This window comes from Pleurodeles waltl, chromosome 9 (assembly GCF_031143425.1).
Source record: "Pleurodeles waltl isolate 20211129_DDA chromosome 9, aPleWal1.hap1.20221129, whole genome shotgun sequence".
NCBI lineage: Eukaryota > Metazoa > Chordata > Amphibia > Caudata > Salamandridae > Pleurodeles > Pleurodeles waltl.
The window spans coordinates 627,344,935-627,417,023 of NC_090448.1; the positions used below are offsets into that span (position 1 = coordinate 627,344,935).

Sequence of the window (72,089 nt, forward strand, 5' to 3'; positions counted from 1 at the left end):
GGCGGAAACCGCCAACATAGACAGCCACTTTAACACTCTGACCGCCACGGCGGTACAAACAAACACCGCAGCGGTAACCGCCAACAGACAGGCGGAGGACAATGTACCACCCACAGAATTACAACAGTCCAATCCGCCACCTTTTCCGGGACGGATTCAAAGCGAACAAAAACACAGCAGAAACAGGACTTGGAAGGGAAAACAATCACCTCTACACACCCCATGAGGAACCAGGATGCCATGGAACCGGAACTTCAGATTCTCCCTGCCTTTGTCTTCCTGCTCCTCTACCAGGAGCATGAACGCCGGCGGCAAAGACCACGGTGAGCACTGCACCTACAACACAGGGGAGGGGGGAGGGAAAAGAGAGTGACACTCACACGCAACACCCCCACCCCCACCCTCACCCAGTACAACACACACACTAATACATCATGATACATTACAGTTACACCCACAACCCCCCTGGAAGAATGCAAGGACAAAAGGAAATGAGTTGAATGATTGTAATATATTCAAAGACATGAATCAAAAATATATACATATATAAAAATACTCACACTATAAACAAATATATATACTAAGAATATAAGTCCAAGGGATTCCACGATCATAGTCCGTGGATCACTGGGCCCAAAATGCATGAGCGAGGCCCACACACGATACCCGAACAAGACGGAGAGAACACTGCTGGGGCATCAGATAGAAATAAAACAGGCACCTCAGGGGGAAGGGAAGGGGAGCACCTCAGCCGGATGAGTGCAAGACGCCAGATCCACGAGGGGGCTCCATGCCCATTGATGTATCATGGGGAGTGCAAAGCCACAGTCTCTCAAATCTCTACAGTGGGTGGGTTGCCCACTGCTTTATCCTGGGGAGTCCAAAGCCACAGTCTCTCAAGTCTCTACAGTGGGTGGTTTGCCCACTGCTTTATCCTGGGGAGTGCAAAGCCACAGTCTCTCAAGTCTCTACAGTGGGTGGTTTGCCCACTGCTGCATCCTGGGGAGTGCATAGCCACAGTCTCTCAAGTCTCTACAGTGGGTGGTTTGCCCACTGCTGCATCCTGGGGAGTGCAAAGCCACAGTCTCTCAAGTCTCTACAGTGGGTGGTTTGCCCACCGCTGCATCCTGGGGAGTGCAAAGCCACAGTCTCTCAAGTCTATACAGCAGGTGGTTTGCCCACCGCTGCATCCTGGGGAGTGCAAAGCCACAGTCTCTCAAGTGGATAACAGTCTCCACTGGTTCTGGAGGGGGCTTTGTGCCCAGAGTACTTCATCCTGCCAAGGACAGAGGTAGTGGATGTATCTCTCCACTGGTTCTGGAGGGGGCTTGGTGCCCAGAGTGCTTCATCCTGCCAAGGACTGAGGTAGTGAATGTATTTCTCCACTGGTTCTAGAGGGGGCTTTGTGCCCAGAATGCTTCATCCTGCTCGTGTCGGCCTCAGTAGCGTCGGAATCTTTGTCACTCAGTGGCCAGCGGTGCTGGTGGCGGCGGTGTCCTGTTCAGCGGTGCTGGTGGCGGCAGTGTCCTGTTCAGCGGTGCTGGTGGCGGCGGTGTCCTTGGCAGCGGTGCTGGTGGCGGCGGTGTCCTTGGCAGCGGTGCTGGTGCCGGCGGTGTCCTGTTCAGCGGTGCTGGCGGCGGCGGTGTCCTTGGGCTGCCTGACCAGAATGAATGACCTCCAGGTATGCATTGGTTTGTTGCAACTGCCTCTCTACACCCTGGATGGCATTCAAAATGGTAGACTGCCCAACAGTGAGGGACCTGAGGAGGTCAATGGCCTCCTCACTGAGGGCAGCAGAGGTGGCAGGGGCTGAGGTGCCTGGGGCGAAGGAGATGCCCACCCTCCTGGGTGAGCGGCCACGGGGCACACACTGAGGGGCTGCTGTGAGGGCGGTGCTGGTAGGGGGGGTGGCGGATGTACCTGTAGATGCAGAAGGCACAGAGGGGCGCGCCACCGCAAGGGAGCTCCCATCAGAGGAGGAGTCCGTATCGCTGGTCTCAGCTCCTGTCCCCGCTGTGGAGCTCCCCTCGCCCTCCGCCCCACTGGCGGCTTCTGACTCCATTGTCTCGCCCTCCAGGGCCATGTGGGATGCAGCTCCCTCCTGCTCCAGTGCCACTGCTCCTCCGCCTGATGATGCTAATGCACACAGGCACAGGGAGACCACAAAAAGGGGGGGGGGACAGAAGAAAGACATGTTGAGTGCATGCAATACCGCTACCGTTGGCGGACACTACAGACACAGAAGGCCCCTGCACTACGCCGTGCACTTGGAGTTCCCTAATCAATCCCAGGGACATGGTTTACAAGGCAATGCCCGATTGCTGCACACATGGATGTCACAGGAGCCTGACTAGGTGGAGTTGGCTCTGTACACAGGTGGGGTAGGGTGCCACAGGACCTGCCTTAAGAAGGGACCCTGCCTACTAAACTCGCCCTGGCCTAGGGGAACCCACAGCCCACCTCCGCCACCCAGACATCTCCACTGCGCGCTGAACCAGCTGAATGAGAGTGTACTCACCCCCTTGTGATGCTGTGATGCCCTCAAGCGCCCATCCAACTCCGGGTACGCCACCGCCAGGATCTGGAACATCAGGGGGGTCATGGTGCGACGGGCACCCCTCCCACGTTGGGAGGCCATCCCCAGCTGAGCCTCCGCCGTCTTCTTACTCCAGTGGCGAATGTCCTCCCATCTTTTACGGCAGTGGGTGTTCCATCTCCGGTGGCCCCTCAGGGTCCGGACTTCCTTGGCAATGGCACGCCAAATATCCTTCTTCTGGTGGGCGCTGACCTACATGAAATGTACAGGGGAAGAAGAGAAGTCATTAACAACTGCACCGTCGAAGTGAGTGGCCCACATCCCTGCCCTTGTCATGTGGCACATGCATTCACAGTCCTTCATGCTCGCAGAACTCTGCCCCCTTCCTAATTACATCCAGCCCTCTCCACCCAGGCATAGCCCATACAACTTGCACCCTATGTACTCACCTGTTGGTCTGGAGGACCGTAGAGTAGCGTGTACTGGGGGAGGACCCCAGTACACGCTTCTCCAACTCCTGTGCAGTGAAGGCAGGGGCCCTTTCTCCAGACGCACGTGCCATTGTCTCTTCCAGACCGAGGTCACAGCAGCACTTGCAGTGTAGGTCCTCTCCTGTCGAAGATCAGGTATCGAGTGATTGAACAGATAGAAAATGGCGGTCACGTCCGCGGCGGTGACGTCCGCGGCGGTGCGTATCATCACCGCCGGGGCACTTCGTCATTGGCTCCTGGGACCCATAGGGTCCAATGTTAACCAATGCAGCATTGCGCCGCGGTCTTTGACCGCCTACCGCGACGGTGTACAACGCCAGCGCAGTTACCTCACATCCCACTGTCCCACTTTAGAGGTCAGGCATCCGCCATTTCAGGGACCCACATGGCTTCATTTACAACTGCGTCACACATACCTAGGCCTGGACTCAACACACATACAGGAAGATTTTGTATTTTGCGTCGTGTTCTGTGTAGCTGTGGGTACATACCTCAGAATTGGTTGACTCTGTGGTCTCTGTTGTCCTTCCTAGGCACCGTCAGTTGGGACATGTGAGGAGATGGCGGAATCCTCCGGTGTACCGACCGCTGGTGGACCTTTTGAAAATGGAGGAGCGACATTTAATGATCACCTACAGGTTTGACCGTGCCACAATCCAGGAACTGTGTACCCAGTTGGAGCCAGATCTGATGTCACCAATCCGCCATCCCACAGGTATCCCCCCTCAAGTGCAGGTGCTGTCAGTACTCCATTTCCTAGCAAGTGGGTCATTTCAGACAACAGTGGCCATGGCATCAGGGATGTCCCAGCCTATGTTTTCTAACGTATTGTCCAGAGTGTTGTCTGCCCTGCTGAAACACGTGAGGAGCTACATCGTTTTCCCTCAGGTGGAGGATTTGGCTACAGTGAAAGGTGACGTCTATGCCCTGGGACACATCCCCAACATCATAGGTGCCATTGATGGGACCCATGTGGCTTTGGTCCCCCCCCCACAGGAGTGAACAGGTGTACAGGAACCGGAAGAGTTATCATTCGATGAATGTACAGATGGTATGTTTGGCAGACCAGTACATCTCGCAGGTAAATGCTATGTTCCCTGGCTCAGTGCATGACGCCTACATCCTGCGGAATAGCAGCATCCCTTATGTGATGGGTACACTCCAGAGGCACCGTGTGTGGCTATTAGGGGACTCTGGTTACCCCAACCTGTCATGGCTATTGACCCCAGTGAGGAATCCCAGGACCAGGGCAGAGGAACGCTACAATGAGGCCCATGGCCGGACTAGGATGGTGATCGGCGCACCTTCGGCCTCCTGAAGGCCAGGTTCAGGTTCCTCCATATGACAGGTGGTTCCCTATTCTACTTACCAAGGAAGGTGTGCCAGATCATCATCGCCTGCTGTATGCTTCACAATCTTGCTTTGCGACGCCAGGTGCCTTTTCTGCAGGAGGATGGTCCAGAAGATGGTGTTGTGGCAGCTGTGGAGCCTGTGGACAGTGATGACGAGGAAGCAGAGGAAGAAGACATTGATAACAGGGACTCTGTCATACAGCAATATTTCCAGTGACACACAGGTGAGAACAATTTTTTTACTATTATATTTACTTTCACACTTCTACCTCTATCCTGTCTGTCAATTTGAAGCAGTATTTGCTAACTGAGTGGTACATTTCCACTACGGTTTCACAGGTGTGGTTACCAACGTGTGTCATCTGCTTGCATCCTTCATGGGCATGTGATGTGTTACATAGGTATGTTGACATTACATTTTCGAACGGATTTTGTCATTGTCATAGATAATACACATTTTCAAAGTCACAGACTGACTCCAGATTGTTTAGTGGTTCAAGGGTGTTTATTGAAGTGCTAATTATTGGAGGGAGTGGCAAAATGGTGATGGGTGATGGTGGAGGAATGTCCATGGCAGAGTCCAGTCTATTAGTCTCACAGGTGCACTGCCCATATGGGCATAGGAAGTGGAGCTGGGGCAGTTCCAATCTGGACAGGGTAACAAAGTGGGACAATGGGATGTCAATTAGGGTGGTCTCATTTCTTGGCGGGGGTCTGGGCATCGTGCTCTGTCCTGTTCCTGGATATCAGGGACCGCTTGCGGGGTGGTTGTCCGTCTGCAGGGGGTGGGGTGCTGGTGTGGTGGTCCTGTGGCGGGGCGTCCTGTCCACTAGCGCCGGCGGAGGTGGTGGGCAGTTCATCGTCCAGGCTAGTGTCAGGGGCCCCTTGGAGTGCCACGGTGTCCCTCATGGTCTTCTGTATGTCCCTCAGCACCCCTACGATGGTGCCCAGGGCGGAGCTGATGGTTCTGAGCTCCTCCCTGAACCCCAAATACTGTTCGTCCTGCATGCGCTGTGTCTCCTGAAACTTGGCCAGGACCGTAGCCATCATCTCCTGGGAGTGGTGGTAGGCTCCCATGATGGAGGAGAGAGCCTCGTGGAGAGTGGGTTCCCTGGGCCTGTCCGCCCCCTGTCGCACAGCAGCCCTCCCAGTTCCCCTGTGTTCCTGTGCCTCCGTCCCCTGGACCGTGTGCCCACTGCCACTGCCCCCAGGTCCCTGTTGTTGTTGGGATGGTGGGTTATCCTGGGTTCCCTGTAGTGGTGGACACACAGCTGATTGACATGTCCTGGGTACGGAGGTATGGGCCCGCTGGGTGGATGCTGTGCTGGTGTTACCAGAGGGTGGAAGGTCAGTGTTGGTCTGTGCCTGTGCGAGGGGAACCGACTGTCCCGAGGCCCAAGATGGTCCGGGCTGGTCATCAGGATCCAGTTGGCCAGAGCTGCTTCCATCACTGTGGGCCTCTTCTGTGGGTGGGGTGGAGATGTCTGGACCCTCCTGTCTGGTGGCGTTAGGTAGTGGTCCTGCAGGGGTGTAAAAGCATGATTATTGCATCTGTGTGTGTCATGGTGTGCAATGGGTGGGTGAGCGTGTACCCCTGTGCTAGCATTCCTGTGTGGGGGCTTGTGTGATGATGGTTGGGGGGTTGTTATTGGTATGTGCAGTGGGCATGCTTTAGTGATCGGTGTCCATGCTTTGTTGTGTTATGCAGGGCTTGGTGTTGGGATGTGTGGTTTGTGTTATTAGTACATTAGTGAGGAGTTGGAGTGATAGGGGAGGGGGTGAGGGTGGGGGTGTGTGATAGCATGCAGGTAGGGTGGGGGATATGATAGTTAAGATTAGACTTACCAGTGTCCATTCCTCCAGCGACTCCTCCGAGGCCCTCTGGATGCATAATGGTCAAGACCTGCTCCTCCCATGTTGTTAGTTGTGGGGGAGGAGGTGGGGGTCCGCCGCCAGTCCGCTGAATCGCGATGTTGTGTCTGGAGACCACTGAACGCACCTTCCCCCGTAGGGCGTTCCACCTCTTCCTGATGTCCTCCGGATTTCATGGGTGCTGTCCCACTGCGTTGACCCTGTCGACGATTCTCCGCCATAGCTCCATCTTCCTAGCTATAGAGGTGTGCTGCACCTGTGATCCAAATAGCTGTGGCTCTACCCTTACGATTTCCTCCACCATGACCCTGAGCTCCTCCTCCAAAAACCTGGGGTGTCTTTGGCATGCCATAGGTGATGTGTGTGGGGTGTATGTGGTGATGAGTGTGGTGATGTGTAGTGGTGTGTGGTATTTTGTGCATGGATGTTGTGTGGGTGATGGTGTTGTGTGCCTCTGTGTGGTGGGGTTGCCTATTGCTGTGCTATCTCTCTGTCGCCTTCATCTCTAATTTTTGGTCGTAGGGGTTTGTGGGTGATGTGGGTGTGTATTTTATATTGTGTTTGGTGTGTGGGAGTGGTGTTTGTATGTGTATCAGGTGTGTGTATTTTGAATTTGTCCAATGTGGCCAAAGGCGCGCCTAAGGCAAGCCCGTCTGCGCCCGTCTGCACCTGGACCGCACCTAGCACCAGAACCCCTGGAACCCGCACCCCCCGCAACGCCAGACTGCACTACGATGCAAGCACCCTCCATGCACTCAACACCAGACGAGACCACCCCTCCTACCTGGCCACCCCAAAACGCACCCAGGGGCCTTTCACCTGCCGGAACTGCAGATTCACCAGCATCCAACCCTCCACACCACCAGCCAGAGAACCCAACCACCTCCGCTGCCTCCTCCTCAACACCCGCTCCGCTCGCAAGCACGCCATCGAACTTTGGGACCTCCTAGACTCCACTGCCCCCGATGTCGCCTTCCTGACAGAGACCTGGCTGAACGCCACCTCACCACCAGACATCGCCATAGCCATCCCACAGGGCTACAAGATCTCCCCCAGAGACCACACCAACGAAGTGGGAGGAGGAATCGCCATCATCCACAAAGACTCCATCAAAATCTCAACGAACACCAATGACACCCTCACCACCGCCGAGCACATGCACTTCCAGATCCACACCGACCCCAACACCACCCTCAGAGGAACTCTCATCTACAGACCTCCCGGACCCCGCCCAGAGTTCAGTGACACCATCGCCGACCTCATCAGCACCCACGCCCTCGCTTCCACGGACTACATCCTCCTCGGGGACCTGAACTTCCACCTCGAGAACAACAACGACGCCAACTCCACCGCCCTGATCGACAACCTCGCCAACCTCGGACTCAAACAGCTCGTAACGACACCCACTCACGCCGCTGGACACACGCTCGACCCCATCTTCTCCGCAAGCCCCTCGTCTCCTTCAACCACACCACTGAACCACACTGGACCGACCACAGATGCGTCCACTTCACCTTCAGAAAACCCACCACACACCACCGCACCCAACAGCTACCACGCCGCTGCTGGGGCAAGGTCACTGGGGACCAACTGACTACCGCCCTCGCCCTGAGACCACCCACCGACCCCACCGACCCAGACACTGGCGCGACCAACCTCACACAGTGGATCAACGACTGCGCCAACACCCTCGCCCCTCTCAAGACCTTTACAACCAACAAGAAAGCCGCCTGGTTCACCGAGGACCTCCGGATCTCCAAGCACACCTGTCGGAAGCTGGAGAAGAAATGGCTCCACGACCGAACACCAGACAACCACACAGCCCTCAAGAGCGCCACCCGCAGACATCACCAACTCATCAGGACCGCCAAGAAGACCACCTTCAAGGACCGCCTAGATAACAACGCACACAACACCAAAGAGCTCTTCAGCATCGTGAAAGAACTCTCCAACCCCAGCTACATCACCAACGACATCCCACCATCTCAAGACCTGTGCGACTCCCTGGCCACCTTCTTCCACCACAAGATCACCGACATCCACGACAGCTTCAACCCCGAACCCCCCGCACCCACCACCGAGTCCACCACCCCTGCGAATACCACTCGCACCAGTCGCCTGACCGCCTGGTCCAGCGTCAGCGACGAAGACACCATCAAAACCATGAACTCCATCCACTCCGGATCCCCATGCCCTCACCACGTCTTCAACAAAGCCAGCGCAGCCATCGCGCCCCACCTCCGGAAAACAATCAACTGTTCCTTCGAGACAGCAACCTTCCCAGAAAGCTGGAGGCACGCCGAGATCAACACCCTTCTGAAGAAGCCCAAGGCGGACCCCAAGGACCTCAAGAACTTCAGTCCCATCTCCCTGCTCCCTTTCCCAGCAAAAGTGACCGAGAAGATTGTCAACAAACAGCTGACCCGCTACCTCGAAGTCAACAACATCCTGGACCCGTCCCAATCTGGTTTTCGCAGTAACCACAGCACCGAGACCGCCCTCATCGCCGCCACCGACGACATCCGGACCCTGATGGACAAAGGAGAAACAGCCGCCCTCATCCTCCTGGACCTATCAGCAGCCTTTGACACGGTCTGCCACCGCACCCTATCAGCACGCCTCCATGACGCCGGTATCCAAGAGAAGGACCTGGCCTGGACCACATCCTTCCTCTCCGGCAGAACCCAGAGCGTCCGCCTCCCACCCTTCCGCTCCAAAACCACCAAGATCATCTGCGGCGTCCCAAAGAGATCCTCCCTCAGCCCGACACTGTTCAATATCTACATGGCCCCCCTCGCCCACGTCGCACGACAACACAACCTTAACATTATCTCCTACGCCGACGACACCCAGCTGATCATATCCCTCATCGAAGATCCCCACATCGCCAAAGCTAACCTCCACCGAGGAATGAAGGCCGTAGCCGACTGGATGAAGGACAGCAGACTGAAGTTGAACTCAGACAAGACGGAGGTCCTCATTCTCTGACCCACCCCATCAGCCTGGGACGACACTTGGTGGCCCACATCACTAGGCACAGCCCCGGAACCCACGGACCACGCACGCAACCTGGGGGTCATCCTCGACCCAACTCTCTCCATGACCAGGCAAGTCAACGCCGTCTCCGCGTCCTGCTTCAACACCCTCCGTATGCTCCGCAGGATCTTCAAATGGATCCCCCTCGACACGAGAAAAACCGTTACACAGGCCCTCATCACCAACAGACTCGACTACGGAAACGCCCTCTACTTAGGAACTACAAACAAGCTCCTGAGACGACTCCAACGCATCCAGAACGCCTCGGCCCGACTCATCCTCGTTGTCCCCCGCCGCAGCCACATCACACTCCACCTGAGAGGCCTGCACTGGCTCCCCATCAACAAAAGGATCACCTTCAAGCTCCTGATCTACGCACACAAAGCACTGCACAACACCGGACCCACCTACCTCAACAACCGACTCAGCTTCCACACCCCCACCCGAAGCCTCCGCTCAGCCAACCTCGCCCTCGCCACAGTCCCCTGCATCCGAAAAACCACTGCTGGTGGCAGATCCTTCTCCTACCTCACCGCCAAAACCTGGAATACTCTCCCCACCATCATACGACAGACCCAGGACCTGCTGGCCTTCAGAAGACTCCTCAAGACCTGGCTCTTCGACCAGTAGCACCCGCCTCTCCCCAGCGCCTTGAGACCCTCGCGGGTATGTAGCGCGCTTTACAAATGCAGTGATTGATTGATTGATTGAATGTGGCGGTGTTTTGGAGATGTGGGTGTATTTTGAGAGCGGCGGTGTGTACCGCGAATGGAATACCGCGGTTGAAAGACCGCCGCGTGGATTCGTGGGTCGTGATAGCATGGGCGTGTTTCTGTTGGCGTGACGGTGGAGGTTTTGTTTTCGCCAGTTTATCACTGACCTTTGGTGTGGCGGACTTGTGTGGGTGTCTGATTTTCGGCAGATTCCGAGATGTGTGTCATGATAGCTGTGGCGGAATTCCGCGGCCGTGGCGGTGTATTGGCGGTCTTCTGCAGGGCGGTAAGCGGCTTTTACCGCCAATGTTGTAATGACCCCCTATATCTTATTCGATATAGAGTGTACGCAGGAGACGGGTGTGCACCAACCTAACTTTATTTACGCCCATCATCTAACAGCCGATGAAAACTGGGAGTTTGAAGGCCGGTCGTGCATGAACGATTTCCTCAACACGTTCATGCAACCGAAATACTACGAGTATACAAAGCTAGCTCACAACTCGAGAGAGTACAACTCGTTCTTTATTCTCCGGGACCTGATTGGTGAAAAGCTGGTCGTGGAGATCATCACCCAGGGTTCCAAACTGATTCTGTTAAAGGTTGTGCCTTTTGAAATTAGGTTCATAGACACCTTGAATTTTTTGCCCATGAAATTGGGTAAGTTGCCAAAAGCCTTTGATTTTGAAGGCTGCAAAGGTTATTTCCCTCACTTTTTTAACACATGGGCTAATCAGAATTACAGCGGTCCTATGCCTCCGCCCGACAGTTACACCGTCGAGTACATGATGCCATCTGAAAAAGAGAGCTTTCTATAGTGATACGATGAAAACCGTGAAAACTAGTTTCATTTTCAAACAGAGTTGAAAGCTTACTGTCAGGCTGATGTCATGATCTTGCAAAAAGCGTGCAACCTTTTCAGAGACGTTGTGGTGGAGATGACAAAACCGGTCAGGAAGATTATTAAAACCACATCCTGCAAGAGAAAAAAAATCACGGAATACCTAGATCCATTTAGGAACATTACTCTGGCTTCAATGTGCATGTCTATTTATCAGCACATGTTTTTAAAACCTGAAACCATAGCTCTAGTACCACCATACCTCTATAACGGTAAACAGAAACGTTACACCACCCTGTCTATTCAGTGGCTCATGTACGTCTCGGAGAAAGAGAACATCTTTATTCAACACGCTTTGCAGGGCGGCGAATACCTCTTGGGCCACTACTACCTAGCCGTGTATGCGTTAATTAATGGGGTGCCAACTGTCTTTGAGTTCAACAGTTGTTTTTACCATGGGTGTCCACGTTGTTACAAACCCCATGAGTTTAAAAGACTGCAGGGCACCACATTTGAACATCTGCATCGTCGTACTCTGGCGAAGGCGCAGTATATTGAAAGCAGCGACTTTGCTTTGAGAACCCTCTGGGAACACGAGTGGTTAGACGAGCTAACAAAAGATGCTGAACTGGGCACTTTTATTAATAGTCGACAGTTACCAGCACCTTTGGAACCCCGCAACGCCATACAACTGTACCGGGTCACTGGTGAGGGCGAGAAAATACACCACTATGACTTCACCAGTCTGTATCCATTTGTGAACAAAGTGAAGTTGTACCGAATGGGGCATTCTAGGATCATATATAGGAACTTTAAGCCCCTCGATGAGTACTTTGGGCTCGTTAAGTGTCAAATTCACCCTCCACAGAAGCTTTACTTCCCAGTACTTCTGTACAGAGTTGACGGCAAGCTAATGTTCCCCCTGTGTCGAACATGCGCTGAAAGTAAACAGACTGGCGCGTGTAGACATAGTGATGAGCAAAGGCTGCTGGAGGGGACCTGGTGTACCAAACGAGGTACAAACGGCCCTCGAGAAAGGGTACCGCCTCGGTAAAATACTGGAGATTTGGCCCTTTCCACACACCACAACTCGACATTTTTCTGAGTACATCAACTTGTTTCTCAGAGACACACAGGAGGCATCGGGGTATCCAGACTGGTGCGTCGATGGACCCTCGAAGCAAAAGTACATCGCTGATTACCATGCTCACGAGGGTATTACGCTGAGACCTGAGTTCATTAAGGTTAATCCCGCCAGACGTCAGTTAGCCAAGCTCTGTCTTCATTCCTTGTGGGGAAAATTTGCACAGCGTACCAATTTGTCAAACACACCCATCGTCACAGATCTAGATGAGCTTTTTAAGTATCTATTTGCCCCATCTTACGAGGTGTCCAGTTGTGAATTTATAGACGATGAGACGCCGTTCTATGCAGGAAATATGCCAAAGAGTACCCCACAACGTGTAACAATATAAACATCTTCATAGCGTGCTTCACAACCGCTCACACTCGTCTAGAGCTTAACAGGCTGTTGGATAAGCTTCAGGGTCGTTGTTTGTACCATGACACCAACTCCGTTATTTTTGTTAGTAAAGAAGGTGATGAAGATTCGCCGCTGGGTGATTATCTAGGGGATTTGACCAGCGAGCTCGAAAAGGATGAGTACATACTCAAATACACTTCCTCAGGACCCAAGACCTAAAGTTACAAAACCTCTTACAACAGGGTTTGCATGAAAGTCAAAAGGTATCACTTTAAACGTTAGCAATACGGTTAAAATAAATCTTGACAGTCTGAAGGGTCTGGTGCACGAGTACTACGCATCGAACGATCACGAAAATAGCAAAGCAGTAGACATAAACCACCCTAGCATAGTCAGATCCAAAAAAAGGTGGGAAATTACAACACAACCGCTGTATAAAACACTGTGCGTAGTGTTTGATAAACTGGTCCTCACCAAGGACTATAAAACACTACTGTACGGTTATTAAAAGACATTAGAGTGGCGAACCCCAACCGCTTTGAACACCAGGCTGCAAACACCCATTGTCCTTCGTTTTAGCAGGTCCCTCAAATAGCGGTAAAAGTTATTTTATAACAGAAACTGTTAGAAAATGTTCCCGGTGTTTTATCTCAGACCCCTAACAACATTGTATGACTTTATTCTTGCTGGCAAGATCTTTACACGGAGCTCTCCCAAAAGTTCCCACATATCAGATTTATAGAAGGCATCCCCAGTAATCTCAACGGTGATGATTTGTTACCTTAACACCTTGTAAACATGGTCGTTGTGGACGATATCATGCGTGACGGTGGGGACCAACCCGAGATCGTGAGAGCTTTCACTCAATATTCACATCATCGTAATCTGAGCATATGCTACATCGTGCAGAACTTGTTTTACAAGGGTAAAAGCAGTCGTTCTATAACTCTCAATGCCTCATACTTGGTCTTGTTTAAAACCCCCCATGACAAGCTTCAGATATCAATTATAGCTAAACAGATGTAACCCCAAAACATGCAGTTTTTCATGGAAGCGTTTAACGACGCTACGGCAAAACCCCACGGCTACTTAATGGTTGATTTAAAACCCAGTACTCCATAAGACTACAGACTATGCACCTGTATTTTCCCACCTATCTTCCCAGTCGCTTACACGCCTAAAACAGTCCCCAAAGCCTATAAAAAGACCCCTTAAGAAGACTTTTATAACATTTACACTCTAAACCTTGTAATATAAGGTCACCACAATGTCTGCCCGGCTAAGGCTAAATTTAGACCTCCTAAGAATGCTGGTCACAGCAAGCCCCCTGAAAAGAAAGGCTATCCTATGCGCTGCTTCGGACGATTTAGTGGTGGCCATTTCAGAAATAGCCCTAAACACCCTAAAAGGTAATGTTCCGATATCAACGAGCCAGTGCTGTGTGCTGAAGAAGCGCCACATTATTAAGAAGCTCAGCAATAAAAGGGCATCGCTCCTTTCTAAAAGGAAAATGGTCAAACAGTCTGGAGGTTTTATAGGGGCACTGCTGGGTATAACTATACCCCTGATAACAGGTCTCCTGTCGAGGACATGATGGAGCACTCCCCAAAAAATTACCTTGTGCCTCACCACCAGCTGGAACAGTTGGCCCCTTCCACCACTGATGTCTGGGACATACGCAGAAACGAGACACAGGGTCTCGATGCTGAGGTCTAATACACTTTGAACCGAAACGATTTCAAACCACACAACAAAACGGGGCTGTACTCAGGAGACCTTCAAAACTTTTTACAGTATTACAAACAAATAGCATCTGAAAAAAACAAATTGACTCTGTATACCCCCACCTCGGAACAGCTGTCAGCAGACACTGTAGCGCCTCAAGACCCTGGCCCCCGGTCCCCACGGATGCTGTTGTAGAAGATCTTTTAAAAAATATAAATCAGAGGTACAGAGGTGCAGATGCTGCTCGGTAAAATGACGGCGACTAAAGATATGACCTCTTGGAACGACCGGGGTGAATTCATTTACAAGGGGCAACCAGTTGCTGGATCACACTTGTACGATATGGTCAGAGGTCTCACGCACAGTAAAACCCTATCGACACAAAACGCTCCTAGAGGATGGGAACAGTTCCTAAGTACCGCTGCGGAACTCAACATCCTCTCCACGATTGTCGGTAACGCTGACCACCGGCAAAGGCTTGAAAGTTTGAAAGATCCCACCCCTGGTGTTTTTATCATGAGTCCCACCATGCCGACGTTGCCTTTCTTTCCTCAGCTAACACCGTCTAGGAACAGCGACGCTCTACATTTGGCACCCAAACAGAGACTGTTCCAAATGAACACATGGTTACCGCTCTAATGTAATCACGAAATTTGAACCGTTGTACAGTTTTGTTAAAAGGTTTGCATCTCAAAAGATTTTTGCTTCATTTATTTCTTTACCCGTGTCCATGTTTGTGCTGAAAACTGATTGTAATAAACACTTTTAACTTTTCAACAGTCCCCAGTCATCTTTTTTTTTTTTTTTAAATGGTTTTAAAATGTGTGGTGGGTGAATAAAAATGCAAAGCCTGATTTCATGTTTAAGATGTTTTTATTTTAGACAGTCATCAGTACAAATATAGGCTTTACAAGGCCTTACACTTTTGACAAACACCGTATTCTGTTTTAACAACGCTCGACATGGGCCTAGTCTTTTCATTCACATATTTCATAACAATACCATCGTTGCTTACTATATTGGAGGAATACAGATTTTAAAAAATTCTAAACGTCATACCCTCAGACATTTTACGAATGAAATATATACAGTGTTCCCTGCATGTGATGGCTAGAGAATCCTGTACACGTCATTTGTTATACTCAACAGCGGGTGATGCTTTTTTTTACATATTTGAATATCGGTTTTGTATAAATGTTATGCTCGGGGAACTCCGCTAAACTGTCAAACACTATAACCTTGTCTACATCCAGAAGCATGGCAGCCCAATGTGTACCACCCTTGTAATGCGGGTCAGTGTTAAAGACTAGGGTGCGGGGTCTTTCTGGGCCTATCTTTTCAGGTAGCCCGTCGCTATAGAAATACACCTAAAAAGTATTTCTTAGTGTATCTATGCCTACTTAAGAAGTCACGTATCTCCCCAGTGTCCATTTTACAATCTTTTAATGATAGTCAAGCATAAGCTGTCGGGCGTGATTGACCTGGATAACGCTGTTGAATACTGAGAATACAACCATATTCACGTTGGTAGCCAGCACCTGTGTAAAACGTATTTCAGCTTTTAGATTTCCGTTTTTGATCAAGTTGTAGTGGTCATCATCTTCCATGTCGGGAGTCAGGTCAAACTCAAACAACGTGTAGCCGGCCCCATACCCCTCTCTTGAAACAACGACTCCTGAGTCCTGCAGGTGTTTCCTCATTATCCTGACCAGACCGAGATATTCCCTGACAAAACTGGATGTTCCAAAACTCGGAGTGAACGGTTTTGCTGGGATAACAGCTCCCGCGTGGACCAAAGCGGTGTAGTTGATGTCGTAGTGTTTGAAGTTGAAAGGGTTAGAGGTATAGAGTCCGCTAAAAGCTGTATTGTCCACGAACTCTATGATGATGAGTTTCTGCAGTTGCCCCAGAAATAGATTCTGGTGCTGCATTAATCTAGTACCGGCGGGGATGCTTAATATCTTCAGAGCCACTCTTTCAATGGCGTACTTGGCGTTCGATAGTTGTAAAGCTTCAGCGTGGGCCAGTCTGACGCTCAGTGACACTTTCACTCTCTTTACAAACAGACTCCTGGACAATATCACCAGTTTATACTGCTCCGCATCGCCGCAGATGAATAGCGCGTCCTTGTTGCGGTTGAATTTGATCTTAAGATCTATATCATTGACTAGAAGCTTATCTTGGAACAAAAGGTCTGAATGTACGCACCCCAGGAGGTCAAATTGCTTACTGCCGGCGGCAAAGCTTGTTCTTTTTTTAAAACCAGCGTCGCCTCCGTCAAACGATGTGTCCTCAAAATGAGCTTCAGTATCTTTGTAGAAGAGTCCCGCTGAAAGCTGTGTGTCCAGGGCTTTGCGACTGTAACTTAGAATACTCTCTATGTAGGCCCTGTAGGTATACATGTTATCACTCTGTGTGACGAGCCAATTGCCCAGGTTAATGTCCACTTGATTAAACATGGTTGTGATGGGGTAGGCGATACGCGCCACTTTAGCATCATCCTCGATATTGGTGCCATTCGCTTTGGTTATTTTGCAGACAAGGTGTAGCAGAGTGTTGTTGAGATCCAAATACATATCCCTGGACCCCGACACACAAAACTCTATCGGCGCCAGAGGTGTCAGAGCGGCTAGAGGCAATACTTCCATGAAAAAACTGTTCTCGATGCTGGTCTGTGTGGGTTTAAGAGAAAACAAATCTAGCTCAGATTTGGCGCATTCACCGAAGGCGCAGTATACGAAGGCCATGATAGCTGATTTTAAAAATATTTGCACTAGAGCGTGGTCTCTTCTTCTTCTTGGAAGATCTCCTCCGTCTTACGACTCTTCTTTTGTGTGGGCCTTTTGAAGAAGTCCTCAGTTTTTTATAGGGTATTGGCAGGCCGCTACGCCTAAAAGACCTTCGCTTCCTTTTAACACCAGCACGCGCATTGTACAACAACCCAGCTCCTTCATGGGGCTGTTCTTTCATGCGCTCGGCGACAGCCAACGTTAGAGAGCCCACGATGTCATGGGCTATGTTACTAGCAGCCGCTTTAACGTGAGGTTTTGTAATTTCGTACCCTCTTTTCAAAAATGGCATGGCACTTCTAAACAAACTCCGAAAGAAGCCCCCCAATCCAGCCCTGTACATAACGGGGGCCCCTTGAAAGTTGCACCACGGTCCCCCATAGCCGGCCTGAACTCTATAGTAGTCCCTGTACATAGCGGGATCCCTGTATGTTTTCAAAATGACCGTCGCAATTGCCTAATAGTCACTGTCGCGGCAGGGCCTTAAATGAAGCTTAACAATAAATTTCCTGTATTTAAAGGCTACCGGCTCTGATTGATCGTCATAAATCATGATGGTTATAGTGTCAAAATTTTGGGGGGAATTTGCCACGTAGTCGGGTTTGTGATGTTGTATATTAACCATCGTGTTATTTTTGCCCTTCACCAGGACCCATCTCAACAACGGCGAATAGCTATTCCCTATCCTCTGAGGTTCTATGATGTTGCTAGACACGTAGAGTGTAATAAATCCACCGTTAATATCGGGACACGTAGGGTCTGGATCCAACTGTTTTTTCACATGTTGTACGGTCCCTAAAACACGTTGTAATTTACCTGAACAGTTAAACACTGTACTGAGCTCCGGGGCTTTAAGAAACACTTTTCTTCTAACGTTATCCGACACCAAATGTATATTTGCATATGTTTCAAAGCTGCCTATAGATTTGTTGATGGCGTCGACCACCAAGGAAACTGTTGGGTAATAGCCATGAGGAAATCCCACGTGGATGCTCAAAGGGTCCTGCTCACGCTTTACATTAAATTTAGCCTAGTGTTGTAAATGTATTCCACGTTCTAGGGTACAGTATCTCCGTTAGGGCCACCTCCCAGGACCGTTTTGAGGAAATTCGATTTTTAATACGATCGTATCGACCCGCCATTTTGTGGCCCGCCGCCATTTTATGTTGCCTTCACTCAGGCAGCACAGCGAACGAAGTCCATTCTGCCTTTTCTGCTTATTCTGCAACATGGTGTTCAAAACAGCCTTCTGCCTCTATCTTTACAAGGCTGGTATTAAGGTCTGACCGAGTACACTAATCCCTGTCTGGTTTTCTAATCCTTGTTTCAACTATCTGTAGGCTCACACTATTCTCCGCCGATCTTATCTTATCGTCTGGCCTTCGCTGTCCTTTGCTAGTATTCTCTCATTTCACAACTGTCCTCCAAACGCACACAAACTTATCGCACCACATGCAACTTCGTTGTGGATCGGTTAATGAATTAGTTCAAGGGAGGGGTGACAAACACAGCTGGAGGGGAGGCAACCTTAAGTCACTTGATACTTTGTTTTCCAATTCCTTCTATTGGTGCTGTCTTGTTTTCCGACATTTCTATTGGCTCTGTTCTATCTTTACGTTATTCTTACTGGCTCCTTTCTATGTGTTCTGGGAGTGTATGTAGTTAATAAATGGTTTTTATACGGTATATAAGATTGTGCGCCACAAAGTAAAGTGGCAGTCTCCTGAGAACATACCTTGTGTACTTCTTGGACAACTGTACTAGCTGCAGCTAATAAAATCTGATCTTTTACGCCTGACAGAGTGTCCCGTGTCTCTGTTAGTTGAGGCAGGTGAATCCAAGGAGATTTCAGGCGTACCCTGCGCCGCCAGGCCCATAAGGTTCTGGTTCTTCAACTGGCGCCCAACGTGGGGCGGCTTCAGCGGTACCGGTTCTGCCTGAAGGTCGTGAGGAACCCCGCAAGAAAATTCTGGAGGAATCGCGAGCCACGTCAAGCGACCCCTGTATGTCGAAGTGGTCCGAAGGTCTTTTTCAGCGCGGTTACTCCTTCCTGACGGCTACTGACGACTGCTGCCCTGACTGCCGCCCTGCCTTGGCCCTTTCTTTGATGATGTATGGTAAAGCGAGACGATAGACGGGCCTCTGTTGGTGTAAGAAGACATCCTTAGTTAAGTATTTGGTGGGTCGCGCCCACAAATTTTGGTCTTTGTTTTGTCCTTAGGTCCTTAGATTTGGCCATTGCAGTGGCCAAAGCCGAGGGGTAAGTGCATTTGTGCTGTGTAAACTCAAAGTTTTACCCCCTTGATGTTTGTGAACAGCCAGTAAAAATCGTGAGATGTCTGGTCTGACTAAGTTTGGAAAACTTTGTTGCTTTGGTTGTAATAGGGACTCCCAGCTTGAGGACTCCTGTCCGATTCCTTCGGTTGGAACTCCCACATATGAGCTCTATTCTAAACATGGTGTTGGTCCTATTGCCTTTAATAAGACATGGACCCGATATACAAAGAAAGATGGTGTTTTAAAATGGCCAGAAAATGGTAGTTTCGAAACTGATGTGCTAGATAATTTAGAAGCAACGTTATTTAAAAGAAAAGCCCGGCCGGCAATGTTTGACTCTTTTCGCCTTTGGCGTAAGGAAGCCAAACAGAGAGAAATTAAACAAGCGAAACGAGATAGGAAAACACAGGGAATGACGATTATACAGGCTGCTCAGCAATTCAAAGATGATGAAATAGATAATGCAATGGAAATTTCAGACAGACAGCATCGAATGGCAATAGATAAATGCTATCCGACGTTGCCTATCTCTTCCCTTGATAAGAGAAAAGATTTTGAGGAAGATTCCTTAATGTCCCACTTATTGAAATTGCCTCCGCCCTATGTACAAGGTGCTAATGCACCCCCGATGTTACAGCCTGTTCAGCCGCCAGTTGTGCTTCCGCCTGCTCCAGCTTTTCCACATTTGCCTCCTCAAGTATTGCCTATGCCAGCTTTGCCTTTAACTCCTTTGCCTTCTGCTCCTTTGGCAATTCCTAATGCTCCTTTAGTTAATTCACCTAATACCTTGTCCCCTATCCTTATGTCAAATTCTCCATCTATGCGTAAGCGATTTGCAGATACTGTCTCTGGTCTCTTATCACCTTTCTTTGAAGCTTTAAATGTGTCTCCAGCTTTTTCTCGAAGACAGTCTCGTAGTCAATTCCCAGACTCCGAAGAGCGAGAAAAATTGGACTCACTTGCTTGTAGATGGATCAAGAAGGGTCCCCAATATAGTACGTCTGATATTATGTCCACCTTTCTGCAATGGAATGCACCTACGCAGAGATATGTTTTTAAAGTTATGTGCGATACTCTCGCTAAAGAATGGGAGGATATGAATTTGGGTTCGGTCCCACAGGATCTGTTAGATGTTCAGGCTGACTTTGACAAAGGACTTATTGTGGGTCCTAAGGTTGAAAACGCTGTCAGAACACTTATTTCTTTCAGATCCCTATTGTTCTCACAGACTTTTCCTGATTCTGATCCTTCAGTTAGGACAGCACTGAAAAACTATCCCATGAGAGAGGTTTCTCCAATATGGAAGGAAGAAGTTGCAGCAGCAGGTGCTAATCCAGCTATTCCTGCGCATTTTCAGCGCATATGGATACATGTCCCCTGGAAAAGGTCTGAAGTTTTAGCACTTAAACAGTCACTACCAGATCCACGCAAAAATCCTGCTGGTTACTATAAAGAGTTGTCGCAAACAGTTGATGCATGTACTATGAATCTAGCAGATATTGACATGTTGGTGGGAAATGTAGTTCCACAGACAATATGGGCTAAAATTCGTAGAGAGGATCACGCTCAAGAATTAGGCGGCGATTGGAACGCTATTATTGCCGCAGATAGAGGTCAAGTAGGTGGTGCAAAGCCCGATGCTTTGATCTCAGAACTCCCTGGTAGGATTATTACATTAATGAAAACAATGATGCCTGCTTTGAGAGTTAATTGGGATAAGCTAGCAGCATGTAAACAAAAGAAAGATGAAAGTGTTTCCGATTTCTTTACCCGATTCGAGGAGACATTCATTGATCACAGTGGTCAAGATATGGCTACAGAAGGGGGACAGCGATTATTTGTGGATAAGTTCGTATATAACTTGCTTCCTGAACTATCACACAAGCTAAAAGACTCCGAGAGTTCATGGGCAGTTTCTTCTTCCGCCCAGATATTGGCTACTGCACAATATTATGAAAATAGAGACAAAGAAGAAAGGGAAAAACAAGAGAAAAAGACGAAAGAATTAAAAACTAAAGTTCTCTTGCAACAGGCTTATCCTCCTCGTTATGTTCAGTCTCAGTTTCAACAGCCTCCGCAGTTTCAGAGGTTGTATCAAAAGCCTGAACCATTCATTCCAAGACCTTTGCTAGGTCCCAATCAATGTGCTTATTGTAGGGAGGAAGGTCATTTTAAGAACAATTGTCCGGCATTGTTGCAGCGTAATGGAGCAACATCTGCTTCACGAGGTCGTGGTGGTCTTCAGTCAGCAAATAGAGGTAGAGGTCGAGGTGTGTTAACCCAAGGGCAGCGTTCTTTTGTTCCTCCAAATTCCGGAAATTACTTTGATCAGCAAAATGTTAGGTCTACACAGTATTACAGTGAGGATCAGTATATTGAAGGAGGGAATGAAAGTCTTCATTTTGAATAGGACAGCCATGGACAAAGTAAGGGGGTTATGTCAATTCCAGTGGATCAGAATGGACCTTATGTTAATGTCACTACAATGGGTGTTTCAGAGCCATTTCTTTTAGATACTGGTGCCATGAGAAGCTCTATCATTCATTCTAAACTCCCTGGCGCACCTTTGTCTGGCTTAACGAATGTATCTGTAGGATTTTCTGGCGCCCCTGTTCGCAATCCAGTTTCTTGCCCTTTGCCTGTTTCAATAGGCCCTTATGATTTAGAAGCTCCGCTTCTTCTGACGAATGGTTGTGGTGAAAATCTGTTGGGTTTAGATCTATTAAAAAGAATGCATGCTACGATATATTGTTCACCTTCTGGTGTATACCTCACTCTAGGACAGAAAATGACTAGTCCAATGTACTTATCAAAAGATCAATTCCCACCTGAATTGCTTTCTCTTCCCGAAACGCTTTGGGCTACGGGTCCGAATGACGTTGGTTGTCTTGAGATCCCACCTTATGTTGTTACTCTTAAGCCCAATGCTGAAATGCCACGTATTCCACAATACAGAATCTCTACTGAAGGTGAGAAAGCACTTTTGGAAATTGTCCATGATTTGATTCAGAAGGGTGTGGTTGAGGAAACGAGAGGAAATACATGTAACAGTCCTGTTCTTCCGGTTCTTAAACGCACTGATCCTTCTCAGCCTCCTGTTTATCGTTTTGTAATTGATCTTCGGGAGGTAAACAAGATTGTCGTACCGCAGTTTCCTGTAGTCCCAGATATCACTGCTCTGTTGACGATGATACCTTCTACAGCGACTTGGTTTTCAGTTGTTGATTTAAAGAATGCTTTCTTTAGTATTCCCATCGCCGAAGAGAGTAGAGATATTTTTGGTTTTTCCCTCGGAGGCCGAAGCTTCCGGTTTAAACGCGCACCTCAAGGTTATTGTGAAAGTCCCTCTGTTTACAGTCAAGCTCTAAAATGTCATCTTGATGCCTTTTCCTTACCGTCCGGTGCCGCTCTCATTCAGTACATGGATGACTTATTAGTTGCCGCTGATTCAGAGGAGATTTGCAAAAACGTGACCGTTGCACTGTTGCGTCATTTGTTTGATCTGAATCACAAGGTTTCTCCTTCTAAATTACAATATGTCTGTCGCGAGGTGACTTATTTGGGTCATCTCTTGTCAAAGGAGGGACGACGATTGACCCCCGAACGAATTCAGGCAATTGCACAAATGTCAGTGCCATCCACACAAAGAGAGGTACGTGCCTTTTTGGGCATTACTTCTTATTGTAGACAGTGGATTCCGAGTTTCTCTTTATTGGCTAAACCGCTGTTGGCGCTAACTTTAAAAGATACGCCTCAGCCTCTTCCGTGGACTGACGAGTGTCAGAAGAGTTTTACTGATTTGCGTATTGCTTTGTGTTCTGCTCCTGTATTGGGTACTCCTGATTACAGTAAGCCCTTTACGCTCTATGTCCACGAAAGAGAGGGTTGTGCATTGTCAGTCTTAACGCAGCGTTTTGGAGATCAACAGCGACCATGCGCATATTTCTCAGCTACGTTAGATCCGGTAGCTAAAGCATTGCCTAGTTGTCTTAAGGCGACAGCGGCAGCAGCAATTTCTATTCGACAATCTGCTGGAGTAGTGCTAGATAATACTCTCATTGTTATGGTGCCACATGCAGTGGATACTTTACTAAATAGGACAAAAACGCAGCATCTTACGAGTGCTCGGTTGTCCGGATATGAGCTGACGCTTTTGGCTAGTCACATACACATCAAACGATGTAATACCCTGAATCCAGCTACTTTGTTGCCTCTTCCAGAAGAGAGAGATGTCTCTGAACAGCATGATTGTTTTCTCCGTACTGAAGAAGAGACTAAGGGTAGAATTGACCTAAAAGACACGCCATTAGTGAATCCAGATGGAACACTATGGGTAGATGGTTCTTGTTTCAAGCTCCCGAATGGAGATACAGTTTCAGCCTACGCTATTACTACTTTGCATACGATTGTGGAGACAGCACGCATTAGACATAATTCAGCTCAGGCAGCTGAATTGATAGCCTTAACTAGAGCGTGTGTGTTATCCAAAGGAAAAAGAGTAAACGTGTACACTGATAGCCAATACGCTTTTGGTGTAGCGTTTAACTTTGGGCGCTTATGGAAGGAAAGAGGATTCTTTACTTCCCATGGTACTAAGATACAACATGGTCAATTAGTGACTGAACTTCTTGAGTCACTTACAATGCCTACTCAGATAGCGATCGTGAAGTGTAGTTCACACAAAAAGATTGTGGACGATGTTGGTCGAGGAAATGCATTTGCAGATGAGGTAGCGAAAAAGACAGCCAGAGACAACACAAGTCGAATGTATGTTGCAGGTCCCGCAAACTGCGTAAGAGAAAAGGGAATGTGTGAAGATACAGTAGAGAGTGTGAAATCAATTCAAGGAGAGGCTACGGAGAATGAGTTGAGAAAGTGGAAGGAAAGTACAGGAATGTTAGATGAGATGGGATGTTGGGTTGAATTATCAGAACATCAACGTTGGCTGTTACCAGATGCTTATGTACTACCTGTAGTTACTATGGCACATGGTCCAGCTCACCTAAGTGCAAAAGGAATATGTAAACTTCTGGCTCCAGTGTGGCAAAATGAGGGGATCCCAAAGTGTGCAAATAATGTAGTAAAACATTGTATTGTTTGCTTGATGTACAATCCGGGAAAGGGAACCCCAACTCCAGCAGGTCATTTTGCTTCTCCGACATATCCATTTGAGGTGTTGCAGATCGATTATATTCACATGGAACGATGCAACAACCTCAAATATGTTCTGGTGGTAGTATGTGCTTTTTCTAGATGGGTAGAAGCCTACCCTCTGAAGGACAATACTGCTTTATCAACTGCCAAAATACTTTTGAAAGAATTCTTCCCTAGGTTTGGTTTGCCGCGCATTGTCTGGAGTGACAAAGGGAGCGAATTTGTGGGTCAAGTCATGCAAAAAGTTTGTGCAGGTCTTGGCATAAAACAGAAGTTCCACGCGGCGAATCACCCACAGTCGGCTGGTTTAGTAGAATGCTGCAATGGAACCTTGAAGCTTAAAATTGCTAAGGTGCAAGCTAGCACAGGACTTAATTGGCCTGATGCTTTACCATTGGCTCTTCTGTCCACCAGAACAGCAGTACACTCTCGTTTGGGGCTTAGCCCTTACGAAGTGATATTTGGTCGCCCAGCTAATGTATGGGGAGTTCCTCGCCCTAAGAAATACTCAGACTTGCCATACCCGATGTTGATTGACTACTTGCATGACCTTACAACTAAATTGCGTGTCCTTCATCAACAGGTTCAGAGTGCTCTACCAGAGGCTTCCACAGACCCAGGTCATTCCATCCGACCAGGTGACTGGGTCTGCACGAAAAATTTCCAACGACAGAGAAATTTGGAGCCCAGATGGAGAGAGCCACGCCTGGTTCTTTTGACCACAGAACAGCAGTTAAAGTCGAAGGAAAGAAAAACTGGGTGCATGCCGTGCACTGCAAGAAAGTGCCTTTGCCCTTGCCTTTCGATCAGTGGGTCCGTAGAGGCATCAGTGACTCTGAAAGTGAGAAAGTTCCGCAATTTGTACCATTCAGTGATGCGCGTCTAATTGGAACACTTTCTGAGAAAGAGGACGACGACATCCTTCAAGAAGCAATACCATCGCATCGTCGCTTGAACACGACAAATCCAGGAACATTGTTTCAAAACCAGACTGCCTCTGGACAGGAACGCTATAATTTGAGACCAAGACCAAAGAACTTGTAAATTTCTCTCCTATGTAGTACTCTATCCCGGTTGCAGGGTCACGGTAGGAGTCTTAGTTACGACCTGAGTAAGTGGCAATAGGCCTGCAGGACCTCACAGTGTCATAGGACGGTAGATAATCGTGACTACAGTGATTGAGGAAGATTGCCGTGAGCATCCACTTAGAAAGATGGAGGCTACATTAGATAAAAGAGAAAGTAAAAATGTAAAGAATAATTGTAAAGAAATATATAGTCGTTGTAGTATTGCTCTATGCGTCATTATATTGTCGTGTATTCTTTTGGCATCTGTAAACTGGATCATTATTACTCTGCAGCAAAAAGTTGTCTCTTCTCCTACCTCTACATCTTCTTCTACTATCTCTCCGCACCTATTTCACACTCTTCCCCAGCATGAACTCATCAGAAGAACTGAATACTTTAACAATTCCTTCGTCCAGTTGTTACATCAACATCAGTTAGTGATCAATACAACTGACTGTTGGGTGTGTGGACTCATACCACATACGGTAGAAAAAGGAATGCCATATTTAGTTCTTCCATTCTCCTATGAAGGTTCCGCTTGGGCTTATTTTGTCATTTTCAATAATGCATATCAAAGTAAAATTAAACAACCTGTCAGTTCACATAGTGTTGGTTCAGATTTCAGTCATAGTTTATTGATAAAGGGAATGGTAGCTATGGCTAAAATCATGGAAAAAAGTGAAGCTTCCATAGATGAAAGAAAAGCATATACCAATTGGAACATAACTAATTACATTTCCAGCCTCAATGATAAGGTTAAGCAAGGAAAATCTCCTCCGATACGGGTCATACCCCAACAAGGAAATTTCTGTCTGCAAATAAATGATAGAACTCCAAACACCGGACAAAGAGAAAGTTTATGTTCCCATACATATGTTTATTCAGCCCTGAATTCACTGCCGTTAGTACCATCTCAAGGTACATACTTCGTTTGCCACGATAGGGCTTATACATGGTTGCCAGCTGATTTCTCTGGTACTTGTTATATAGCCTTTCTTCTTCCCCCTACATACACCACTCCTGCGAACCATCATAAAAATAGATATGACAGAGGGATTGTGGATTCGAAAGACACAGCAGGACAAGAGGGAGGAGATTTCCTCAAAGGATTTCTTCCCTTCTGGGGTCCAATGGCCAACAGCAGAAATATAAGGCAATTGGTTTGTGTCGTAGAAACCACCATAGACATCACTGTAGGAGCTTTAAGTAACATTACAGCTGAACTACAGGCTGATCGTCTTATGACCTTGCAGAACCGTGTTGCCTTAGACTTTGTTCTTGCGGACCGTGGTGGAGTATGCAAATTGATCGGATCAAGTTGCTGTATTTTCATACCTAATGACGCTCCGACAGTATACCAAGCTATCTCTAAGTTACACATAATCTCCGAGTCGATTCATCAGGACGAAGGAGATTGGTCCTTTTCAGAGTGGTTTTGGGAATTACTGTCCAAATGGGGTTGGAAGGTATTGACATTCTTTGGAGTAATTTTAGCTTTTATATTCTCTTGTTGTCTTTGTATGCACTGCGGTCCTGCCATCTGCAACCTATGTGCTACTGCATGTATTCCCAAACCCAAGTCACAAAGAGCAGAGAATATCAAAATGATGGTACAGCAACAGCTTGATGACCTCATGGCCATAGACATCGACTCAGATTAACATGAGTTTGTGTATCTTGCCTGAGTTCTGGCAAAAGGAGGGTCTGAGGAAATTCGATTTTTAATACGATCGTATCGACCCGCCATTTTGTGGCCCGCCGCCATTTTATGTTGCCTTCACTCAGGCAGCACAGCGAACGAAGTCCATTCTGCCTTTTCTGCTTATTCTGCAACATGGTGTTCAAAACAGCCTTCTGCCTCTATCTTTACAAGGCTGGTATTAAGGTCTGACCGAGTACACTAATCCCTGTCTGGTTTTCTAATCCTTGTTTCAACTATCTGTAGGCTCACACTATTCTCCGCCGATCTTATCTTATCGTCTGGCCTTCGCTGTCCTTTGCTAGTATTCTCTCATTTCACAACTGTCCTCCAAACGCACACAAACTTATCGCACCACATGCAACTTCGTTGTGGATCGGTTAATGAATTAGTTCAAGGGAGGGGTGACAAACACAGCTGGAGGGGAGGCAACCTTAAGTCACTTGATACTTTGTTTTCCAATTCCTTCTATTGGTGCTGTCTTGTTTTCCGACATTTCTATTGGCTCTGTTCTATCTTTACGTTATTCTTACTGGCTCCTTTCTATGTGTTCTGGGAGTGTATGTAGTTAATAAATGGTTTTTATACGGTATATAAGATTGTGCGCCACAAAGTAAAGTGGCAGTCTCCTGAGAACATACCTTGTGTACTTCTTGGACAACTGTACTAGCTGCAGCTAATAAAATCTGATCTTTTACGCCTGACAGAGTGTCCCGTGTCTCTGTTAGTTGAGGCAGGTGAATCCAAGGAGATTTCAGGCGTACCCTGCGCCGCCAGGCCCATAAGGTTCTGGTTCTTCAGTTTCAGGTCCACCGGTTTTGCCAGTTTCACCATATAATTAGAAATCTGATTGTTGGGAAACATGTTCTTTGAAGCGTTGGACGGTAGCGTAATATAAAAAGGTGAGTTCACCATCTCAGCACTTACAGCGCGACCTCACATCCTGTGCAGCGAGCTGCCAAAACCCAGCTGTTAAATTTCTCACGCCACCCCCGCCATTTCACCAGCGCCTTTTTCTTAGCTCCGCTGCCTTTCCTTTTCAAACCATTTCAACCCTGTACAACCTGTTCGGATCGTAGGGCACCTTTTGTAACTCTTCTGTGAAAAAGACACCCGCTACCTCTTCCCCGGTGTAGTCCTTCAACTTGTAAATATATAGCCCTTCTTTAAACTTCGCACTTTCCACTATAAACATTTAATCGCTAAATGTCTGTTGGTATCCTTTGGTGAAGACACCCTTCAACTTTGAAACCCTGACATGATCCCCTTCTTTTAAAACAGGTTTCTTGACCCTCGCCGCGAGACGACTCCCGTACACGGTTCTCCACACCATTAACGAATTATCAGCGGTTACCTCCACGGGAGCCATTTTGATTGTTCTATGGTAACTGGTGTTATAAACATCTATAAAAGCCTGTAGAACATCCATGTATCTGTAGGTATTGTTGGCTGTGAAATATCACCACTTCTTTGATTTTAAGGTTCTGTTAAAACGCTCTACAACCGCCGCTTTTACCTCGGTGCGCGTTACAAAATGCTGAACAGCATGCTGCTTTAATAATTTCTGAAAAGGCTTGTTTAAAAAAAAAATTCCAGCGTCTGTTTGTAGTTTTTGAGGGACTCGACCTCTTTTGAAGATATCTTCAAAGGCGGCGGTGATGTTGGTACCAGTTTTATTGTTCAACGCCTCTGCATAGGCATACTTGGAAAATATGTCCATGACTGTTAATATATACATTATGCTGTTGTTATGTTTTGCTAGATCTTGAAGAATGATTATGTCCACCTGACACTTATAATCTAGCTGCGTGCCAACAACTGTGGCCCTCCTCTTAAAATGTCCCCTGGCTGGTTTGTGGAGTGAATACGCCTCTTCTCCCGCTAACCAAGTCTTCACCCTTGATCGGTTTAAAGATTCATTTTCAACTCAAGCCCTTCTAAATAGAGCTTCAGAGCCTCCCAAGCTTTCAACCCCCTGTGTATCGTAATAAAGCCTCCTTAAAGCAGCTCCCATCATGCTGTCACACACCGCAACCAAGAAATGAAAGACATTTGTTTTGTGTAAGGTCATTTTATTAAACATTTTTTTAAAAATTAAAGAAAAGTGGGTCAGCACAACATAAACACCATGTACTTGACATTTTGCGGTACATAAGTTATAGCTGTCGCCACTGCTGGACACCTTGAGACCTTTTAACTACGTATCCATACTACGATACATGTTACACATATTAATTCGAGCAGTTCCTTTTACTAGGTCTCAGCGTCACAAGCTTTGATATTTTTATAGCTATACACTCAATAGCTCTATACATGACTTCCCGCTCCCCCAGCCTATAACTCTGGACGCTCAGTATACTGACAGCATTCAACAGTTCATACAGTTCTAGGTCGGACAAAACAGGACCTTTATTTGTGAAATAATCTTCAGTCAGAAGTTCCAAAGCACGGTGTAGCCCAGTCAGTGGTGAAAGTCTTAACTCACGCGCCCGGTCTTGGCCCGAGCTCCAGTATTTATCCGCTGCTGGTAGCCACGGGTTGATACACCGGTTGGCGATACACACAGGGCTGTCGCACTGCAGCGTAGCCGGCGGTTCCGTAATGTTGAGATAACACAGAGTCACAGGGTGTATTTCAGCTATTCTCTCTTTAAACAGCACATATATCAATCTCCCGATACAGATGTAGCCTGGGTGTAACTCATAGACATCTTGCCCCGCGACACTCTGATTCTCATCCTAAAAGTGAGTAAGTATGTAGCGTTAAGCAACACCGTTATGGTCTGTTATCCACGACCTCTGTTTTTTGGGGGTTTCATTTAAACCACTTTTGGGGGGCTAAAGACCTAATTCTTCGATTTTTATAATAAATCTCACACATTTGTCTTTATATGACTCTTTCTATCAAGCTTTTGTCAAAATAGGTACACAGCCCCTGCATACGTTCGAGTTTTGAGCAGGGCTCAGCAGCCTATCGAATCTCATTGACAGCAGCTGCCAAGACCTTAATCATATCGACGTGGACACCTTTCTTCACAGCTGACAACCCGTACACCACCATTAACAACTTATATACCTTGTGTGGGTCTGATATTGGTGTATACACGATAATTGTCTATAGAGTTTTTACTAACCTCAGCATCTTTGGTACACTCAGCGGCTGCTCTGATATCTTGCGAGTCGCACCGGTCCATTGCTGTATAAGTGACTTCAGATTTTACATTTGTTGGCTGCACCACGACTGCCTCTGGATCAGGGTCCTCCTGAAAGCCCATGTCTTCATAGATCGGCGGATTTGGTGGTGCTACACCTTCTTCAGCATCTTCAGTGTTGTTGAAGTTGATTGCATAACTTAATTAGTCTTTAGAGGATTCGCTGTCGCTGCCATCAACCTTGATCGGGGATACCAGTTGCGGCAAATCCTTGAGGCTGAGCTTTTCAAGCTGCTGGCAAAGTTCCTCTTGCAACCCAGTAACGTCGGAACCCCCATCTTTAAGGGAAGTTTGCTGTGCATTCTCATCCAACACAAGAGGTGTGAGGTTCCGATGGTATCTATTGATAGGGTTCTGGTCTCCTGAGGTGGTGCCTTTTCTGGCAAGCGGATTGTATCTCTTCACATTGCCTAGACACCCTTTTTCAGTAGTAGTTCATGGTTTGGCATGCTGCTCTAACCACCTCCTTATATGTATTCTATGGTTCAAAAAAGGGCGTGCTCTTCTACATGGTCTACGAAACATGTGTTGACGAACAAGTGGAATTGGAAACATTTTTGAAGATTGGAGATGTGAATTTCATTTGGAACGCAATCTTTCAATAAGAATAAACAGTTTGATTTCAACATATGGAACAGTTATATTATGGACTTTACATCTATTTGTGTCACTGTTATGCAATTAACTTTGTGATATAAACATGTGCTACTACAAATGTCTAAACACATGTCATGGCTTTTGCAGCATTTGCCAATCCGTCTTTTTGAATTAGCCAACAGTGCAGAGGTTTGGCCTGCACTCCCAATGCTCCGCCCTGTGAGGCAGCCCCCAAGCAGCCACTTGATCCTGAATGTCTGACATGTCCAGACCTGTCCTCTTAGGCTCTGAAAGAGGTTGCACACCACCAAGGCCTTCATTTTCCACAGCCCATAGCCCAATACACAAGGGGCTAGTACCCTGGCACATGGCTAACACGTGACACCATGAGGTCACAAACCACGTGACACACCTACACCTACGTCAGCACAGTGCGGGGGCACCCACGTCACTCTTTTTGTCATTGCCTACATCACCACGGGCGTGGTACCTGTCAAATCCTTGATGGAAGGTATCCCCTCCTACTACTTCTATGGAAAAGCCAACTGCGCATTGTTCCTCTAGGCCTACTTTAAAAAAATCCCATTTTTAAATTGGATAGATTGCATATTGGCTCATAAACATCCTAATGGTGGAGTAGATATGCAGTATATTACGGTTCTTTCGGATCAGAGGTGATACGTTTGAAAGAATGGTGGATGCAGACATTTGAGGTTTTAGTTTATGGAAAACTCTTGATTTTCTTAAACATCCCCTATAGCCTGGAAATAGTCCCCTAGGATCCATCTATACTAACTTCCACTTTATTTTTCTACACCATATGATTCATGGACATATCCGCGGATGCAAGAAGTTGTGAAATGACGGACACCTTATCAATTGTTCTTTTCATTGGATCGGTGGGTATCGCAGTATTAGTGCTGCACCATCATATCTCAGTTGCCTGTTGTATTTCAAGAAGATTCAATTTGGACATTCTGATTTGTAAATAGGGATAAGTACATCAGGTGCCAAATTTGTTACCTGCAGGCTGTCACCACAGAAGGCATATTGTCCAAGTGAACATTCGTGGTATTGAAATGTTTAATCTGCAGAAATGATATGTATCTATGTTGCAGCTGTATTAGAAGCGTGCAAGCATTCTGGGGAAGACGTACAGATATTTCAAACAGTAAAGCAAATAAATGTTCTGTGCTGTATTGCAAAAGGGGGAAACAAAGTGCAGAGCCTTACCTCTTAAGAATGGCCTGCTTCTGCCACCCTCTGCACTGGCGCTCTTGAAGACTGCCTCGCTTGACATACGGTTTTACAGAAAAGAGTGTGCACTGTCTTGAACAGGACTTACACTGGAAGCATACAATTCTCGTACAAATTCCTATTTCTAAAAAAACAGAGAAGGATCCTACTCACTGGATATATGCTTTAAAATTCAACACACACGTGTTTTTGAGGTGTTTTTGTTTTTTATTAGTGCCTGTTTCAAGTAGGCGGCGGTTCCTAATGTAAAGCCCGGTCTGGCTATCTCAACTCAGGTTTTACGTAAAAAAAAAATGGCATTTGCGTTGGATACCAGTAACGCCCCCTTGCCCCAAAGTAGTGCACAACAGAGCGATGTGCTTCATACGATTTAAAAAGGGCAAAGTGCTAGAAAGTAAATACCAATAGATAACGGGTGCCTACTGGGTGTTCCTAAACGTTGGAATGCATAATAAAAACCTACCGAGCTATCTTTCGAGCACCTAGCCTATGACTAGTAGTTTGCTTACAGTTCTAGAGTCTGCAGCAGGCGCTTTGCTGATTTTTTTACCCCCGCATTCTAGTTAATACCATTATGATGAGTCACTTGCTCATTTGGACGGTGGCCTCTTCCCTGGTCGTGGCAAGCGAAAGGCTGACTTTCAAAAACCATTACGATGCATGTTTGCAGAATACCGGAGAGCGAGTTTTTGTAGTTTTGTGTCTACCCAAGACCAAGACCCCAGGGTGGGGGTGTCCTTGGAGAGCTGCCAGGGAAGGGATAATGCTGCCGGCCGGACGCAGACTAACATTTCTCATTGACGAGCTAGGCCTCGGACTCCCTGCCTCTCACAAGGGTTTAAGTTCTTAGGAAAGCTTTAAACATTGTCTCGGGGAGATAGAATGGGCTTATTCAGAATGATTAAGACAAAGCAGCGAGGCAGACGGGATGGGAGGGGAGTGGGTGGTAGGAGGGATTCTGGAAGCAGAAAGGGTTTCCATCTGAAGCGGTGCTCGAGGGAGCAGCTCTGCACAGTACACAGTGACCTCAGGACCAGCAGAAGCTGCAGACACGCAAGCAGGCAGGATCTTATCCGCCCAGGAGCTAATCTCTCACCTCGACCCTAGACCCCAGTGGAGTCAATCAGACCCCCTGATCTCCCCACGGGATATGCGTAGGCAGAACTCTCACGTCTCCTGTCACAGAGCACCAAATTCAACCGCTCCCTCGCTCTTTCGGTCTCCCCGACACACACGCGCATGCACACACACACACAACCACCCCCAACAGGTACCACAGCACATCTCCACATACCACGCCAAGCTTAAACATTCCACACAGCATCAGGGTGACCACCCGTCCGTAAATTTCACAGACTGCCCGTAATTTTGCCCTTGCGCCATTTGTCTGTGATGAAAGGCTTAATGGACTGCATTTGTCCAATTTTAACCTTTTACCAAAAGGTAAATACATGGACGGCAGGGCGAAGTTATGGGCAGATCGGTTTCCTTAGCTGGTTTGAAGGGCAGGGAGTCTTGTGTACTCTGAGGGAGGGAGGGGCAGACAGATAAGAAAAGGCCTTCTTGCCAGGGGGTTTCCTTCCCTAAAGAAATGCAAATGTGAGTAACTGATAAGTCTGCAAATGCAAAGGGGCTTGAAAACCTGCATTGACTTTAATCAAAGGAGTCTCTTGAGGCTTTCTGATGGCAAATATATTTTCTTTTAGAGAAGTACCTTAAGGGTGTTCCAAGGTGAGCTGTGGAGTGTGTGGTTTTAAAGGAGTGTTATAAATTTTTTTAGTACTAGGTATAAACTATATATTATTCAAATCTGTATTTGATAATCACTTGTTTTATTTAACCAAAATGTATATGCGCATTTTTTAGCAGCCTATATGATGATGTGATTGTATTTTTATAGCGCTTACTACCCCTGACGAGGTGTCAAATGCATGTTTAAAATAAGGACTTACACATTCACAGTTCTTTCAGGGACCTCTGAACCTCCAAGTACTAACAAACATTGGCAAAGCCAGTAGGTCTCTACTCAAGAGTTATTGGCTTTGCCAATATGTTTTAGCCATGTTATACACGAGAGTGGCTGCGGTTCATGGCTATAAGTTAGTGGCATAGTGGTGTGGAGTAAAGTGGCATAGGAGCAGTGGCGTAGTGGTGCAGAGTACAGTGCAGTGGGGTACAGTGCAGATGTTTAGAGTACATTGGCGTAGAATGCAGTGGTTTAGAGTACAGTGGCATGGAGTGGTGTGGGGCAGAGTAGAGTGGCATAGAGTGCAGTGGCATAGAGTGGCATAGAGTGCATACAATAGAGTGGCAGAGCGTGCAGTAGTGTAGAGTGGTGCAGTGGCATAGAGTGCAGAGTAGACTCGCCTGGCAGAGAGTGCAGTGGCGTAAGTGGAGTAATGTAGAGTGGTGAAGAGTAAAGTATAGTGCTGTAGAGTGCATTTGACTCTTTGAATGCACAGCAAATGTGATGAGATAAGAACAAGATTTACAGGCCTGTTTACAGAAAAGGAGCACTCGGACTGTAAATAAGATTTGGGCAAGGGAAGGGACAAACTTAAGCTGTATAGCCTAAAACAAATAAAGCCCTCAAATTGAAAGCAGAAAAATGAGAGTTACAAACCACAAGGCCAATGGCAAGCAACTGGTGGAATTAATTCCCAAGTAAGCTCTATGAATGTACAAAGTTATAGCCATGGGATACTTTGTGGAGAAAGTCCAGTATTTTAGTCCAGTCCTTATCTTGCAGAGATTTGGCCACATCAATCACCCAGGTAGTATGACGAGATGATCTGGAGTGGTTTCCATGTTGCAGGAAAGGTCTGTACATCCAATCTATCAGTTTGCCACCAGTTCCTATGGTGTAGAGCTTCTGGCACACCTAGTGTAGGGTTTGTGCTAGGTGGCAGACATGAAATAGGGCATTTAATGAGTATTTAAGGTGGTTGTAAGTAAGGGGTTGACCGGGGTGAAGGTGGTAGTCTTCCACAAGGGTTTGGAAATTTAGTAGCTCGCTGTCCAGAAACAAATCCCCCAATTTTAAGACACCTGCAGCATGTCACTGATGGAGTTGCTCTGAGCACAGCCGTCCTGTGCGAGTGGGAAGGCATAGCAAAGGTAGTGCAGGAGCACAAAGTTTCTTCGTGTCAGTGAGTTTACAGGTTCTAGCAAGGCAAGAAAAAGCTGTGCATGATAACCCCGGATGGTGATCCGTAGAATGGTCAGTAGGAAACAATGAGCAGTGCATTAAGCCTTCCTTAAAAGCCCTTATTGATAAACCCCATCTCTTGCAGGAATGTGGGCAGAAAGCCAGCCAGCCACCCATTGGACCAGTGCAGCTGAATAATAGCATTATAAGTCCAGAAGACCTAATCCACCTGCAGTCACAGGTAGCTTTACAGTGGATAGAGCTACCTGACGGCGCCGCAGCGACGAAATCAGATGTGTGGCATGTCTGAAGAAGAAATGAAGGACGAGCAGGAGAAAGTTTGCAAAATAATACTATCATTGGGGTAGCGCACAATCTTCACTAGTGCCACGTGGCCCTCTACAGAAAGTAGAGAAGACCAAAAAGCAAACTGGGTTTGGAGGGACTGTGACAATGCTGAGATTTCCATCCTGCAAATCAGTGGGAGCTGGTAGATATTAATCACAAGGTATCAAAAGGTAACTGGTTCCCAGTTTAACGTGAGATCTAATTGTATATAAATGGGAAAACACTGCCATATGTTAAAGAAACACTAATTACATTTTAACATTTTTACTTTTTGTTTGTGCAATTTAAATCCCAAATATTTTCAAGATTCTATATGTACTTGACACTTAGGGATAACCCAGATCACTAGTTTGGCTTTTGCTGAATTTCAAAGCCATTTAAAGGCATGGACAAAGCGGGTAATTGATTTGCACAACCTTGCAAGGGTTCTGGACCCTGCTCACCCTTCACAAGCACGAACAGCGGACTATTGCACCAGGGGAGTTTGCCAAGGTGGATGGGTGTTGCTTGTTTAACAACTTGAGAGTGCCTCTCCTGTTTCTCTCCTGTGTGCAGAGACAACTCCCCAGGTTCCCTATACCTTCCGATAGTCTTGGTGGACCCATCTTATCTGATTTTAGGAATTGCCCCACCTTGTTCTTCTCTTCATTATTTGCCCATGTTCTTAGCAACAATGCTTTGAATCACTTGCAGTGGATCTATCATTTGATCCCGATTTCATCATCCTCTTTTATTATCTTTGTTTGGTAGTCCAGGCTCCCAGTTCTGAGATAAATGTAGAGTCCCAGACATACACTCTAGTGCTGTGAGACTACAGACAAGTTGTGGGTACCTCACATCCTGACATTAGGAGTGAGACTATTGCCCACACCATCTGTCCTGCCTCATTTTTTTGGGGTTGAAAGTCCTTGGGCGGTTGGGGTGAGCCAGATATTTTTGTTCAATTTGTTTAAACTAGCATAAGGTTAATTACGTTAATGTTTCCCAAACTGTTTGCCAGAGGTTTTAAAATGTTCGGAAACTTAATAAAAATGTTGCTGTTTCTATCTCTTCAAGAAAGATTGGGTAGATTTTGGTAGGGGTGATGGCCTTGACACAGTGCTGAAGGGCATTAATTTACTGCTGAACAAGGATGTAATGTGACACCTGAATGTAGCACACCAGGAGGCAATCACAAAAAGACCACAGTGAATAAATAGTGCTATGTTAAAAAGAGTAAATAAATGCGCAGACAAAATAGTGAAGCATAGCCTTTCTTGGGTGTGTCTGTAAAACTGACGTTTGTTCTTGAATTTTTGTCCTGAATTTTGACCCCTTGCCCTGAATTTCTGTCCTGAATTTTGACCCTTTGTCCTGAATCTTTTACAGTCCTGTCCAGAATTTGCCACAGTGCCAGGTGGTCACCCTATCCCCCATACAATAGTAACTGCATTTGGGATCCCTTTTGCACACCAGTTAATCTCTTCATAGCCTCAGACCTCCTTACACAACCAGAGGGGTAATCCCCCACCCCAACAAAAAAGAGACAAGTGCCATATTCTCACGTTTCAGAGCCTCAAAGAGAAATGCCAGCGCTGTATAGCGCTTCCTATCACTGTTGTCGGCCTATAGTGCCTTTTAGGCAAAACTGGAGGAACCACAGTTTTACGTGATATGCTCAGTGCTTTAAGTGGGCTGGTACTCTCCGGTACTGAGTACAGGCACTTTTTTATTTTGAGAGGGAGAGTACCTGCACTTCTCAACAGTGCTTAATTTGTGCTTGTTGTTTCCGGTGCAGAGCACCAGCACTTATTTTTGAGGGCCGGGGCTTATTCTTCTGCCTCAAGCATTTGCTGCAAGCAAAAGACAAATATGGGAAAGATGGAGGAAGGGAAAACAAAAAAGCGTCACAAAGGGAGAAAGCAGAAAGCTGTACGGGCAGTAAGTGGCTTTATATGGATTGAAGAGGCCCAAGGTGGCTTCAGGATTACGCTGCCTCAGTATTCCATGCTCGCAGATTTAATTGCAGCATCCGCGTATTTAGGAGGAGGGCTTTGAGCACCAGCACGTTTTTATTTACAAATTAAGCACTGCAAGAAAAACTTAATACTTTTAATTGGGGAGTACCGGCACTTCTCAGAAACAAACAGGTACTCAGCTACAGAGTACCTGCACTTCTATCTTTCCATTTAAAGCACTATGTGTGCAGTTAGTTGGTTATTTATTTGTGTAGTTAGGAGTTTGGTTAGTGTTTTCAGATGGCTGCATTAGTTACTGTGAAAGTAAAATTAACTTGATCAATGTGTAGGGTGGTTACGTTAATCTCTATGGCTCACAGTACTGTGCCGAAGGACTTTTCCATTTTTCTCTCGACTGGGGCCTAATGTCCATTGCTCGGCCAGAGCATAATGTTTTCTATACATACCTCACAATCCAGATCGGTGTCTTATGCGACAATGTTCTGTGCACAAGGGTATGTTATGTCTATGTTTGTTTTATCTGTCTGTTTCTAGCGTGAGTGGGGTACATGGCAGTGTTGTTCATTTGACAGCACCTTGCCACCTATTGAGCTTTGGTACCGAATTGTGCACATGATGGTGCAAGGTATCTGTTGATTATATGCTGTCTGAAAATGAATAATTGAAAATGATACTGGACGGTGTTGATTTGTGTTGTTATTGTTGGGTACACTGAGCTGCTAGATTTCCAATAAAAGCCTCAAATAAGGATGTTGGAAGCGTGTTAGATGTATGTGGTAAAGGCTTACTATTCTTTACTAAATGTGGGTTTTGGCGTTGGTGGAGGCACATGCTCCCCACAATGCTCTTTGAATCATAAATGTCTTTTTTGTCCTTTCAAGGAACAGGGGATGCAATAAAAAAATAAAACCAATATTTTGAGACTTGCAGTGCAGGGATATAGGTCTGCTGTCCCTTGCTGGCCCCCTTCCCTGCATTCCCAACATTTTCGGTAGGACTGACAAACAGAATCCTACCTCATTAATATTAATGGGACAGGGCTCTGTTTTTTCCTTATCACAAATTTGGAATTCTGCTTCAGTGCAACAACAACTTAATGGCAACCCACTGTTACAGAATCATGGCGAGCATACTCAAAACACATAGCCAGTTGCATCCATGAATGCTCGTTTGCTCACACAATACATGAGACAATCCTCTAAACACCGCAGACCATTACTAGCACTCACATCATCACACATAAAGTTGCAGTCTTCTGACCCTATACCTTTATAGCATTCCCCAGACAGTATCATGAACAGCCTCATGTCACCTCCAAATGCAAGCATGCACGTGCGCACACACACACACAGATATATGCCACATCCAAATGTGTGCATGCACACGCACAGACACACCCTGAGGTACAGGCACCCACATTCTCACACATATACTCAGAGGTTACAAGCTTCTATGGGATAAGACAGCATTCTCCATGGCAGAACATTTACACCAAAAAGTACCCTTTATTTAATCACTCATTCGATTTGTAAACCCAAATTTACAAAAAGGTTACAATAGACAATTTTCCTTCAGCGACCACGTAACCATCCTCCACAAACCCCACCAGTACCTTATCATTTTATTTTATTTTCTCTCAATTATTTATAGAACTCATTTCTGGGCTTAACGAGTCGTCTATGGCTGTACATAGCAACAGAATATCTAGGATGGTGGTAACATGCGAGGAGACAGTGACAACTCAGCTGAATTAGGCTATCCCCTAGTATCTTTAAAAATTAAACTACGAATAGAAGCCCTGTGCACTATCTGCTAATTCAGCACAATTAATCACAGAAAAATATGGAACCCACAAATTGTCAATATTGAACCCGCAAATCGCCAGGAGACATTATTTTACAAATTATACCACTTATTTGATCTCAACTTTTTGCGAATTGTTCAGCATTTTTAGGAACTTGAAAACAGAATAAGGCTGGAATCTGTCAATTTCTGTGTAACTTGAATGAAACGGTGATCTTCCAATAAACTTTTGCAATAACTTAGAGATCAACATTCATCTATGGTAAGGCCAGGGTTGTTAAAAGGCATCAAGAAAGTGTGCTGTTTGGGAGCTTGCTTCCTGAAGCTCTCACCTGGCTTTGTGATGACCAGAAGAATAGGCCCCACAGGGTTACCCTTTGAATTGGTGACATTCACAACGGAATGGAACGCTCAGAATGGAACGCTCAGGAAAGGGGCATAGAGCTCAAGAAATATTAATTGAATGGTTTGCCACATCACTGTCAAAATATGCCCTTTGTAATGAGCTGATAAGATCACATTTCTATAGCTATGACCTGTTGCATCACATTCTAGAAGTGTTTTTTCAAGGTTATGCAATGAAAGCAAAAGTATGAGAAAAGGCTAGAGAAAAAAGTATAACAAAATAAATTGACTTCATTTTTTGTGTTACCTGATTCTTACTTATTATACATCTCGGGTTCAGTGTGAGATGAGATAACTAATCCCAGAGTTACTTCATTGAACATATTGGTCTCCAATCTAAAAGTCTGTTAGGAAGGTTCTTTCAAAACAAACCATTTTTCCGAGATGTTTGACGCAATTTTGGTGAAATTGAGTTTAATGGACCAGATGTTAGAAAAGCTGGAGATCCTGTGATAAATAGTGGATGCTTTCCTCTTCGGGGTTGGATGGTGAGGTGAATTATGAATTGAAAATTACTTGATAGGATGTGAAGAAGGGCTGGATAATTTAAATGCTGGAGCACCTTACCTCTTCTACTCAGATTTAATCCTGGCCAACACATTCTGAATATGGCTGGAAGGGCTATCTTCATTGAATGTGGCCATCCCAAAAGTGGGTTGGAGTGGGGTTGTGGCACTGCTGTTGCTAGGGGGATAGGCAAAATAAGCCATTATCCACAAGAACTAGCCGCAAATAGATTTGTTGCACACATTTGTAATTGATGGTTATCTCAGTTGGTTTGAATAGGTTAAACAATATAAGTCAAATTTATTTTCTGAAGTCTTACCCTGAAAAGAATGCTAGTGTCTGTCTTATTCAAGAGACATTTAAATGTCAGTTCAAAAAATTATTTGACAAAAACTCGATAGATCCAGAAAATGATTCACTCTATGGTGGTATTAGCAATTAGAGGTGTTGCATTGTTAGTAGTAGGCGTAAGATTTATAGGTAGAGCTTTGGCCAGAAGATATCATTGATAGATATCTTATTGCATCAGTAAATATTTCTGGCTTTGCAAATAGGGTACAATTAACTATTAATGTATGAAATTACTTTTTTATTTATTTATCAGACCTTAGATTTGGAGTCTACTTGGTAGACTAGAAAATACTAGTATTCCCAGCTACACATTTTATAGTTGCAGGTTTAGCTTCATGTCACTTAAAGGTACTTTTTGATAACAGAATTTGTGGTTTATGGTGGAGTGGAAATAAAACCCATCATAACATTTGGTCATAACATGGTTACAATTGAGAATGTGGGTATAACTGTCATGCAATACAATGGTAGGGCACAGATCAGACTTGATGGCTCACGTTTAACTAGTGGACTATTTAAGGATTATTTGCAGCTGGAGATCAACATTTTATTTCAAGACCAGAGGCTTCTATTATGCTTTCTCAATTCTTGGAAATTTAATAGCTGCAGTCAAGATAACAAATAGAAAAACTACAAATGGTGGAAAATAGCAGCCAATGGGATTGAATCAGTAGTATCAGAAACAAATCAACCAATCACAACAACACACCCTCAATTACATCAGAGCTTGTTTGCAAACAGCCCTCTTTTCTTGCTGCTCGCAGCCAAACTAAGTGCTCATTATGCGTATACTCTTTTATTGCATTGTATTGTCATTGATCTGTTAACTTATAATATATTTGCGCTTTATATTGCGGTCACGGTATTCCGCTGGGACATTGGCACACTTCTGACTGTTAGCTCCTCACACTCACCTCACTCACGCCATCACGCACTTCTCAGACCGCGTTTGCCATTTTTCCACCGGAGCAGGGCCCTGAGAATTAACATCATTGACAGTTTGTCACCTCGCATTACTGGCATTTTCTAACGCTGCTCTTTCTCTTCAGCATTCAGTTTTCTGTGCACCGAATCCTTAGTCTTCCTTTGTGAATTGAGCAGTAAACTTTACATCTCACTGTGCCTTCTGTGTCTGTTCCTCCCCAGTGAGTGGCCTAAGCTCTTGCCTCCGCCCTCCTCCTCAGTGTTTCACTCGATGGGCCCACCCACAGGCGGAGCTGACCAGGTCTTCTCGGTCCCACAGGGCTTTAACCCTGTCCTGGTATTTTTCTTCTTTTTCCCATATGCTTAAGCTATTTTTAGCCTTTTTTTTTTTTTTTACTTTTTTTTTTTTACTTATTTCTAGTTTGTGGCCTAATAAATAAATAATGGAGATTGATAGTTCTCCTTTAATTCAGCATATTAATGAGAAGGATGATTCATTAAAGGATAATTTAAATTAGTTAGTTCAGAATTCAGTTGAACAGGCAGTTTCTGCCTCTATGGACAAATTATCTAAGAATATTGAGAATTGTGTTTTCAACATCGTGTCCAAGACACTTTTGGCCCATTCGGTGGGGTATAGCAGAAAGTGCCCTTCTTCGTCCTCAGTCACAACTAATCCCAAAAAAGATGGCGCTATTGACTAGTGAGGTTTTCTCACATAAGGCAGAGGACACAGTTCCTTACAGGCCTCCTTCTATGGAGGGGAACAAACAAGAAATTTATGAAAAATCATCATATATTAAATGTAAGGCAAAACTAAACATATTACATCCCCAATTTTAATATCTCACATCCTGGACATGGATGACGATTTGGGTGATGTTGATTCAGACAACAATAAAGATGGTCAAGGAGATGCAGACTCTGCATCAATTCTTTCCCCCAGAAAACCTAAGTCTGCTCTCCTAGATTCTTCCAAATCAAATTTGGTATCAAATTCTGATGGGGTCCCTATGTTTAACCCCAATAGTCTACACCATCCTGGCCCTACTGAGTATTTTCAGGAGGACCATGTGAGTGAATACACGGCATGTAGACTACGCTGTCCTTTTGACAAACAGATAAGAGCCAAGCTCAGATCCGAGAGCCCAAGTCTTTCTTTTCCCTCCAAGATCACATCAACCCCAGCTATTGACCCCTCTCTTTTAACTTTCTTGTCACAGTTTGGCAAGGAGCCACGCATAGGGGATGACAAGGCATGATCTACATGGCAGGACAAATTATTGGACATTGTAGGTCCCCTTACCCGTATTTTTGATTTGGCAGAAGCAACAAGGCTGGACAACATTCCAATAAATCCAGATGACCTTTCCTTATGGGTACAACAAGCCTTTTGCCTCCTCGGGAATGCCAACTCTCCTCTCACTCACAAACGCAGAAAGAGTCTTCTATTGAAACTGGTCCCTAAATTGGTTAACCTGCCGGCTGTAGATCCAGGCATTAAGGCAGACAGTCTTCTCATTGGAGATCCATTCATTAAAGAATTAAACATTTTTTGTCTCCAGTTTTGCTTCTTTGGATAAGGCCCAACAATCCCTACAGAAGATGTTTTCCCAACTGGTTTTCTCCAGGGCCGGCAGAGGCAGGAATCTCTTTGCTGACTGCAGCTACAACAACCAAGGTTCAAGAGCTTCTTTCAATTCCTTCTACCAGGAATACAGGCCTCAGTTCTACCTGCAGAGAAGCAAAGGCTTCCAAGGCAGAAGCAACAAAAGTTCCATATACGCCTCTTAACCAGGTGAGTCCTATTTATGGTCATCCTCCAGTTAGAGGTTGTATTCATCTGTTTCTTTCAAAATGGCCTACAATAACCTCAGAACCATGGGTTCTAGACACAGTCCAAGGTTCTGCTATAGAGCTCTGCTACCTTTTCAATCATTTTTTCCTCACCCTTCTCAATTCTCCACAGAAATGTCATCCCTCATCTCTTTAGAGATTCAATCTCTCCTACAAAAAGAAGCAATTTCTCGATGTCATCTCGATCATTCCACTTTCCTCAGCTCTATCTTTCTAGTACAAAAGAGAAACAAGAAGATGAGACCAGTCATCAATCTTAAACACTTCAACCATTTTGTAGTGTATTGTCACTTCAAGATGGAAACTCAGGGATTCTCTACTTCAACACGATTGGATGGTTAGCTTGGATTTGCAAGACGTCTACCTCTCCACCCCTATTCATCTACTTTACAAGAAGTATCAACAATTTCAGTGGCTAGGCCAAACTTATCAGTTTTCCTCTCTTCCTTTCGACCTTTCATCAACCCCTTGGTGCTTCATCAAACTGATGAAACCCATAGTTGCCTTCCTCAGAGCCCAAGGTGTAAGACTGATTATTTATTTGGACAACATCCTCCTTATGAGCCAAAGTCTTCTCTCTCTACAGAATCATATTTGTCTAACATGTTCTCTCCTTTCAGATTTAGGGTTTCTAGTCAAAAGAGAAAAATCTCTTCTTTCTTCCTCTAAACAAATAGAATTTCTGGGTTTCCTTATAAATTCAAACTTACCACTTTGCATCTTCCTTCAGCAAAAGTAAAGTCCATAAAATCCCAAATCCTGAAAATATTTCGCAACTCGATAATTTCTCTTAGATCTCTAGCAAGAAGAGTGGGTCTTCTTTCCTTTTCAATTCAAGTCATTTTCCCAGGACCTCTTCATTATCAGGCACTTCAAAGAATAAAAATTCATCACTTACGAAGAGGCCTTGCTTACTCAGACAACATTTCTCTAGATCAAAAATCTCATCTAGAACTGCAATGGTGGATAGACTAGATCGGGGCCCCTGTTGTGGATCAATCTCGACAGGGGGGTTCTTGGTCACTAGAGGAGTCCAAATTGCACATCACTTGTTTAAAGATGGTTGTGAAATTGTTTGCGATAAAAAGCCTAGCAAACAACAGAGTCAGTTGCTCCATTCCTTTTCGCATGGACAACATCTTAGCTGTTCCATATATCATTCACCCAGGCGGCACTAGATCCAAACCATTAGCAGAACTAGCAAAATGATTTTGGGATTTTTGTCTCTATTCTGTCTATTCTGAGTTTTTCCAGGCAATTTGAATTCAGTAGCAAATTTTCAACACCTTAGAGATTCTGGTTCTGATAATTCCATTCTGGCCATCACATGTGTGCTTCCCTCCCCTACTGGAATTATTTGTTGATTTTCCAGTTCTCCTGTCTTCCTTCGAAAATCTTCTCCTGGACCCTCTCGGCCATCCTCACAGTCTGATTATAGGCAATGCCTTTACCTTCTCAGATTGGAAAATAACAGGAATTCCAAAGCATCCTCCCTTACTTCTGCAGAAGTTTGTAGCTACGTCAACCAGTCATGGTCTCCAGGGACAACAAAGGCTTACAAATCAGCCTGGTCATTATGGTAAAGCTGGTGTATGGGAAAACACATTAATCCCTTTTCAGCGAATGTAGTATTTATTGTCAATTTCTTAGTGACAGAAGCTAGCAGTGGCAAAACTTATCAAACAATAAACTTATACAGATCTACTATTTCTACCAACCATCCTTACGTCAATGGAAACCAGTGGGAGAACATCCACTCATTTGCCGGCTACTAAAGGGAGTAAAATTATGTACTCCTCCTGCTCCAAAATATAGTTCATTGTGAGATGTAAATATTATTTTTAAACTGTTTTATCATGATCTGATAATGTTTTTCTTTCTCTTAAGGTGTTATCAGCTAAACGTACTATGTGGTTATGTTTGATTTCTATGAAACATCTTTCATAAGTTAGAGCTTTGGATATTTCCTCTACACATTTTACTCCAACAGATGTATTGTTCATAGTGCATAAACATACTAAAACAAATCTCTCCACTGTGTTTTATCATTATTTTCCTGACCAACCCAAACTCTGTGTGGGTCAATGCTTAAAAGTCTATGATCTAAGAATATCCTCAAACATTCAACTTCTGATTTCCTTCAGGAAACCTTATAAACCTGTTTGTTCCCCTACTTTTGCACATTGGGTTAAATGGATCATGTCCCTAGCGGGAATATATACTTCCATTTATGGCGCCCATTCGTCCAGAGGAGCCATGGCTTCCAAGGCCTTTTGGGCAGGTTCCCGTCTTGAGGATATTCTCACATCAGCAGATTGATCCAATGACAATGTTTTTCAATTGTTTTATTGCAAACCTGTACATGATGTTTCTTCTTCTGTTAATAATTTGCTTTGCACAAGCATAATAGGAGCCTCCGATCTTAAAATAAAATGTAGATTTTCCTAGTAAGTTATGAAGGAAAGTCTCAATTTATTAAAGACAAAGAGGCTTTGTCGATTTTGTGGCATTATCACACCACAACATAGATGAACTGCATCTCTTTTTCTCCCCCTCTATCAGCAATTTCCACAGCGGCGACAACTTCCTCATAATCTTTCCTCTCATACATTCTTTTCCTGCATCACTGCTGCACAGTCTACGGATCTCCAGGGAACTCATGTGTCCCCAGTTTCTCTTCATTCCAGTATCAGTCATGCTTTCTTAAACTTTTGCCAAGAACAGTTTACTCTGATTAAGGCCCTGGCTATTATTTATTTTATTCTGCCATCATCTGATACTTTTTGACACCTCACACAAGAAAAGAGGGTTGTTGGCAGTGAAGCTACGATGTAATTGGGGCTGCATTGTCTTTAATAAAATTAGGACTTTCCTTCATAACTTACTAGGAAAATCTACATTTTCCTTTGCATAGTAATAATCTGCTCTGGTTTCTAATGTATGTTAGTCAAGTAAGGCATCTCCGTGGAGTGTTACAATGTTTGATCAAATATGGGCTAGGCAATCCAAAAGTAGACAGTTAGCTTCAATCCACAAGAAGACAGATGAATTGAAAAGTAGATTTGTAACTGAGCTCAGTAAGGTAATTAGGCTCGCAATGGTCTTCAAGATTCTGAATTTGTTGACTTCAGGACTTGTAAATAGAAAACCTTTGAAAAAGGGAACAAGGCTGGCATCTGTTTGGCTTAGCAGAACTGCATGCTGGTTTTATACAATACTTTTTTTAGCGTTATAGATCTTGGCACTTTAAATGACCAGAAGGTCAACCAGATTTACTTTTAAGGGGATCTATCAAAGGTTGAATAAGGGAAATAAATGGATAGGTTTATCAGAATTCTTTTTTTTTGTCTTAGTTGGGGCTCCAGAAATTAGCTGTGGCCCTAATCAGCAAAATACCAATAATGGAAGTATTTGCTCCTATTCAGGATGTTGTGCCTTGAGTTGAACAATCTCAAGGTAGGCAGTGGCTCCAATGTTAGTTCCACTATATAATTCTGTTCTAGAAGGTGCTACGGAACCAACCTCATTTTTGTGGGAAAACTTGTCTGTCTTTCTGAATCCAAACTGTGGGCTACACGTACTAAAACACTGGTCTAAAATTGCACAGATTTCTTATACACTTTCATAAAGAAGTCACAGCACAGCTGAAAATCAACATTAGGGTGACTGCTCTGAGAGGGCAAACCAGGGTTGCCCTCTTTCCCCACCTTCTTATCCTTCTTCGTTGAACCCCTTGCAGCCCTTGTAAGACATCATGTCCAAATACTTAGCTGTATTGTGTAAACTAGGGAACTAGCGAAAAGCAAATGGCAAGCAAACAAAGTTGTGTTTTACTTAGAGCATACCTTTGGGAGTTTTTCAAACTCTTTCAAGTGCTTATTTGGATAGGTTGTTGGCAACAGCCAAACAGGGAAAATTATTTAATGGTGATTTATGGTGAAATGTGTATTTCAATGGAGTTTAGTGTTAAACACTCTAGTCTCCAAATTAGATGTCTCTGAGACAAGAGCATACAGACATCGCTGGTCTATATGCATGGAATTATGAGTCACCCTTGACTAAACCACAGAACAACTTAAGGCTTGGTGGTGATTGCTTCTTTCACTGGTTGGAACAACTGATTTATTAAAGTTACTCTTCCTTTGAGTCATCTGTTAATTGTTGTTTTGGCAAGAAGTTCTTACAAGTTTAACATTTACAACTTGTAAAATCTATATATATAGGGAAGATCTCGAAAATTAGCAGGGAAATTGTAGCACTGATTTGAAGATGGAGATTGGGCACTTCCACATTGTGAAAGTTGTATTAATTAGGCAGCAACATCTTATCCCTCTTACCCCAATCGATTAATTGAGCCATATTTCACAGAGCTCAGCTTGCTGACAGTCTAGAATGCAGAAATATTAGCTCAAGGGGTTTTTGTTCAAATTTCAACACCCCATTAAAAAAAAAATAGTACAATTAAAGGGGTTTCTTCTTTGTTTTGTTCTGAAACCCTTTCTGGAACCTGCTTCCAAATAATCCTGATATACTATCTGAATTTTTTTCTGAATAGAGGAGCAGGTGGGTAAAAGCAGGTGTTTTGACCACAGATATTGAGTGGCAGTTTTATATCATTTTTTGGAGATGCAGTGACAATTTAACATTTCACAATTAATTTATTTCTATCAATACCTGTAATTCGAAAGTGGTAGGAAACAATGGCTCATATTTAAGAAAAAGTGGCGCATCAGAGCTGATGCACCACTTTTTCTGCGCCCCATTACCAGCACCTAACTACCCTGTGGTTGTGCTGTGTTTATAACACAGCACACCATGGCAGTAGTTAGCACAATAGTGTCTACATTTTTTACGCTATTGTGGCATTTTGCTACACTAGCATAACATTTTTTGAAGTTAGTGTAGCAAAATGCAAGAAGGCCCATAGGTTTCTATGGGAGCCAAAAATGGTAACGTGAAATCTGTTAAATTCCACTATGCCATTTTTGCGGGCCTCCTGGAGCCAGCATACCCCCCTTGCATTCATAGGGGGTCATTTCAACCTCGGCGGTCTTTTCACAAGACCGCCGAGGGACCGCTGTGCTGAAGACTGCCAGTGCTGGAGGTTTTCCACTCGGCGAATTATGACTGCTGGCAGCCCCCCGTCCTTTTCCGGACGGAGAGCCGCCAGCAGCCATACTGGCGGTCGGCGGGGAGGTGGAGGTTGCTCCACCTCCACCGCCCCGTCAACAGAACACCACCCACCGAATCACGTTACTCAGGGTGGGGGAGACCCCTATCAGTGCCAGGGAATGGATTCCCTGGCACTGATAGTGCTTACCGCCATGGATTTCATGGCAGTGCCCAACCCCATGAAATCCATGGCGGTCAGCCGGGTCATGATACCGCCGGCGGTCTTGTGACGGCTGCCGGGCTGGAGACCCAAGTCTCCATCCCAGCGGTCGTCTCCGCCCTGGCGGTCAGTTCGGAGAAGTGGCGGATGACCATGGCGGTAACCGCCATGGTCATAATTCCAATGTTTTTACCGCCAGCCTGTTGACGGTAAGACCGCCACTTCTCCGCCAACTGCCAGGCCATAATGCCTGGCACAGGCCTAATGTGGTGCAATGTTTTACAAAGTGGCGCAATGCATGCATTGTGCCACTTTGTAAATATGATGTGGGGAATAAGCCACTTTAGCGCCACCTTAATGTAAAAAAACGATGATATGGCGGCACTAAGATGGTGCTAGGGGCTCTAAAATACGCCCCTATATTGTTTCCTAATGAGGTATTAGGGTGCCAGAGTATTTAGGCAATTAGTAGAGGCCCTCTGGTTATATTTCCAATTTGCATCCAATTTTCCTTCAGATATACAACTTGGGTCATGGAGAAATTTTAGGGGCACGGTGAACAGCCCCTAATCTTGAATTATCATAAGAGGAGTGAGGGCTTGTACCAAAAAAAGAGGGGTCTAATATATGTTGAATGCAATATTTTGGTCTCTATCGTTTATATTGGCCTCCTACCCACTTGAAGACGGTGTACCCACAGCTGGATAATCAATGCCCTCACTTTTAAAAAAAATAGGCGCCTGGGATCATATGCTTTTTGTGTGCCTTGAAAAGGATTCTCACTGGTTAGGGTTTTTTAATCATCTAACTACTGCCTTGGGGAAGCATATAATTGTATCTTCTAATACCAGAATGGTCTTGCCTGGTTTGGATCAACAAGAACTTGTTAATTAGTCATATGCATAATTTGTTTAGTTATTGGCCTTTTGCTTGTGAAGTTCCCCATTATGCTAAATAGGAAGCACCAAAGAAATCTCCTACTCTTTTGAACGGTGGAATAAGATGAATGTGGTAATGTTGAGATCACTTGTTATGTCTATGGGATACTGTAAGACTAACAGCTGGTTATAAATTGGGAGACTGGCAGTGATTTTGGGAAAATTCCTATTCTTAAATGCAGAAACTGCACTTTGCTGTTTTCTCTCACTAGATTCGCTCCAAAGATTTCAATGATAAGCATTTTTCTGAGAAGCTTTTTTTATTTTCTTGTTCTACCGACCTTGATTTACATTTATTTCGCAATGGGGACAGCTTCAATGTGTTTGAACCAAGTTATGTTCCTAAAGGTACGAATAACACTTTACTGTCTTTACACTACATTGAACAAGATGCACTTCCTCCCTAAGCTTTCACCTTGATCTAGCCCACTAATGTTTTTACTATCGCAGACATACTTTTCTTGCTTAAGTCTGACTTAGAGTAAGGTTTAGCTGTCTGGCCAGCCTCGTAGTATAGAAGCATATTCTGACCTTTGAAAACTCCAAGTATTTCTTGGCTTTGGGACCTCCACCATAGGAGAGTTTCCTTCATCAAGTATTGCCAACTGTAAGTTTGTGTTGATAATTTGAGCTGCAACTGTCCGAGCCTACATTATAAAGACACAGTAAGGCTAAAGAATGCTGAGCAGGTTTTACTCAACATGTTCACATGGGTGTGCACACATGCTGAGGCTGAGAGCCTAATGGCCTGATTTAGATATCAGCAGGTTACTCCGCCACAACGGTGACGATAGCTCATCAGCCGAAATATAAATCCCCTTATATCCTATGGGATTTATATTTCGGCAGTTGGAATATGAGTCACCATTGTGATGGAGTAACCCATCCGCCGAAATCTAAACCAGGCCCTAAATCTCTTACTCAGCCTGGCTGCTGGACATAGGTAGCACTGTGGTGGACTGGGACCTAAAAAATCTTACCTATGTTTGTTATTCATATGATGATTCAAATACATTCTGTTTGTTTTGTTGAAGTGTAATCCCTGTTGTGCTGAATCTGTTTTTACACGTTTGGTAAAGTGTACCATAAATGCAACTTTTGATCGACACGAGGTTGGAAAATCACTAGCATGTCTTTTCCTATAAGTTTTGTGAGTCGCTGTCAAGTTCTACATGCTGAAAAGGTCTGTTTGTCCCCTTCTTAATTGCCCAAGGTAAAGAGCAGCTCTTTTCAGCAGCCACAGTATCACCCTGCACTGAATAGTAAATATGAAAGGTGTCTCCTTAACAGGGCCCCAGTTGAAAGGGAAAATCCACATCTTAGATAAAATGGCATGTATTGCAATAACTAGGATGATAAAACACAATAAAAGCAAAACTGTGACAAGGAGAGTGAAACACAAAAACAGTCTCACGATATTCTCACTAGGAGTGATATATATCTTTCCTACCTAAGCTATGGCTACTAAGGTTAACTCCTTTGAGTAATGAAGGCCCAACCTGGCCTTTATTGGCCACATATACACCGCACCCTGATGCAGCAACTTTAGCAGTAGCTTAGGTTCCTGCTTATGTTCAGAGCTCACGGCAATATATATAGACTGTTAGTACAGTTTGTAACGCAAACATTACTACTAACCCAGCACGTTCTGTCCCAACGTAACCACATGCAGTTGCGCTAGGCATTAACCCTGCAACTGTACATTCGATCATGGTTAACGTACCACCAAGCGGGAGGCAATTCTGTTTTCATTAGCTGAAAAAAAGTACGCTGGAAGCAGTCTTCCCCTATACGGGTCCTCAGGACAAACATAAAATTCTCACTATGTGCTTGCCATTTGGGATGGCTCCTACAGTGGATAACTGAAACACTACAAGCATGGTATTTGACACGCTCTAGGCTACTGAACACAGTACAACGACACTTGCCAATCGTCCCGGAAGTGTTAAAACAAATTCAAGATGAATACGGGGCTGCCCCAGCCCTGGACTTCGGGATGCAATTAATGGGCAATTTTCACTGTGTCTTAAACTATATTAAGTAACCTTAAAGGGGAAGCAGTTGCACTAGCAGTGTGCATGCAGCTCTGTGATGTTCCTGCACAGGATCAAGAACATGAGCTGCCAAAGATTATCGCTGAGACCTACTTAAGTATTGTTCGAGATAGTCTGGGGGCCAGACCCATTAAACTACAATTACAGGGGAGATCCAATAAAGAGACAGCCAAGCAAGTGTCTGAGGGTTCTAAAAAGCGGTGGGATAAAAAACAACAAACACCTAAAAACGAAAGGGGGGAATCTCCGCACTCGGAGACCTCTCAAAATAGATATAATCTTGGAAATAGAGATAATTTAAAAATGCCTGACAGATAGCAATATACTGATACACGTCAATCTCGTTCCTTTCAGGACTCACCAGAAAAATACATTGAGAGAGGTGGGTGGACAGAGCAGCGAACAGAGTATGTGAAACTGAGAAAGGACTCACAACGCTCATCTGAAGTTTCTGTTAAGAAAGAAGAGAAACACCCCCAACAAAAACCCTAGTTTATAAAGACAAATGTGGCAGCAGTAGCAATATGACATGCCACTCAGGAAGAAGGCTCTACTGAAGAACCAGAAGTGGCCACTAGCACTGCTAGACAGTGCAGCAGAGGTCACAATAGTTCGCCAGGATCTTCAAGAACATCCGGAGGTGAAAGCAACTGATGACTTCTTACAAGTTGAGACTGCGGACATGCATGTCTTCATGCCCAACAGGGTGTATAAAGTAACTTTACAGTTAGTGGGAGACATTGAACAAACAATCAGAGGTATCTTTTGGGGCCGCGTCCTCAATATTTATGATATTTTACTGGCCGAAAAGAATTGGGCACCAGACTTTGTCTGTGATCTCCCCTATGGAGAAGAGATTATTGAAAACTCTTTCTCACCCCTTGTTCCCAGAAATCTTGTAGAAATACATGCCATTGATTGGGCAGTGGCACAGGCACCTGCGTTATAATGCAACCATGTAGGGTGGTATAAAGATTCTCCCTATCATGTAATACCAATTAAATTCCAACTTGCACAGTTAGAGTACCAAGGCGTAATTGAACCCTGTGTCTCACCAGTGAACAATACATTGTTCCGGATAGCTAAACTCGACCATTTGTACAGAATAGTTTTAGACTACAGACATTTAAACAGCCACACTCGCACATTTACTATACAGAATGCACACAGCACAGCACTTATGAACAATATAGTGTGCAAAAGATACAAAATGATCCTGGATATTTCCAATGGGTTTCTCTGCCAAAATATGGCACCCGAAAGTAGGGACTTAACAGGTTTCAGTGCTTTAGGCTCTCAGGAACTTTCTGTCGACTCCCACAGCGGTACAAGAACAGTCCAGGACTATTTTCAGCTCGTTTTACATCTATTTTACATGACATTGACCCCGAGAAGTTGTCATACGTGTTAGATATCTACCTTATGGATAACGACCTCATGCAACATGTAAGACTGGTAGCACGCATTGTTGTGGAATTTGCTGAATGGCTACAACTTCAATTTCAAATAAACAAAAATAATAGCCTTCCTTAGTGTCCTCTTCTTGGACTACGAATTATCAGATGAAAGCAAGAGCCTTGCGCCCCAAGTTCTAGAAAAATACGCACATTTACAACCTCCAAACACAATCAAAAAGCTGCAGTCTTTATTGGTCTTTTTAAATTTTGGAAGAACTTATATTACAGACTATGCTTAATGCATTAAATCTTTATATGACTTGATAAAATCTTGACTTTTCCAGCAAATACTCGACAGTCAAACACACATGCATTCTCAGAGCATTACAACAAGACATGCTTTCAGTAAAACACCTACATACAACGGACAACAAAAAAACACCTGGTCATCAGAGTAATTGCTGGTGCCATTGGTTTCACCTATGTAACGTTCAATGAGGGTGAGATCGTCCCAATAGCACACAAATCATATTTGTATTCTACAGCAGAATAACTCTTTGCTCCCACTGAGGAAATTTTCACTGCTGTTCAGATGGCTGTCATCAAAGAGAGACCTCTGGCCGAGGGGAAACGTATCATTGTTGTATCGCCCATCCCGGAGCCTGAGACTGTTACCAAAGCTAGCGATCCTAACACTAAAGCATTACATCCACGTTGTATCCAATGGGCAACGTCTGTGACCGCCAGTGATGTTGACTATATTTTTTACTCAAAAATACAAACACAATAATTTTTGAAATACGAACTTGAATACCCAGTTCCTGCACACACATTGCCTATTGAACAATATCAAACAATTATGTATACTGATGGTTCAGTCCAACCAGCAATAGACACTAAACATCAATACTCCGCTGCTTGCGCAGACGTGAGTGGCTACATGAAGGATAGTGAGTTCCATCCACAACACACTTGCACGTAGACGTTAGGGGACTGCACTGCACAATTAGCAGAGCTCAAGGAACATGCGGGTCCTGAGCATCTGATGCTGGCTGTGTGTGATTCGTACTATTGTGTCCAGTCCTTCAATTAATATCTGCATCACTGGCGCCAGAATGGGTTCAGAGATTTGAAAGGAAACACCATTAAACACAGACTTTTGTGGGGGAAAGTAGAGGATCTGAAGGAAACGCTACTCACTGTCCATGTTATACATGCACTAGGACATCAGCGTGTTGGAATACACATTGCGGGCAACACCATGGCTGAAAAAGCAGCCAAATCAGCAGTAGACTACGGCTTCTGTTGCTGCAGTAGCCTGTTTTAGAACAAAAGTGGATGATGAAACACTGGCAGCAGTGAAAGCTCCGGCTGACGGCACACCCTTACCAAAAGCATATCCGCCAAATATTCCGACCGCACATGATGCCTCAATACAGCCCCGGCAGTTATACCAGTGGTGGGTAATCGTGTGATTCCCAACAAAGACCAAAGACCAGACTTGATCAAAGTAGCACATGAAGGGGTTGCTTCTGTCCATGCTGGTGTGGGGGCTACAATATCATTGTTACAAGCATGTTACTGCTGGCCAAGTCTCTACAAACAGACCAAGTAGTATGTTCTTTGTTGTGACATCTGCCAGCAAATAAAAGAGTCCACCGTCAAATGCCCACCACAGACACCCCTCCTAACTTCCAACAAACCATTGCAATGTGTGTACTCGGACCATTATGGTCCCCTGACACCTGACAGTGCATACAAATACATATTAATCGCTGTTGATCCAGATTTCTATGGTTTTGGCCACAACGCTCGGCTGACACTCAAACTAATATTAAAGATTTGCAAGCCTTTATCATCACATATGCTTTTGCGGCTTTCCGTCAGACCAGGGCACTGCTTTTGCCTCAAGGACTTTCAGGGATGCCATGGCTTCGTTAGGGGTCAAACTGCATTATTCGTCTCTATTTCATCCGAGGGAAATAGTGTCATGAAGCGAAGAAACCAGGAACTAAAGCAATCCTTAACAGCCAGAGTACTGGGCAAGGGTCGTAGTTGGCTTACACACCTGAATGGAGTCCAGAGAGTACTTAATAATCTGCCCATAGGTCCCTGTGGGGGCGTACTTCATATGAATGCCTGTTCAGAACACAAATGTATGTTCCAGACCTTGATGGTCCTGGCACGCAGGCAGCAGATACACCTTTTGACATAAATAAAAGTGTCACTGCCTTGCAGGACTTACAACAGTTCTGTGATGACAATACATCTGCCAGTGTCGCCTCCTTGGGAATAAGGGATGTACTAATAGCATCTACTCGCTGCATTCCAAAAGTTGGGGGATCTACTGCGAGAAAAGATTGCTGTGAAAAAGGTGTTCAGTCCTTCTTATTGTGCCCCGGATCCAGTCCTGGGAATACAGGGTACCAGGACTGTCATTCTACCACCGCTGCCTGGTTCTAAAGAAAATCGCTTCATCTCCATTAACAATGTCAAGCTACACAATATGGCCGATCCTGCACAGCAGACCTAGGGGACTCCTGGGTAGTACCCGAATCCTTCTCACTACAGACAAGGATGTTACTCTACAGGTTTTAAGCAGCAATGCTGACACCTCTCCGAGCTTAGGAAGGGTGGAAAATGATCTTTCAGTGGTTCCACTAACCTCTACTGCTACAAGTAACACCAATAATATTGATCGATTCTATTCAAATTCTACACGAACGGATGGCATAGTCTACTATGAACCACCGAGGGAGACTTCTGCAAGTTCTCCTCTTTCAAACACGGCTCCAATTTTTGTACAAACTGCTTCTCGATATTTTGCCGACCTCAGTGACACTTTCACCGACTCCTCTGCCTCTGCTGCAACAGAACTGTTGAGAGCACATGAGCTGATAACTTGGCTTTAAATTAACTATTTAATTCTTCCATGTAACTATCTATGGTTTTTATTAACTGTATTTGCCTTCCTGCTTTGGATTGGGTTTGTCATTGTTTTCTTCTTACTGATGCATGGTCATTACCTTCATTAACACTCTACAGTTGAACTGGTGGTTGAGGTCCTAAAAACCCCCTTTTTATTCTTACAACATCCGCAGAGGCTTATCCCTAGTGAACCTTTCCACTATACTAATTGCTGATGGGATTGTTTGGGACAAAGTATTATTTGATATACATGGCCTGACGGAGTTCATTCAAATTCCATATGTATTCAAACTTTCCATGAATGATGTAATTACCCCCAGAGTAGTTTCTGATGATTGGAATGTGAAAACATTTGATTCTATAATGTCTGACTTGCAATATTATACTGTAATTGAAAATGAAGATGTGTATCAATCCAAAGAAAATTATGGAGATGTGTTCTGTTATAAATATTATGGACATCATTTTATTCACAGAGCAAGTACCCGAAAGACAATTTTTAATTACACACAATGGGAACACTGTCCGTCTCCACCAGTTGGGAGTTCCAAATTGTACACTGAAAAGTTTGCATATTTTTCTGGGCACAATGTTAAAAATGCTATTGTATTATTTTAAATTGCCAGTAATGGAAAATCAACATGTTTTATTGACCAATACAAAATTGATTTATTCTGATTCATTTGTTTCCCGGTTAGCTATAGAAGGCGATGATAATTGGTTGAAGTTGATAGTGAGTGGGGAACTAAAAATTGGCAAATAAGGGGAAAGTAAGCTTTAATTAGAGCATGCCTGATACCTGTTCAAATTATATTTTTAAATGAAACTGTACAACAACCAAAGTGCGTTTGAAGATCAGCTCGATGAATGGGTCGAGAATGGAATATTTAACACTTCACTTTCACGTCCTGGTGGATGGCTATTGTGGCCAGTAGACACCAATGGGTGACATACCCATTTTGTAAACTCTATGGGGGGTTTTAGAACAAGCAGTCCAGACCCTCGCTACGTGTCCTCAGAACACTTGGGTATAGTGACAACATATAGTGAAGGGAATTTATGGCAGCAATGGTTGAAAAGTTCCTCACTAAGGTCCAGATGTAGGAAAGGATTTGCGAGTCGCAAACGGCAAAAACTGCCGTTTGCGAGTCGCAAATCGCATTTTCCTATGCAGAAATGCATTCTGCGAGTCGGGACCGACTCGCAAAATGCATTTCAGAATCGCAAATAGGAAGGGGTGTTCCCTTCCTATTTGCGATTCCTAGTGGTATGCAATACCATTTGCGACGGCATATGCGGTCACAAATGGTGTCGCAGTTACCATCCACTTCAAGTGGATGGTAACCCACTCGCAAATTGGAAGGGGTCCCCATGGGACCCCTTCCTCTTTGTGAATGGACCCCAAATTATTTTTTCATGGCAGGTAGTGGTCCAAGGGACCACTACCTACCCTGAAAAAATACCGAAACTAAAGGTTTCGGATTTTTTTTTAAGTGCAGCTCGTTTTCCTTTAAGGAAAACGGGCTACACTTAAAAGAAAAAAAAAACTGCTTTATTTAAAAGCAGTCACGAACATGGAGGTCTGCTGACTACAGCAGGCCTCCATGTCAGTGAGTGCCCATAGTCGGTATGGGGCCGCAATTTGCGACCCACCTCATTAATATTAATGAGGTGGGTCATTGCGACCCCATACCGACTCGCAGACGGTGTCTGAGACACCGTTCTGCATAACATTTTGCGAGTTGCAAATAGCGAGTCGCTATGACTCGCTATTTGCAAGTCGCAAAATGTTTCTTTGCTACATCTGGCCCCTAAATGCTGTTAAAGAACACCTCAGTCTCCTTCTAACGATACCGATTTGCAGGATTTCCTGTTAGGCCCCAGAAGACAACTCAGAAAAGGCTTCTTATATGCAGTATATAATGAAATTTGGAAACTTTCCCACCAAGAAGTGGCTGCCCGGTTAAGGCAAATAGATCTGGAAAATTTACAGAAAGCAGTAGTTGTTGTTGATAATGGTAATAACACCTTGTCCGACCGGATATAAACTTTAAACAACATTGTATCTTCTGCAATAGACATAGTACAGAGTGAAATGTCATCTTTACACCATGGATAGAGTCAGCTATAGTCCATTTTGCAGTTATGTTGGACACTACAAACACTGAAAGAAGGTTGCATTCCCTTGCAACAAGTTAGCGCAAGGGACATATTTTCAACATTTAATTTAATGCAACAACAACAAATAATGGCTAAGAAGGAAAAGACTTATGTCATGCTAAACACAGTGAAATTAGAAAAGTTGCCTTTTACTGTAGCTGAAATACCTTCTGCTGAATGGTTAATACACGGGGTTATTAATCTGACTATTTCAACACTTCATTTTACATCTTGCGTGAAACACATTCCAGTAGGCAGATATGAAAGGCTGGGAGATAGTTACATACACGAGGTGTGTAGCTACCCTTTTCGTATAAATGTTTCAATGGCATGAAAGAGGTCTTTCTTAGCGGTAATGAATGCAGGACATCTGTGAGCCATTCGATGGTTTGTAAACAGTTTTCCTTGCACGGAGCATGTAATGCCTCAGCAGTGAACTTGGCTTGTTATCTGAAGGGTGTTCTAGGCCCCTTGATTAGACCTGCGTTCCAGGTGCTCTCAAATGGTAGCTATTTTTTCCTCAACAGTGAGAGCTGTTGTGGAATGCGAGCCAGAATAGCTTATGTCGTTTCGATCTCCCAAATTGTCACCTGTTGCGGAAATGTCCTCTTTCCCCCTACACAAAAAGGGAAGTAGCAGATATTTGGCCTCATATTGCTACTTCAGATGTGAATTTTGACAAGTTGAGCAGACTCAATGCTTTTTGTTTCAAAAACATGCAGCGCTTACATCTGCGGGTGAGACCTATGCGCTTCAAGTTGCGAGGTCATCTGCAGAGATTCCGTCTTTTTTAAGTACAAACTTTCCGAGACACTTTGGTGAACTCCTGGGATGAATATTCAATGCTTCCAGCACTACTGTAATTGGGGATTTCTTTAAGGCTGTTGGTTCTGGTTTCGTTCACACCTTTTCCTCCATATCTGACAATACCTTCAGCCATACACTCAATATTTTCAAGCATTTTTAGGGGATTTCCGATATTTTTGGCTATAATAGGTGGCATCTTGCTGTTGTTACTTTTTCTGCGCAATGGCTGTCCCTTCACAACAAGGAGGACTGAAAGGGCTCCACCAGCGCAACTGTGTCATGAACGCATGATGCAGTATTTCAGAGCACCACTCCTGAAAGAACTAGAGTGCGACTGGGGTCTGTCATTCAGACTAGTTTTTGATTGTGTGCAGCCTGTGTTTCGATAACTTTGGTGCCTTTTCAAATGTGCACTGAAAGTTTGTCTTTCTACGCAGCACTTACTTTCATTGGTCGCTGATCTGTTGATGTTCTTGTTGAGGGCTCATTGCCAGACATGCACGTTGAAGGTGCATTTGCAACAGGAAGCTGTCTATGAGTAGCTCTTTGCAGATAATGCAACTATTAACTCAACATTAGGCACAACACGGAGTGCTGCTGCCGCAGCTGGAGCTCAGACTTTGAAACGCAAGTGCTCTACGGTTTTCCTTGGCAAACATTTGGATATTTTACCACCTGCCAAAGTGGAACATTTCCTGGCTTCAATTGTCCTGGACATAATTGGCGATTTTATTTTATTGGCGCAACTACTGAAGTTTTAAATTGTTTTCTTTTTCCTCCATGCTCAAGTGTCTTTTAACTTGTCACTGTTAACATTTATGTTTATATACTTTTATAAATAGATTTTATTAGGCTTTTATTTCATTTTAGGCTTTGAGACAACTTTGAATCGGCAAGGGGAGAGTGTTGTATAGCTATTTTAGCCATATTTTATACACATTATTTTAGCAAACTAGGCCTGCCATTGTGCACTTAAGCCCAGTTATATTTTATTCAGCATTGCTTTGTTTTTCTAGAATTAGCCAAATTTGCGGTGTTGTTTTTTTCTCTATGTAATTGTTCTTTCACCTAGGAAAGCATCACGTTCTTAGTACTGCATACATTTCACATTGTGCTTTGTTCAAGGCTGCAGTCAGATAGGATTGCCGGCAAAAGTGGTACGCTGTGTTTCCAACATTCACAGAAATATGCACATCCTTACGTGGGGACATTTTTCCTAGAACATCCATTGTTTTATCATAAAAACACTTCTCTGTCCCATACATGTGAGAGGGAGATTCCTGCCAGATGACCACGACTGCATGCTGATAGCTGATCGTCTTCGCTACAGCTCCTTGCTTAGACTACCGAATCCCTGGCCAATATGGGGACGGTGTCTTTTTAGACAACAGGCTTCCCTGCTCAGGCACAGGGGATGATGTCTTCCCAGGGTGGAAACCTGAAAGGCGGATTAGGGCTTATCATGCTGAGCTCTAACATAGGTTAGGTAGGAAAGATATATATTACTCCTAGTGACAGTATGGTGGGACTGTTTTTGTGTTTCACTCTCCTTGTCAAAATTTTGCTTTTATTGTCTTTTATCATCCTAGTTATTACAACACATACCATGTAATCAAAGATGCAGTTGCTTCAATAAATCCTTATTGAACTATACTCTGCCTCTGTTTGTCTTTGCCTGTGTGAGAGTAATGTAACTGAGAGAAAGGGACAAGATCTGATCGACCACGATTTCCCTGAGGAGTCTTTCTTGTCATTCGCCCAGTTGCCACAATCATCCCTATTACTGAGCAGAGATGAGGCGCTGGTAGTTAGCCAGAAAACCTGGATTAGGTCGACAGGTGTCACATGATGTGGAATTGTACTCGGTACTGCACAATTTAGTGATTCTGCCGCCCAAATCCAGTAGCCTCATTAGCATAATGAGATCCTATGTGACAATGTTACCTTGTCCCAAGAGGAAAGATGTGGGGGCACACCATTTGATCAAAATAATTATGATTGCCTGAGTTGGGATGAGGACTTGGGTGAATGGGCTGACTTAAGGAATGTGGACGAGGGATCGGTAACACTGCATAATAATACTATGTTCTCCTGGAATTACTATGGCTTATACAACTTAAAGAAGCTACAGATTTTTAGAGACAAAACTGATCAGTACTCAGTATTGTGTTTCCAGGAGGCATAGCTGTGCAGTGGAACCCCGCTGATAGATGGATTATTGGAAGTTCACAGTAAGGCATTTGATAGTATAGCACAGCAACCCTCTGGGGGCCTGTTAACATTGATAAACTCCAAAATTGCCTCCAGAATATGGGAAGTTAAGACTTGTTGCAATTGGATTCTTGCCTGTGACATAAAGTTGCTAAAAGCTAGTAAAGGTAACAACTGTATCATTATCTTCAATATTTTTATACATGCAAAAAGTCCTAACAATTATAACGACAATATGGAATTGCACAAAGAAGATCTGATGAATATAAGTGGACTGTATCCCCAACACCTGTAAATCCTAATGCGGGACTTCAACTATAAATTGCTTTCTGATATGGTGGATGAAAGGTACAATGATTTGTTATCTGTTTTTAATATCAGAAGGGTGAGCTCACTGATAAAGGAGGCTACAGAAAGGGACATAACCTTGTTAGATTTTCTTACATCAAATGGGCTTGTTAGTTTAAATGATCAGGTGCTAGCAGATATTCAGGAGAGGAAAACATTCTAGATCAGTAATCAAAATTGCCCAATAGACTATGGAGGTCATTACAATTTTGGCTGTCTCAGGACCGCCATGTTGGCGGTGGCATTCGTACCTCCAACAGGCCAGCAGTAAAGACTGCCAAATTATGACCATGGTGGGCTTCCCAACAGAACACAGTCAAACCACTACCAATACCGCCAGCGCGGACATGCCGCCACTGACGGCAGTAGGCACCTTCAGGCCTACATGGTCCCCGCCGGACATCTTACGAGGCTGCACACTGCCAAGGTTTCCGCTGCGGTCACACCACCATGAAATCTCTGGCAGAAACCAACTCTATACAAGGAGACACCCACCTTCTGTAACACATACCTGACTTGAGCAGTCATGGTACCTGAACTGGAAGTCCTCCCACTGCTCCTGCTCGCAGGACGACTCCGGAGCCAGCAACGGTGATGAAGACAACAACTGAGAGTACACCCACCCACCTCACACAGGAGGGAAAACCCAAACTGCACAAACACACATAACAGACACATCCGGAAACTGCTTGCAATGGCGACAGACACACGTAACCACACACCCGTACGCACATGCACACACACCTTCATACACACATAGGCACACTCACACAACACACATGCACACCAGTACTAGACATACCACGGGCAACACACACATGCCATACACACATCAACCTGCAGACACAGCACTGCCGCTGTTTAACACAACCATCCACAACAGCACTAATACACACAACAACCACACATCCGCAACTACACAGACGCTTCTCAAAGCAATGTCATTGCACACATTCACATGACAACACATACTAACAACAACACAAAACAAGACCAGACAACCAATAAACACAATCAAACTGCCATACAATGAAGCACACATCACAACACACCAACACCACACACAACGCATATGACATAGCCATCACCACACACACGGACGTACACACAACAACCACACAAGGGCACACAACACCACCATTACACATCTCTACACAAACAATACACAATTTTGCTACATACATGCATGTAACAAACACAAACATACCTCCCACACAGTACACAGCAATGACAGCGAGACAAATGGCAGGGCCACATCCACACATGCCGGCCAGGCACAACAGCTGGCACAACCAACACACACGTCACAAACGCACAAACCAAAGCCCACAAACACCAAACTGCCATGTTGAAAGAAAGGCAGGACAAGTATGTCAACAACATGTTGGGCCTAATGTATTAATAAATAAGAACAATAAAAAATATATGAACATATGTACAAATAAAAAGCCAATGGCCAGTCCAAAGGCACAAATGGCACCTTATAGTGCCCTAGCTTGAATCCTGACTGCAAATTGACCTCCACATGGTAGGGACATCAAGGGGGCAAGCAGGCACCTCAGGGAATATGGGGAGGTGGTGCAGGGGGCATTTTGTCTTGGGTTTGGGAGGGTGGTCTTTGGGCTTGGGTTTGGGAAGGGAGTCCTTGGGCCTGGGCTGGAGAAAGGTAGACTTCTTGGCAGTGGAGGGGCATGGGCACTAGCGGGGGTCAGGGGAGGACTTGGAGGTGGAAAGGCTGAACTTAGGTAGGGAAGAAGAATGCTTGGTGGTATCACTGTGTGGGAGAGGAGTAGGAAACAAGGAAAACTCAGTGAGGAAATGCTTCTTAGACACACGGGCGGTCATGGCAAAGGGTTTGGGAGTGGAGGGAGAGGGAGTGGTTGTAAGATATGTTGATATAGATGTTTTGGGTGCAAGTGCATGTGTGGAATGCTTATGGGTGCTGGGTGGGTGAGTGTGGGCGTTTAGGTGTCTTGGGAGAAGGGGGGAGGAGGTGCAAGGAGATGCCATTCTGGATGGGTGACTGTCTGTTGGGGTGGTGTCCGCAGATATGGTAGATGTGCTGCACATGGTGGTGTCAGTGGTTGTGGTGGGTGTGGATGTGGTGACTGGGGTGGATTTCTGTGGGTCTGATATTGTGATGACTGCAGGTAAGACAGGTGTTGTGCATGGATCTGTGAATGATGATGTGGTGACTGCAGGTGTATCAGGTGTAGTGTCTGTGAAGGAGGGGGTGGTGGGGGAGTTTGTGTAGGTAGTGGATGTTGATGTGTCTGCAGGTGGGTGTTGCCTGTGTGCATGCCAATGCTGGGTCTTGTGGTGCTTTTGCTTGTCAGTGGTACCCTTGTCTGTTGAGGCGGATGCATGCCTGTGTATGTGTGCTTTGGATGGGTTTGGGGAGAGGGGTTTGGGACTGGGAAGAGGTAGGTGGAGGGGGGACGGTAGACAAAGGGAGACTTCATGTCATCAGTGAGGAGGCCAGAGCCTTAAAGGATCTATGGAGGCCAGCCAGGGCACTGTGAATGCCTTCCACCAAATCATTTCTCTGTTGGACTTGAGCTGCCAGTCCCTGGATGGCATTCACGATGGTGGGCTGACCAACAGAAATGGACCTCAGGAGGTCAATAGCCTCCTCACTGAGGGCAGCAGGGCTGACTGGGGCAAGGTCAGAGTTGCCTGAAGCGAAGGAGATGTCCACCTGCCTGGGTGAGCGGGCACGGGCAACTGGGTGCCCCAGATGGGTCTGCCACCGCCAAGGAATTTCCATTGGAGTAGGATTTCGAAGAAGAGGTGGTAGATCCGGTCTCCCCCATTGCACTCCGCTGGCCCTCCGTCCCACTGGGTCCCTCGTGCTCTCTGGTTGCACCTTCCTGGGTCCCATGGGCTGCTGCTTCCTCACTCACTTGTGCCCCTTGTCCTTCGCCTGATGATGCTGATGCACACAAATAGAGATAGAGGTAGAGAGAGAGCGAGATGGGGCAAAAAAGGTTTAACATATAGCTCTCACACACACTGGTCGACAAGCACATCTGTGACAATACTTATTCTGGCTTGTGCCAATATACATTACCTACATCATGTCACAACATGTCACTACTACCCACACCTGTATTGCAACCCTCACACCTACATCAATATCTAATTAGGACAGCACAAATGAAGTCATCCACATGATGACTACCGAACCCATTTCTGCTGGCACAGCATGCCCTGGATGTAGTATCAATTGCATGCCTGTATACACATCAAACGTCTCCATGCCCCTATCACCCACTGGATGTCCAACTCATTGAACAAAATACTTCTGACCGCTACAGTTAAAAAACATGATCAGACCATACCCTCTGTAACATATCCATTACATTGAAGACAACTCCACTCACAGACCACACAGCACCTGCCTGTCTCTTTACATGCCAATATGGAAATCAACACTGAAGTGCCCATTACAAGTCAGACATCCAAACAGTTGATGTCTGATGTGTTAAATAAGAGCTTGTGGTATAGCCATTTGAATAGTCTGACCCAATCATAGGGCCAGATCAGCAGACACCAAACACATATATATCTCAACTGATCATACTGTCAAGTGCATCTGCAAAGGCCCATAGATTACATATGACACATCCATGCTCAATCACTGAGTGCAGTGTCACAACAGATGTACTTCAGGAACACACATATTACATTATGGTCCTCTTACAATGTCACAACACATGCAGTCACACCTGTCAGACTGCGCAACATGACAACTCCACCCTCAAACACTAATCTAGATATGAGAATACCTGTTACAGAGCCCAGACCACACACATCTCAGACGGTAAATGTCAAAATGCATTATGCACACATGGACCAACACCACTGCCTGCACACCACTTACACATCCCACTACTACAGGAGCCAGCCAGGGGAAACTAAGTGCATCATTAGATTCACATCTACATACCATGTGACATGCAATAGGCCAACCTCTCCTAATCTGCCACTTCAACATGGCCAAGGCAAGCAAAAAAGTCTCAGCCCATCAGATGTGTCTCCAACGTACCATTAGGACTTGATGTCTGCAGTAACTTTGCAATGTAGCATATCAATTGCTAGGCCATTGTCATGCATCTCATGTACATACCATGGTAACATATATGAGACCTGTCAAGGCACTTACTACCTCTAGTACCATCCCATTGGTTCAATGGTATGATGCCCACAAGTATTGCATGATGTCTGCAACCAGACATCATCATATGTACATGTATCAGTATTACTGATTGCCAAACTTTACATACCCTACAGTCTGCAAATCACCTATACATGGCAATACAGCAAACAAATCAGTAATCCAGACCTATGAAGGCTATATATGTTGTGGAACTGTAATGGCAGTCCCACATTCAGTCAATAACATTAACAGTTCATGATGTATTTGGTCCCTGTGATCAAACTAGAGTCACACAGTAGCATATACAGGCATGCTACACAGATGGGAGTGCACTGACACCTCAGAACCAGAAATTCAGATGGCTGGAGCTGGTTATACTCAGTGCTTAGGGTGATACTAATACTCACATGCATTGCATAGGCTGGATGGTCTCACACATGTGGCTATGTCATTTGACCATCTCCACATTCCAGACATGGAGAGGTCTAGAAATGGGAGATGTTCATCCACTGACAGTAAAGCATGCCAACACATCTACTATATAGATTCAGCCAGGATGCATAGTACCCATTTCCAATAGACAATACATAGGATGTCATTACAACAGTCACTTTGCCTGCAGTGAGGCATATGCTCTCTATTAAGCCCAGCCAAGTGCCAGGATATAGTCAGTACTCAACGCCTTGTGGCTGCTGTGCTGCCCTCAAACGCCCATCCATCTCAGGGTAGGCTACCGCCAAAATGCGAGCCATAAGGGGGGTCAGGGTCCGACGGACACCCCTCCCTCGTTGGGAGGACATCCCCAGCTGGGCCTCCCCGGTCTTCGGGCCCAGCATCTCAGGTCCTCCCACCGTTTTCTGCAGCGGGTGCTCTGCCGGCTGTGGACCCCCAAGGAACGCACTTGCTTGGCGATGGCACACCAGATCCCTGTCTTCTGATGGGCGTTCACCTGCATGGATGACACAGACAGAAGGAGAAAGTCAGGTACACATGCCCCATACCAACAGAAGTGGACAGTACACACCTTACTCACCAAGTGCCCACACATGCCCACTCTCTCGCCTCAACTCCATGCCTTCTGCATGCATGTACTCCCTCCCCATGGCACTTACCCCTTACACTATCATACACATTCCTATCACACATGACTATGCCATTCGGCTCACCTCTGGTGCCCCATAGAGCTGTCCATACCGAGATAAGACCCTGTCAACAAGCTTCACCAGCTCTTCTTGGGTAAAGACTGGGCCCTATCACTGGCAGGACATGGTATGATTGCTCCCAGAGACAGGTCACAGCAGCTAAGCTCGGTGAGGTCTTGCTTGCAAGAGTGTCAGGAGTCAAGTGAGCAAGGCTGCAGAAAATGGCGGTCACGGCCGCCTAATACAGGACCATCACTGCCAGTGGTGATCGCCATTGGCCCCAATCCCCCATAGGCAGCAATGTTAACCAATAACAAGTTGCACGGTGGTTGCGACCACCTATCGCCATGAGGACATACACTGGGGGACTTAGGTCACTTCCAACTGTCCTGTGCAGCAGGCCAGGCGGCTGCCATTTTTTTGACATTTCGTGCTTTGCAGTCCCTAAATAAGTGTGTCATACACATTTATGGAGATTTGGCCTATGTGAAGGCAGACTTCTATGAAATGGGACACATCCCTCATGTGATAGGGGCCATAGATGGCACCCATATAGCCTTGGTCCCTCCCAGTGCCAATGAACAGGTGTATAGAAACAGGAAGAACTACCACTCGATCAATGTTCAGGTGGTGTTTCTGGCAGACCAGTACATCTCACAGGTGATAGCCAAGTTTCCAGGATCTTTGCATGACTCCTACATTCTGAGGAACAGCAATGTCCCATACATGATGGCATGACTACACATAGAGAGGGCTTGGCTCATTGGTATGTATACATTTGGATGTGTGCCTCTGTTATGGCACCTGTCATCACATTCTTCCCTGCGGCTGTACCTGTAATGTAATAGGTCCTACCTTTAGGCACACAGGTGACTCTGGCTATCCTATCCTTCCCTGGCTGTTGACACCAGTGAGGTACCCTACCACAGAAGGGGAACTCCGTTTCAATGAGGCCCATGACAGGACGAGGTGTGTAATCGAAAGGACAATTGGCCTTCTGAAAGCCAGGTTCAGGTGCCCGGATGTCTCTAGAGGTGCCCTCGTCTAACCTCCCCAAAAGGTATGCCAGATCATAGTTGCCTGCTGCATGCTCCACAATCTTGCCCTGAGGCGTCAGATACCATTACTGGCTGATGATGATGAGGCAGCTAGGCCAGTGGCTGGTGATGTAGACATCAAAGTGATGAGGAGGCAGATGAGGATGGTGCAGCAGACTCTAGGACTGAGCTCATCAATCAGTACTTCCAGTGACATACAGGTATACTGACCATGTATTTGCAAGTGATGTGTTTCCACATTGATTGGTGACAATAGTCCTCCTGATTAATTTGATCAGTGGTGTTGTAATGTGTTTCTATCTTCATGTGTGTGTTGGGGAGGGGAGTGCTTGAATGTTAGGTGCAGAGTTCACATGGATCTTATCACACATGTGTACTCACTGCGGGTTGCTAGATTCACATCTCCTCTGGACAGACCTGTGTTGAACTATGTGTCCTGCATTCTCCTGTTCTCATGTTATTCCACCCACTGACTGTGTTTTGTCAATCAATGCCTCTGCTACCTATTGCTTGAGGCATTCATGCTCATTAGCCGTTGGTAACTGTTTACAGAATAGAGTTTTGCACATGACATATGGAAGTTACAGTGAATTGTTATGTATTTCCTGTGACTCCGGATGTAGAAATGTCATCTGTTTTGGCCTGCTTCGTGGCAACCTACACTGGGCTGGACAACTATGTACTGCATATGTGCTTCCATGCCTTCTACCCTGATGTAATGCTGTGTCATGGTCTCTTTTGCAGGTTGGATCAGTGAATTTACTGTAGCGTGTGCCTGGAATAGTGACTACCTTACATCTGCCCTTAGACATATATGTTGTACTGTGTCTCCTGCAGAAGATGGCTCCCTCTGCTGTCCATTACAGTGCCTGTCGGTTTAGGGGGGCATACCCACATAACATTTTGCAGACAAAACATTTGTATATGTTCAAATAAAGACACGTATGCTGTTGCTGTGATCAATTATGTTTATTGGGCATACAGGGGAAATGTGAACAAACAATCTATGGTGCATACAGTAACAAACAAATGATGAGTGGGGTCGTGATAGTTGCAATCATCAGAGTAGGTGGCATAGCTGTAGGTAGCACAGGTCCAGTGTACAAAGCCCATGGGAAAATGGAGTAATTTCTTTGAACAGTCAACAGGGTGCCTCAGTGGCACACAAGGGAGAGAAATCAGTAGACTTTCACTTCCTGGCGGTGGGATTGGTCTTGGCATCTGCTCCAGCAGGTTGTTTGGATGGACGTCCACATTTGCAGGGGGGGTTCATCAGCTACAGAGGGAGGGATGCCAGAGGGCTTGGTTTCACTGGCAGGGCCTCCATTCCACTAGCTGAAGCAGATGTGGAAGGCACAGATGTGATGTGGCTAGTGGAAAGAGCCTGCTGGTGAGTGGTGGAAGCACGCAGGGTGTTTTTGAGGTCGCTGAGCAACCCTGCAATGGAGGCCATGGTGGGATTGTGGGCTTGCAACCGCTGCATGACCTCCTGGTGGTATTCCCTCTTTAGCCTTTAGTGTTCCCCCAACATGGTTATGATCTTGCCCATTCTGTCCTGGAATTGTTGGTGTGCTCCCAGGACTTGGGAGATGGTTTGATGGTCAGTTGACTCCCTTGGGTGCCCTGTCCTCTGGCCCACAGGTTCCCTCCCACAACCTCTACCCCCATGTGTCTGTGCCCCTGGCACGGTGTGCCCACTCCCAGTGTCACCAGGATCTTCATTGTCTTGGATGTGAGGGGTCAACTCAGGTCCCTACACTGTGGGGCACACTGTTGAATAAACTGTCCATGGGACACAGGTTCGGGGACTAAGGGTTGGCTGTGCTTTTCATGCCACCGGGTGGAGGGGTTTGATGTGGGCAGGGTGAGGCAGGGAGTAGTGGACTGACCAAGTGTCCCAGATGGGCCAGGTAAGTCGTCAATGTCCAGACATACAGAGGTATTGTCCTCACTGGGGCCTTTATCCTGTGGAGGGCTGTCTGTCTCTGGTATCCTCTCCATGGTGGCAGTGGCAGGGGTACCTGTGGATAGAGTGAGAGAGTGTTAAATGGTGGATGTATGATTGGTTATCTCTTTGTCTGATGCATACAGTAGCTTGATTCCCAACAATGACAATTACAGATGCAGCACTGCAAACAATTTTGTGGATTATGGATTGTGGCATATGTACCATGCTCCATTGCAGATTGGTGTCAATCAGACTAGGTAATTTTAGGTGGGTGGGTGATCTCAGATCCTGTGTGATGGTACACATGACTGGTGTGCCCTGTTTGTTTGTGGCAAATCAGGCTTGCTCTATGTGAGTGGGGTTGGCTGTACATTGCAGCATAGTGTCCAAGTGGGAGGAGGGTATGTGTGCGTGCATGGTAACTTGTCCTGTCTGTGCATTTGGTGCATGGGGTTTACCTTCTTACTTTCTAGCCCATGCTCAGTCCATTTCAGGGTCATAGATCTGGATAAGTGGTCATTAGGTTTGGTGACAGTGCTGTGGCTGTGTTTGGCCTTGTTTGACATTGTGTAGTGCCATTGCATTGCTGTCATTACCATGTAGTGGTCCTCTGTCGACATATCCAGTTGGTGGAGCTAGTGCAATAGTCATACATGCAAGAGATGTGCTGTGGAGTGGATATAGCAGGTTTGATGTGGATGGGCTAGTGCATTGTGGGAGTCATAGTGATTGTTATTGGCACTTACCATGGACTGTGTGGCCATTGGGGCTGGGTGGTGGTGTGGCATGCAGGAGACGTGCATTAGGTGATTAGGTGAGAGGAGTAGTGGGAGATTGAGTGAATTGGGGAGTGTTTGGGTAATGTGGAAGCATGCTGGACAGGATGAATGTGTGCCAGGGGAGTGGTAGTTACTTACCAGAGTCCAGTCCTCTGGGTATTCCAATCAGGCCTTCTGGGCGCAGGATGTCCAAGACCTTCTCCCCCCATGATGTGAACTCTGGGGAAGAAGGTGGGGGCCCACTGCCAGTCTTCCGCATGGCAATCTGGTAGCCTGATGTCATGGAACACACCTTTCCCCATATGTCGTTCCACCTCTTCCTGATGCCTTTCCTTGTGCGTGAATGGTTGCCTACTGAGTTGACCCTGTTGACAATTCACTGCCATAACTCAATTTTCCTAGAAATGGATTTTCGCTGGACCTGTGCTCCAAACAGTTGTGGCTCTACCCTGACAATTTTATCGACCATGACCCTCAACTCATCGCCTGTGAAATGTGGGTGCTTTTGTCACAACATGGTGGTGGTTGTGTTATGGGTGGGGGTGGGTGTTGTGTGTGCAAGGGTGCAGGGTAGGTTGCTTGGTGGGGGTGTTTAGTTGTATGTGATGGTCGGTTGTGGAGTTTGTGTGCATTCATTATGTGTGTATTGTGTTGTTCGTGCAATTGTATGGTGTGTGCTGAGTGAGATGAGTATGTGTGCCTAAAGTGTAAAGGTGGTATTGGTTTTTGCCTGCTCTCTGTGTATGCAGTTTTCATATGAGTTGCAAAGGATTGTGGGTTGTGTGGTGTGTCTTATATAGTGCACTGGGTAGGTGTTTCTGCTGTGTGTATGTGTGCCAGTTTGGGGTTTTTGAACTGGCCATTGTGGTGTTGTATTCTGTCTGAAGTGAGTTTTTGTGTGCAGTGGTTCACACCGCCAATAGTTTTCCACCATGGTAGAACCGCATTGCTGATTTGTGGGTTGTGATCTGGTGAGTGGTAAGTTGTTGGGCCGGCGGTGCTGGTGGTGGGACCATCTCTTTCCCGCCCACCTGTGTCCTGGCGGTGTTGGATTTGTGGCTGTTTATTAGCGGTCTTCAGTGTGTGACTCTTGCGATCAGATGAACGCCAACATGGCGATCTTTTGGCAGCCACCACCACAGTTGGTCTTCCGAAAAGACAACCAAAGTCATAATGAGGCCCTCTGTCTTTGTGCAAGCAAGGGCCTTTGATCTAATCAGGGAATTCGAAGAACTACAAATGGAGTTACCCCCTACGCACAATCCTTGATCTGGGAATTGCCCCAAGGAAGATGAAGGTCCTCCCTTTAAAGATTAGATATCTAAAATGCTTAAGAATAAGGATCTCTGAGAAGCATCTAAGCTTACTGAAAGTCCTCCTATATAGATATGGGGAGTTTATCTGGTGAGGTACCCTCCAGTTTTCTG

The 72,089-nt window shown here is 45.4% G+C and overlaps 1 protein-coding gene across 1 annotated transcript; it reads right to left on the reverse strand.

The window, feature by feature from the left end:
- Positions 1–15,491: 15,491 nt before the first annotated feature.
- On the reverse strand, positions 15,492–16,796 carry LOC138259713 (uncharacterized protein F54H12.2-like). The gene has a single exon (XM_069207603.1). It carries the CDS (start codon positions 16,794–16,796, stop codon positions 15,492–15,494), a length of 1,305 nt encoding a protein of 434 aa, XP_069063704.1.
- Between the last annotated feature and the right edge of the window lie 55,293 nt (positions 16,797–72,089).

Bases quoted from the DNA above. Each gene is read 5' to 3' on its own strand.
- LOC138259713 (XM_069207603.1), bottom strand. From the start codon at position 16,796: ATGGCCTTCGTATACTGCGCCTTCGGTGAATGCGCCAAATCTGAGCTA.